Source organism: Vombatus ursinus, unplaced genomic scaffold (assembly GCF_900497805.2).
Source record: "Vombatus ursinus unplaced genomic scaffold, bare-nosed wombat genome assembly UNPS02014812.1, whole genome shotgun sequence".
Lineage (NCBI taxonomy): Eukaryota > Metazoa > Chordata > Mammalia > Diprotodontia > Vombatidae > Vombatus > Vombatus ursinus.
The window spans coordinates 105,570,948-105,643,036 of NW_020954590.1; the positions used below are offsets into that span (position 1 = coordinate 105,570,948).

General features: G+C 39.2%; 1 long non-coding RNA gene and 1 pseudogene across 2 annotated transcripts; both read right to left on the minus strand.

Moving 5' to 3' along the window:
- Positions 1 to 8,790: 8,790 nt before the first annotated feature.
- LOC114054042 lies at positions 8,791 to 10,243 on the minus strand (annotated as a pseudogene).
- Positions 10,244 to 15,256: 5,013 nt separating this feature from the next.
- On the minus strand, positions 15,257 to 33,064 carry LOC114054170. 2 transcript variants are annotated; one of them, XR_003570440.1, is made up of 3 exons: positions 32,864 to 33,064; positions 20,418 to 20,481; positions 15,257 to 18,543 (listed from the first exon to the last, which is right to left on the minus strand). It is a non-coding gene; the product is annotated as an uncharacterized LOC114054170 (long non-coding RNA). The 2 variants fall into 2 exon arrangements; XR_003570441.1 differs by lacking the exon at positions 32,864 to 33,064 and adding an exon at positions 21,107 to 21,214.
- Positions 33,065 to 72,089: the final 39,025 nt, after the last annotated feature.

The following is a 72,089-nucleotide window of genomic DNA, read 5'->3' on the forward strand; positions in this document are numbered from 1 at the left end:
TAGGTATGGAGATGGGAGATGGAATATTGGGTACAGAAAATAGAAAGTGGCCCAGTTTGACTTGAGCATAGAATGTGTGATGAAGAATAATGAGAAATAAGCCTGGAAAGGTAGGCGGTACCCCAACTATGAAGAGCTTTAAAAGTGAAACAAAGTCATTTATATTTTATCTAAGATCTGAGACAGACTCACAGAGCTTCTGGACCAGGGGAATAATGGAGGAATCTGTTGCTAATTCCCTTCCCCCACCCCATGTTTCAATGAATATATTTTCCAATACCCAATTGTATAAGGTAGGACAATTATTTCTCTACTTCTGTGGTTCTTGCTGTTCTGTAAGGCACAATATATATGCATATATATATATATATACATACACACATACACACATACATACATATACATAATATATATATACACACGCATACTATGCACACACCTTGGTTTGTCAATGAGGGTATAGTCCAAGAAAAGGCTGAGGAGTTTCAAGAAGAAATCTGTGAGTGCTTCACAACAGGTGGGGCTGTCAGCATCTGCTTTCTTTTTTGATTTTTTAAAGAATAATATTTTTGCCCAATTACAAGTAAAGACAATTTTAACACCCATTTTTATATAAAATTTTGAGTTCCAAATTTTCTCCCTCTCCCCCTGTCCCCTCTCTAAGATGGTAAGCAATTTGATACAGGTTATATATATATGCAATTATGTTAAACATATTTCCATATTAATCCTATTGTGAAAGAAGAAACAGAAGGAACACACACACACACACACACACAAAGTGAAAATAGCATGGTTCAATCTGTATTCAGACTCCATCAGTTCTTTCTCTGGATGTGAACAGCATTTTCTATCTTAAGTCTTTTGGACTTGTCTTGGATGAATACATTGCTGAGAAAAGCTAAGTCAATCATAGCTGATCATCACGCAATGATGCTGATACTGTGTACAGAGTTTTCCTGGTTCCGCTTCCTTCACTTCCATCAGGCACATCTACTTTCAGAGGAAGACACTTATGTCTATAAGTCTATGTCTGTACATTTGATGTGGTGAAGTGGAAAGGAGCTGAAGTCATAGGAGCTGGGTGTTGTGAAGAAATCCTTTGTAAGCCTTAAAACACTATAGGAATGTCACAGGCATATCAGATAGGAGAAAGACCACATATCCCAGGATGCCTGGGCCCAAAGCACAAATGTTTATTGGAGGACAAGGATTCCATTAATTATGAGGCTGTGTGCTGACACACTTGGCTATTCCATATTCTTCTCAGAATATAGAGAAGGAATGATGATATCTTTCAGGTTCATGACCACATGGAACAATGGAAACTTCATAGAAGACTAGCAGTGATACGATTTTAAATTTAAATTTTATTTTTTTGATATTGGATTCCACACAAATAAGAATCTTGACCAGAGAAGAACAAGCAGACAAAACATCTTGGTTATGGAAAAAGATGACAACTGTTTCCTTTTCTAGTGGATTAAGGCAAACAAGTCAAGTGACTTGCCTAGGGTCAAATAGCTAATAAGTGTCTGAGGCTGAATTTGAACTCAGATCTTCTTTTTTTCTTTCCTTCCCTTCTTAAGCAATTGGAGTTAAGTGACTTGCCCAGGGTCACACAGCTAGTAAGTGTCAAGTATTTGGTCTGAGGTCAGATTTGAATTTAGGTCCTCCTGACTTCAGGGCCGGTGCTCTATCCACTGCACTACCTCGCTGCTGGAGAACTCAGATCTTCTTGACTCCAGGTCCAGCACTTTATCCACTGAGCTATCTAGTTGCTTCCTGACAATGTCTAGGAGTGGTTAATAGTGATTGAGGCAAGCTAAACCAGAAGCTTTATGAAGATAGCAGTGATTGGGAAGCAGACAATTGAATCAAGCCTGAACTTATCCAGGACTATCTAGCTGCTAAAATTTTGCACATCCTTTCCCTGTTTTGGAGTCATTCATCTTGGAGGAACTAATTTCTCTAACAACTTTAGGGAAATGAAATTGTACTCCTTTGAACACATGGCTGGTATTATTTTTCTTCTTTTATTCACTGTTGTTCAGACTAAATGTACTACAGTTCAGTGCTTACTTTCCTGGATCTTTGGCATTAGAACAAATGAATCTCTAGACCTGCTCTCATTTAAATTTATAGGGAGGAAATTGAGCTAGAGGAATAAGATCTCATTGAATTTCCCCACAATTGGAATGGCAGGCCATAAGGGTCCAGAAATGGTTGAATTTGAGCCATAAATATGTGTATAAAGGATGAATGGAAGGGAGGAAAGACTGAAGGTGGAAAGATCCCTAAGGAGGCTATTGTGATAGCCTAGTCAGGTGTTAATGACTAAACTGGTAGCAGTGGGAATAGAGAAGATGAATGTATGAAATATTTTGAAAATCAAATGAATAGGACTTGCTTGAAAGAATGAATTGAAGGAGAGAGAAGATTAATCAACAATAATCAGTAAGTTTTTATTAAGTATTACGTGCCAGGTACAATGCTAGGTGCTGTGGATATAAGTACAAAGAATTAAAGAATTCCTACTTACAATGAGTTTACATTCAAATAGAGGAGACAAAAATACATATAAAATATATATAGCGTAAGTATAAAGTTGAGAAGTGCAAATATACAAAAGAGTTAAATTTGATGTAGTTTGGGAGGGAGGACAATAGCAATTGGGAATTAGGGAAGACTTCATAAGGGTTAATGCCTCTCTCTTACCCCCACCCCTCCAACCCGCCTCCTATGCTCTATCACTGCGTATATTTATTTTGCATATGTCCAGGATTTACTTATATAATGTGTTTATTCTAGCCCTTTCTTTAGGCAAGACCTGTTCTCAGGTACCATTAGATACCTCAGGACCTTGAAGGCTCTTTATTTTTTTGGGGGGGGGTCCAATGACTAGCATTCTGTTCCATTTAATCATTTAATAACTCTTGGCTTTTACAAAGAGATATTTACTTTGAAGATATAGCAAAAATAAGCATACAAACCCCAATAGTTCAGGGGTGCAATCCCTTATATTACCTTGAGAGGTGAGGCAGTAGGCTCAACTTAGCTCAGTTTATGCATAGCATTGGGCCCAATAATTTCATGTCCCAAGGTGGTGGCATCTCTGCTAGTTATGTCCTCTTCTCAGCTTGTGCTGGGCAGGGAAATCTAAGGTCCTTCCAAAGATGAGCCTTCTTTCCCCAGGCATTGATGTTGCGCTGGCTGAGAATCATGGCCTGGGCTCTGAATCCCAGATTCTTATGGCTCCTTCTCCAGACCCTTCAAAACTCCCCAAATCAAATATTCTTTGGGCAAAGGAGACATTGAGTGAATGAGGCAAAGAGACAGAAATTGAAACTGACAGACCTTTTTGAATCCATCTCCAGTCAAAGATCCTCTTTAATGTGTGGTCAGTCAGCCAGAACCAGTTACAGAATGTCAACACATGTTCCAGAGCCTTTCTCTTCAAGGCCCCTCCCTTACTCAACATGCTGATTCGCCCAGCCCCCTCGTGGTCCTCCACATGGAGCGATGCCATGTCCTCACTAGTGTCTTCTATGTTGAGATGCCAGCTGATATCTTCTCTCCCTACACTTATCTGTGAATATATTGTACCCCCTTAGGAAAATGTAAGCTGCCAGAGGGCAAAGACTGTCTCATTTTTTCATTTATATCCACATTCCCTAGTACAGTGTTTGGCATATATTAGGCACCAAATAAATTTCTGTTGACTAAGTGATGCAAAGGTCTGTCTTTAGCTCTGTTCTGTTCAACATTTTTCTTAGCATTAGCTGGAACTCCAGACATATTTATGCCTTGCTTACTTGTTTTATATTCTGCCTCAGGATCAGACACTCCAGGCCTAGCCCTGGGCACTGCAGTCCTGATTGGTGAGAATTCTCACCCTAATTCTCCCTGTTTGTATTTATGCTAGACATTTCCTCCTTCCTCCCTCCCTCACTTTTCCACTTCTTTCTGTGGGAATAGTAATAAAATCAAGACAACCATTCTCAGAAAGGACATGCCAATAAATTGTCCTATGATTTCAATCATCATTTCTATGACTTTCCTGCTTAAAACACTACTCCCTCTTTATTGTATGTGTTATTTTTCCTTATGAGAACACAAAACTCCTTCAGGACAGGGACTGACTTGCTTTTTATACTTAGCACTTGGCACAGGGCCTGGCACATAGTAAATACTTCACAAATGCATTTTCATTCATTCATTCATCTTGGATAAAATTTGTAGATGACACAAAGCTAGGGTATGGAGATAGTTTATGTGTTGGGTGAGAGAATTGAGATCCCTAATAATTGCTTTTATTGTTTTTGTCGGTTCAGTAGTGCCTGACTCTTGGTAACACCATTTTGGGGTTTTCTTGGCAAAAATACTGGAGTAGTTTGCCCTTTCTTTCTCTAGCTCATTTTACATATGAGAAAACTGAGGCAAAGAGAGTTAAGTGACTTGCCCAGGGTCACACAGCTAGTAAATGTATAAGGCCAGATTTGAGCTTACAAAGATCTTTTCCAGACTCCAGGCCTGGTACTCTAACCAAGGTGTCATGTTGGACAACTTCTCTTTTGTGTTTCTTTTGTATTTTCTTTTTCTTTTTTCCCCCCATTAAAAATCTTTCTACAGACCTCAGCTGGGGATGCCCAGTGGTCTCTGCCATTCTCACCGGTGCCATTCTTCCCATGACTTCTCTAACCCTTCTCTACCCTCCACTTTTTTCTTTTTTTTCTGCAGACTTTGACTGGTGTGTTACAGGATACTGAAAGATGTTGGTTCTGTTCTCTCCAGAGTGCCCACTACTGTCACTGACAAGAATTCAGATGATCTCATAAGAAAAAGAAGGGACACACTGGGAAGGAGTTGGAAAGGAATGAGGAAAATTATCTCACAATAAAGAGGCTCAAAAGGAAGTGATTTTTGCAATGGGGGAGGGGAGCAGGAAACGCTTGAACCTCACTGTCATATGAACTGGTTCAAAGATAGAATATACATACATTCATGCACACATGTCTATACATGTATGTGAGACTGGACAGATGGGCTAGAGCTAAGAACATTCATTTTGAGAATGATGACTGTGACTGCCGACATTCAGATTCAAAACATTAGTTACACAAGTGGAGAATGATGATAAGGTTTGATAAGTACTTCCTCTGAAAAAGACCTGCATGTTCTAGGTGACTGCAAGGCCGTTATTAAAAGTATAATGTCTAGCCCAGGGGATGCAATAGTCCCTATGGACCTCTGCCCTAGTAAGACTTGTGTGGGACACTGGTAACCTATAGTTCATTAAGAAGGAAACAGTATGGTTAAGGGCCTGGGAACTATGTCATTTGAGGAAGAATTAAAGGAACAGGGTCTATTTAGCTTGATCAAATGAAGGTTTATTGGTGGGATGGGGATAAGGAGTTTGGAGAGGGAGGTTTATAAAACTGGAAGGCTTTTTATGTGGCAGAGGGATTGAAGTTTAGTCTGAGTGGCTTCAGATGATATGACTAGGACCAATGGGTGGCAGCTAAAGGGAGAGAGATTTCAGCAGAAAGAAGACAATTTTTAAAATGTTTATTCTTTTTTCTTCTCTCTCTGTCTCTGTCTCTCTCTTTCTCTCGCTCATTTTTTCTTCAGAAAGAGCTACCAAAATGTAATAGTTGGTTCTGTTAGATAATAAGTCCCTCATTACTATAAATGTTCATGTAGAAAGTGGGTATCTATCTGTCAGGGACACTGCGAAGAGATTTCTGGGTTAGTTAGGTGAGAGGTTAAACTACATGACCTTTAAGCTCCTTTCCAACTTAAGGAATCTACAATCAGCTGTTCCGATCTAGGTTTCCACACTTCCTTATCTTTACTGCCTTCTCTCTAGATAATAGAATGTAGAGACCGAACATGTGAGGTGAAACGCCTTCTACCAATGCACTTGGACACCAGAGCACAGTGAGGCTAAGTGGCTTTCCCAGGATTACACAGACACTAGGTGTCAAAAGTGAGACTCAAACCTGCATCTTCCTGATTTTGAGCTTATGTTTTTATCTGCACTATACTGCATGTCGTAGATAATGAAGGGAAAGAAAAACTCAGGGTCGAACACGTTCTCCTACTGTCATTAAAATAAACAAACCAATGTCTTCTTTCCCCCTCATTTGCTTATTTATTGGGTGGTGACTTCAGCTTGCCTCTCTCAAGGCTGTCCAAACTAGAAGGATGCACTCAGTCAGCAGGTTGCCTTACTGAAGCTCAAGCACCATCTAGTGGCAGAAACAGTAACTGTGAAGACTTCCACAAAGCTGGAATTTGGGGGAGGAAAGGGATAACTGCAGCGCTTTGTGCCACTAGGCTTATAGTTTCAAGCAACCCACTATGCTGAAAAACAGAATACATCTGTTCTGTATTTTGGAAATACTTGCTACATAAAGATGCAGATTTCCTTATACATGTAGGCCGTGGGATTCTAATCCCAGAAGGCACAGACTGTGAGTCATGCTGGTTTGTCATGGTGAAGTAACTTTCCAATCTGTCCAGGACAAGCCAGGCTAGATGGAGAGAATGGCAGGAGGGTGGAGAGTGAGATTCTGGGTGTCAGCATTGGAGCATGGCCAGGAAAGTCATCGGTGGCATCTAGGACATACTGGTAAATACAATTATCCCTTCCATACCTCAACTTTCTTTCTTGCGGTTTTGATATATCATGGGTCAGCATAAGAAATTAAAAGGGGAGTTTTGTGGAAGCTGCAGATGACACGTGAAGGCCAACTTACAACACAAAGCCTCTGACCAAATATTTAACCCAAATTTTACAATATGATACTGTAAACACCCCATTAAAAAAAAAGAAAAAAATTCAGACTTCTTCTCTGGTACGAAGGGAGAACCAAAAAAATTTTATGGACTTTCCAGGTCATGGGGTAGGGGAAGGGAGTAGGACACCGTGCCCATAACCCCAACGATGTGGAAAGGATAACTGTATTAGGGGAGTCTGACATATGTCAAAGATAGTTGATTTGTTAGTAGGACAAGTATGGCTAATCATACTATTGGAATAGAATAGGATTATAACAAAACAGTATCATATATCTAAAGCTGGAAGGGACCTTAGAAGTCATCTAGTTCAATACCCTCATTTTACAGATGAGACATTGAGGCCAAGAGAGGTTAAATGACTTGCCCTAGGTCACACAGCTAGAAAGTAGGAGAATCGAGTCATCACAACTGTATCAGCATACAACAGAATAAGCAGCAAGGTCTCAGAGATCCAAGAAGGCAAAACAAGATGGTCTCAAATTCAAAAGCAATTCAAAGCCAAAGTAAGTCATCTGAGGTCAGAGTCTGTCCGAGTATAAGAGCAATGCAACAGGAAGTGCACGCAGAGGGATGACAGTCTCAAGGAGACATGGGTGGGTAAGCAATTTCTTGTCACAGCTTTTCTATAGTTCTCATCTGGTTCCATGGAGGTGGTCTAAAACATGGAGGTGGGGAAAAGCAATTTTGGCCACGAGGCTAAGGTACAGAGCAGAAGCTCAAATATGTATGTATACATTATTCACTGAGGTTCTTCTTCGCTTGGAGAGACCTAAGGCCATCCAAGAAGAAGACTTCAATAGATCAGTGACCTCACAGATGTGGGCCATCCCTCTAATAGTGCAGCTTGCAACTTATTCACATCACTGCCTCCTGTGAGATTCAAGTCCATGTTCTTCTCTAAATCATCCACTCTAAGTCCACACAATGTAGTAGTGTGTTATCCTAATGATTTCTGCCCAATTTTCTCCCCTTCCAACTCAGAGGTAAATAACAGTATTCTTAAATCTTGCTACAACTTCTACACCTTAATATTAATCCTGCTTTCTGGAGTAAGCAAAATAAGCCTCTTTTATGTGATAACCCTTTGGATACTTTTTTGGGGGGGGAGGCAGTTGGGGTTAAGTGACTTGCCCAGGGTCACACGGCTAGTAAGTGCCTTTAGAGCCCAAACAGAATAAGGTTAAGCTCTTCCCCTCATGACAGACTTTCCAATCTTTGAAGAAAAATATCATGGCCCTCCTGAGTCTTCTCTTTTCCAGGCTAAATGTTCTCACTTCCTCAACTGATCCTCATTTGGCATGATTTTGTGGCCCTTCAGCACCTGGTTTCTTATGTGGTCTTGAGCAAATCCCTTAGCTTCTTTAGATCTCAGTTTCCTCACCTATAAAGTTGAGGGGTTTAGATTATATGCCCACTATAAGGTCCTTTCCAATTCCAAAGCTATGATCCCATAAATCCCAATTCAGTCATTCAGTAAACATTTATTAAGCGTCTCCTATGGGCCAAGTGCAAGCACTGTGACAAGTGTTGGAATTAACCTACTTCTTTATCTTCTCTCCTGCCCACTGTAAGGCCAAGCAAAATGTATAGGACAATGCAATGCTGCTCCAAGACCAGGATAATACAATGTTATTATTATTGGAGTGTGTGCACCCTACATCTAAGGAAGACATTGGACAACAAATCAGTGTCTCTCAACTGGCTTTCTCTTCACGACTCAGTAAGCTACTAGATCCAACCTCTCATTTTCCTCAACATTTTTAGCATCTATACCGATTTTACACCCACCACGGCTTCTTTGAATTATTTATAATTTTAATTCTTCTGAAAGCACAAATGGATCTTCATGGGATATGAACGAAATGCCCATCACCATACTGGTTGCCCTCTTTTCTGAGCTCTCTAGCCTATTGACATTCTTTTTCTTTTGGTAGCTTTTGATTTTATTGAAAATACTGTTTAGAAAGAACTCTGCCGTAAACCGACTTAGGGGAATATTTTCAGCCTTGTTCGCACGAGAGACCAACTTATTGGAGCAGCAACAATCTTCCAGAGTTCCAACTGCTCTATATGTTCATAAACAAGGAACTGGGGGAAAGTAGCTTCAATTGGCTCTACAATAAACTCATTTTGCCATCTTTGAGTTTCTCTAGATCATTTAGGAAAAATCAAAAATGATTGTAAGCTTCACATGTAATGTCCAAATGTCTAAGTGTGAAGTTTAGTCTTTTCTCTATTGATAAGAAGATTGTACAAGCATTTTTCAAATTGGGAGTAATTCTGTAGAGTGTTTTAAATAAAGCATCTGTGAGGTCATCATCGTAAAAAACATCAGCTGCCATTATGGTAGTAGTATGAGCATGTAAGTCAGAAATTTCTTCTTCAGACCAACTGAAAGGAACTTGAGGATAAGTGCATAAGTCATTTTTCAGCTGATCCAGTTTTTTAACCTTAATCGCACCTCCTCCTGTTGCAGTCAGGTTCCTGTTTAGGGCAACATTCCATTTGCACACAGTCAGGAGATCTTCACCCACATCTGTGCGGTAAACAGTCTCAGCAACCGTTACTGTGATGATGCTGGCAATCCTGGTGCCGGTCCCAACCTCAAGCACGGTGCAATGTTTGAGCAGGTCACATTGGAACAGGATGTAGTCAACTAGAAGGAAAGCTCCTTGTCACACCTATTTGCCAACGTCTTCCAGAGGGGTGGCCATGGTATGCTCTATTTTAACCATATTGTGGTGGATATTTTCTTGCTCTTTTTCATTCAAATTTTCTACCCCCTGGGTTAGAATTTTAAGATGTATCTTATTTCTTTTTCTTTTCTTTTCTTTTCTTTCTTTCTTTCTTTCTTTCTTTCTTTCTTTCTTTCTTTCTTTCTTTTTTTTTTGGATTAGGCAATGGGGTTAAGTGATTTGCTCAGGGTCACATAGCTAGTAAGTGTTATGTGTCTGAGGCCAGATTTGAACTCAGGGACTCCTGAATCCAGGGCCGGTGCTTCTAGCTGCCCCATTATCTTATTTCTTGGTGGCTCTTTTTGTTTTGTCTCAGAGAAAACCTGTGGTCTTCTTACCACTTCCAAGTCACCATTGTATCTAACAGAGCTTCTATTCTCATACAAGGGCAAGTCTGAGTTTCGTTCCTGTTCAGAAAATCTATACCATTGCTATTCTTGCCACAGGAGTCCTGAATACTTCTGTCATCATGTACAGTATTTTCTATTTGAATGTCTTCTTGTTTTTTATGCTTAACTTGAGTATCTCTCCAAGAATCTTTGTTCCACAGAAGTTTGAATTGAGACAGAAAGACAAGTTGGCCAACAGCATTCAGATGCACCATGAGGTGCCTTTTGTTTGGGATTTAGATTCACATCAGACAGCACAGTGTCACTTTTAAATGTAATTTCTTCTATAGCTTCCTCCTCTTCTGGGTCCATCATCGTGCAGTGTTGCTATTAATTTGTACAAGAGCGTCTGGCTGTCGGGGCGAGGCTGAGTCTGAGGGGACCCGCCTACCTTTAAGACCATTAGTCTGGGGAAGCCTGAGCCCCCTCCTCCCCTGCCGCCATGTTCGGTGTATGGCCATGGCCTCCTATTGATATTCTTACACTGTATTGAACTCTGTCTTCCAGATGGAGTCTGGCCTTGGTAGAGCTCAGAGGCCCTATCACCTCCTCATTCCTGAAATCTCTGTCTCTTTTGTTTTTCTCTCAGGCTTTGATGGGGTGCTGGAATTTAACCATCATCTGCCAATCAATCTAACATTCAAAAAGTATTTATTCATTATTTACTATGTGCCAGGCACTGTATTGAGCCCAGGGGATACATACAGTGAGAAAGTAAAAATGGAACCTGTCTTCATTCTAAAGGGAGCGACCACATGGCCCAAATGAAAAGCACTAAAACCTGAGGGAACCGGAAAGGGCTCCTGCAGAACTCGGTACTTGAGCTGCATCTTGAAGAAAGCCAAGGATTTTAAGAGATGGAGGGGAGGAAGGAGAGAATTCCAGGCCTAGGGACAGTCAGTGCAAAGGGCCAGAGATGGGAGGTGGAGTGTCTCGTGTTGGAACATCAGTTAGGATGTTACAGAGGTAGGAAGAAGTATATGGAAAGGAGCTATGTCTAAGAATACTGGAAAGGCAGAGTTTATGTTTGATCTCTAGGGAGCCAATTGGAGTTGATTTTGTAAGGGGTGACACGGTCAGATCTATGCTTTAGGAAAATCTTTGGCAGCTATGTCCAGGACAGATTGGAGTAGAGAGAGACTTGAGGTAGGGAGTTCAATTAGAAGATGATTGATTACACATTGGAGGAAATATGAGATATAAAAACATTATGAAACTGATAAATTAGGTATGATTATTCACATTACAAAAATAATTGACCAATGTTTACATTAAGTAATGTCTTTCCTAGTGGTTTTCAAATGTGATACCATTTTCTAAAACTTGATATATCCTCCTCCCCAATTTTCAGAAATAGACGTGTTTTGCAAAGTAAGACACATCCATGTAACTCTGATACTCTAGTCCCATAAACTAGAAAGAGAATTTCAGTCATAGAGAATAGTTAGTGCAAAAACCCATAAATGAGAGATAGAGTGTTTTGTGTGAGCATTAGATGAGGCAGAGACTGTCTTTTGCTTCTTTTTGTATCCCCAGCACTTAACACAGTGCCTGGCACAAAATAGATATATAATAAATATTGATTGATTGATAAATATTACATCTGTATCATTCCCACTTCTACTGATAGATGGCTATTGCCACAGAAGGCAATGAGGAGCAGTTCATCTGTGGTGAATTCAGTGGAAGCTGGAGAGGAATATTCTCTTTTTCATGATCTCGTCCTTGGAAGGACCTGAGATTGGGACCGTATAGGGAATGAAGTTACTGCAGGTTCTGCGGTGCTGACTGAAGCCTTCCAGAGATTTCATTTGGAATGTTCCCCACAGGCAGTGGGGGGGGGGGTGTGTGGCACAGAATCAAAAGGCAAGCAGGGAGAAGTCAGGGGGCAGACATCCAGGGGTTGAATTCAAAGAGCCAGAGGCAATAGAGGTATTTGAAGCAGGAGCCAATGTTGGTAACATGGAAGTTTAAAGGGCCAGAGGTAGCAGTGGTATCTAAAATAGAAACTAGGCCCTAAACATAAGGAAGTCCCAGGCCTAGCAATGATATAAGGTCTAGGGAGGCAAGGTCCAGGGTCTCAGAATCAAGGATTTGGCATAGAGTAAGCAACAAGGAGAAGTGTCATGGTACAGTAGCTACAGAGCTGTCCTCAGAGTAAGGAAGACTTGGGTTCATTCAAGAGATGCCTTAGACATGTTCTAATTGTGGACAATATAAGTCACTTAATTTCTCATTGCCCCAGGGGATTCTCTAAGGCTTTCAGGGTAGATACAGGTGTGTATTGACAGAGGGAGTTCCTCTCCTGGAATTCCTTATGCTAATGAAAGTACAGATTAGAAAGGAAGGAAGGAAGAGAGGAAGGAAGGAAGGATGGAAAGAAGGAAGAAAGGAAGGAAGGAAAGAGAGAGAAAGGGAGTGAGGGAGAGAGAGAGAGAGAGAGAGAGAGAGAGAGAGAGAGAGAGAGAGAGAGAGAGAGAGAGAGAGAGAAACAATATTTTGGTCATAACACTGCTTCCTGTCTCTGGCCCATTAATTCCACTACCTGTGTTCTAATGTATTATCTTGGCTTTTCTGCAGGACATTTCTGACCTCTATGTGTACTGGAAATACCTGGCTGCAGCCTTCTCTGCTCTTTCCAAATGAGGCTTCAAACAATGCCATGGTCTGTGTTTACCCACAGTCTCATGGGTGCCAAATAGATATTCCCAAAGCACAGGTGGTCAGGGCACTGAAAGGTTAAAGGCCTTCCTCAGGATCACCCAGCCAGAATGTGTCTGAGAAAGGACTTGAATCCATTTCTACTTGACTCCAAGGATAGCTCTCTATGCACTATACCATGCCTTCTCTCCTGTTGCTTATCTCATACCAATTCCTTGATTCTGGGACCTTAGGCCTTAATTCCCTGACTTCCACTTTATACCAGGCCTATGGGATTTCCTCATGTTTCTATTTAGGGCCTGCCTTCCAAAGACACTTCTTGTGCCTCCCTCTGTACCCTTTATTTTCTAAACAAACTGATCTACTTGTCATTCCTCATCTCACCTCTGTGCCCTTACATGAGCTGGCCTCCATGCCTGGAACGCATTCCCTCCTCACCTCTGCCTTTTAGCATCCTTAGTTTCATTCACTGATTAGCCCATGGGCTAACTCCTACTTGAGACCATCCCCCTAGTTGCTAGTGCCCTCCCTCCACCCACCATATTACTTTGCATATATTTCAAATTTTTGTGTGTACGTGTGTATGGGTAGTTCTCCATTCAATGTCTAGAACAGTGGATGTCAGTATCTCTGTTTCTCAGGATACCTAACTCCCTTCAAAGTCCAGCTCAGACCTAACCATCTACATGAGGCCTTTCTTGATGGCCCTGGCCTGTAGTAGGCCCTTAATTAATGCTTGTTGAATGGGTTCTGAGCCCAGGATAATGCCATGGGAAAGAGTTCACAGCGCAAACTAGAGAAATAGCTTAATTGTGATTCATGCTAGAAGACAGAACTATATTTAACAGAAAGTGGGGTTTACTTTAATGGATGTTGGGAAAATCCTGGGGCAAGTAAATGAAAGTGGGGGATGGTGGGGATGCATTGGACAGAGTCTCACATAATAACCCATAAGCTTTTTACTACTGAGCCATTCAGGAAGGTGACTGAATCTTCCTCTCCTTGTGGTTCCAAGTCTTAATGAGGAACACACTGGGATGCTTGGAGCTGACCCCAGTGCTTAGTTCACTTTTCATTTGAGAGGATCAGCCCTGCAAGCTAGGGGAATGCAAAAATCATTCATTTTAATGACCCAATGGTATAAAAAAATACAACTGCTGGGTGCCTTCAGGGTTCGTGAGCCAAGAAGAAAGGGTAATGTTTCAGAGGCTGCAGCCAGAGCAATTTATGAATTGCAATGGAATTATAAAGGTGGGTGATAATTACTTGTAAACAGGGTTCTTTTTGCTTGTGTAGCAGCTTTCATCCAGGGATGTGAAAGCATGCTCATCCTTGTTTTATATGGAGGAGCAATTCACCCCTTAGGAAATGAGTGACAGAATCAGAGAAGTATCAATGAAGAGTCGGAAGTGCCTCAAATTCATGCTTTATGAGGATTAGAAGCTCGACTTGGGGAAGAGAAGAAACAGGGAGAGAAGAGAGTTGCCTTCATATATTTGAAGGATTGTTGCAAGGAAGAGGTTAGACTCATTCTGCTTGGCCTGTGAAAGGACAGAATTAGGAAGAATGGGTGGAAATTTTAAAAAGAAAGATTTAAACATTACAACCATTTTGGAAAGGAATGGGTAGTTATGCAAAGTGACTAAAATGTTCATATCCTTTGACTCAGAGACTTCATTACTAGGCTTATACCCAAAGGAGGTCATTGATAAAAAGAATGCACTCATATACACCAAAAGGGGCAGCTGGATGATGCAGTAGATAGAGTGCAGGGCCTGGTGTCAGGAAGACCTGAGTTCAAATCAGACACTTACTAGCTGTGTGACCCTGGGCAAGTCACTTAGCCCTGTTTGCCTTAATTTCCTCACCTATAAAATGAGCTGGAGAAGGAAATAGCAAACCACTCCAGTATCTTTGCCAAGAACACCCCAAATGGAGACCCAAAGGGTTGGAAATGACTGAACAACAAAATAAATACCAAAATATTTACAGCAGTGCCTTTTGTGATAGCAAAGAATTTGAAACCAAAATAGGTGTGCATTAATCAGGGAATAGGTACATGAATGTAATGTAATATTACTATGCTATAAGAAATGACAAATATGATGAATATAGAAACATATGATTTTTTTCCTCTTTTTTGTCACAATTTATTATATAGGATAGCTCTGTGAGAGGGGATGAGGGATGGATGCTGGGGAAAATTATGGTGATGTAAAAAAAAGACAGCAAAACTTCTTTTTAAAAAGTTAATGCTTTTCAATGATCCTCCAATTATACAAATCATAGAATCATACATTTAGAGCTGGTAGAGACCTCAGAGCCTATTGAGTCCAATCTCTTTAGGCCTGATGAGGAAAAGTGACTTCACAAAGTCATACAAGTAGAATATAGCAGAGTCAAGATTTTTTTGGGGGGGTGGGTGGTTAGGCAATGGAATTAAGTGACTCGCCCCGGGTCACATAGCTAGTAAGTGTTATGTGTGTGAGGCTGGATTTGAACTCAGGTCCTCCTGAATCCAGGGCCGGTGCTCTATCTACTGCGCTACCTAGCTGCCCCCAGAGTCAAGATTTTAACCCAGGCCCTCTGACTGAAAGCCCAGTTCTCTTCCCATAAAAAATAAGACATTTGAGACATATTACACTGATTAATTCCTCAGGACTTGGCGAGTAATTTTATTTGAAAACTAAACAGAAGGGAAGAGTCAAAGATGATAACAAAATTTTGAAGCTGGAAAACTATTTGAATGGTGGTACCAATGGCAGAAATGGTAGTCAGAAGAAGGAGGGACTGCATGTGTTTGTCAACTGTTTACAAGAATACACTCATGTTGTTTACCACATCATACCACACAGATGATTATCTTATTTTTAAAAAACAACTTATTAGGGAAGGGAGTAAGTGTTTATGCAGTGCCTACTATGTGCCAGGTGCTGTACTAAACAGTTTTCAAATATTCTCTCTTTGATTCTCACAACAACCCTGTGAAGTAGATGCTGTAATTACTGCCATTTTCCTATTGAGGAAATGAAGACAGAGGTAAAATGACTAGCCCAGAGTCACACAGTTAGCAAATATCTGAGGCTGAATTTGAACTCGGGGCTTCCTGACTCCAGACCCTCTATCTATTGTGCCATCTACTTAGTCCCAAAATGGAAGCTTACAACAAAATGAAATCCATCATGCTGAGTTGATAAACTATCTTATGATGGTAATAGAACTTACTGCACCACATTATCTGTTATGCTAAATTGACAATCTTCGACCCTGGGCAAGTCACTTAACCCTAATTGCCTAGCCAAAAAAAAATTGGCAAATTTCTCAGTATTTTATTAAGGTACTTAAACTTACTCTCACTACAGTAGTGTATACGTTGGGGTTTTTAAAAAACCATTTAACATTTACAAATCTGTGCTACTATTTTTATTAGGTTCCTATCTTCTTTTATGTCACCCATGAAGTATTTGTCTCTCATTTTCCTCATAAGCCCTGTGTTTTTTGTTGTTGTTTGACTCTGTGATTTTTAGGAACACACTTTCATGTTGTAGCAGAACTAACTGTAGTAGGTGTTTAATTGAACCAATATGTATACATAGACATACATTCTCCCACGTCAGTGTTTTCCATTTCCTTCCCACACTCCCACTTCCCCAAAGCCTTTGCCTTTCCGGTAACATTCTATGTATCAATTGGCCCAGCTAAATCTCACTTTTGATGTTCAAATCTAAAAATGCCACTGGCTTTTGGGCTAGTGAATTTTCCTGGGAGTTGACAAACCTGAGCAATTACTATTATTCTACATGCCTAGGTAATATGGCCTTTCTGTGCTACACATATTTTTTCCTATCTTCAAAATAATATTCCTCACCGTCCCCTTTTGAGAGGCAAAGAATGACAGGTTTGAGTACTTCGTCCATTCAAAATGTTGTCAAATTGCTAAATATTATGCTGGGAAAACAACATTTTGAGAGTAGTCAAAGATAGTAAAAGGAATTAATTTGTACAGCTAGGTAGACCTGGAGTCAGGAAGACCTGAGTTCAAATTCCACTTCGGACACATTAACTGTGAGGCCCTGGGTTTTGTAAGCCTTAGAGCCCTATACATTATTATTAATAATTCTTAGATACCATACAAACTCCTCTGCTTGGCATTTCAAGCCCTTTTCAGCCTAGTTTCATCCTTCCTTTCTAGATACATTTCCTCCCCTTTACACACTCTGAGTTGCAGGTAAACTGGACTTCCTGCTGTTTCTTACGTGTACCATTCTATCTCTGGGTCTTCCCTCGTGCCTGGAACACCTTTCCTCCTCACCTCTACCTCTTCCTCTCAGAATCCTTAGCTCCCTTTAGCTCATCTCAAATATCTCCTGCTACATGAGACCTTTCTTGGTCTACCCTACTGCTAGTACCTGTTCAAAAAAAAATTACCTATTTTGTGTGCATTTTGTGGGGGTCTCATATGTGGACAGGTTGTACCCTATGATCTGTGCTGTTTCCCCTGAAAGAACGGAAGTTCTCGGAGTGCAGATCCGGCTTCTTTTTTGCCTAATACAGCATGTAGGACACCGTGGGTTCTGAATAAAAATTTGTTGTTTGTTTTCTGGATTAGGAAGATCTTCCTTGTCTTTAGCGGCCAAGGTACCTAGTTCTGTGCACTGGCACCAAAAACAAATCAAATCCTCCTTGATTTAACAGCCTTTCAAACATTGAAAATGGTAATCTTGTCCCCTCAGTCCTTTCTTCTTTACATTCACACTTTATAACAGTAAAGTTACAATAAGTGTGTGTGCTTACTGTTTTCTTCTGTCTAACCCACTAACTTTGTGGTGGAAAAATAAATCAACTTCTGCTACAAAGAGTCACAATTTCATTCCATAAATCTATTAGGAGGTGGGCTGCCAGGAAACATGCCAGATCCTGTATGTACATGGATATAAAGGGAATTTAATCTTGCCATCAAGAAGCATTCCACTGGGAATTTCTGGGTTTCAAAAGACCTCAGGCCTGGAGAGCTGGGACTGTTTTCTTAATTACCTTTGCAAATGAGCAAATATTTTCCATTCCTATTCTAAAAGGAAAGTAATGTACTAGCAAATATTTATTCTTGCCCCTGCTCCCCATCCCGTCTCTAACCCCCATGCCAGGATGTGAAAATGCAACAGCTATCAACAATTTCAGCCATCAATGTGGCTTTTTGGTTATAGAAACAAATGGCTGTCTGATCTTTTCCCTCAAATTTTTGATCCAGGCTGGCTCTGCTGAATGTGCTGAGGTATCTCAGGCGCTGTGCCATGTCAGATAGGAAAATGGTGTGATGATGACAGTGCTTCCTGGGTGATGAATGGAGGATTCTAGGCCCAGGGTGATGATCGTTCAACAGAGCCCAGGCTTGCTCTGCAGTAGCAGAGAATTGCTTTGTTAGCCAGTGGGAAGGCTGGGAAATGACCTGATCCAAACAAAAGCTGGCTCTGGCCAAACAGCACTCCTGCCTACCCAGTAAGAAGCGATTAGGCAAAGCTGACTCTTCACCCTCACAAAGCCCATGCTGTGCTCTCTTGGCATAGTTCTCCCACATGGATGAAAAACCAAGAGGGACAGATGCCAATCTGAAGCTCAGCAAATAGCTTCTAGAACAGGACATTCACAAGTGCGTGTAACTAGAGCCAGATCTTTTGTACAATTGTGTGACATAAAAAGAGCTGTGGGACACATGTTTAGGGCTGTGGGTTTCATAACTCATGCTCTGTCCATTTTAAATCTGAAGACTCTTCTCATTATGGTTTCACATAGCAGGCAACGTACTGGCTCTCCGACACGTGTTGTCCTTTGGGAAGCCTGCAAAATCAGTCTGTGGAGGGCCTGTCGTCATGCTCTGGTGATGTGCTTTAGAGAACAGCACGATGGATGGAGAAGCAGAAGTCCCCCTGCTATTCAAGTCCATGGTCTTCAGCAGTCTGAAAAGGGAAATCATATCAAAACAGAAGACATTCTTTGTGACCTAACAGGGCACTGTTATCTTTTAATGCTATTTTTTTTTTTTACTATAAAGTTGGGATGATACTATTTTACTTGTCTAACAAGGAAGTTTTAAAAATATTTGTCCATTGATATTGAAAAGAATGCAAAAAAAGAGACCTTGGTTAAAAGATGTTATAAACCTGTAATACTGAGTTAGTATTCAATGCTTTGGATTTTCTAAATTCTTGTTATTCCCCTTACATGCATGACTTTGTCTCAATTCTCTCTCTCTCTCTCTCTCTCTCTCTCTCTCTGTCTCTCTCTCTCTCTCTCTGTCTCTCTCTCTCTCTCTCTCTGTCTCTCTCTCTGTCTCTCTCTCCCCCCTCCCTCCCTCCCTCTCTCTTTCCCTCCCTCCCTTCCTCCCTCTCTTTCTCTCTGTCTCTCTCTCTCTCACACACATAAACAATGGCAAAATTCAGAATATTGAGCCATCAACTCATTTCTCAGATCCTAAAGCCCTACAGGAAGGGCTTACGTTGTGGCTAATCTTGGGTAAAGGAAAATTTCTCCATATCTTGTTTTTTCCACCGAGAAAATAGAAATTATATCTGCTAATATATTAACAGTCTCATAGGGATCAAATTTATAAAAGCATTCAGATCTTAAGTAGATACTTTGATAGATTTATGATTTCACCAGCAATGAAGATCACAACTATCCATGCCCTCATGCCTGCCCTTCATGCCAAAGGTTTTCCTTGAAAACATGAATGCATATGGAGTATAGGGTCTATTCATTGGTGATCCCTCACTATCCCCATGTGACCAGCATACTTCACAATAGATATCAAATACAGCTTGCCTATCCATACTAGGAAACGGAGGCCCTGAGTGCAAAAGGAAATTCATCTTCTACACCTGGGCTTATTTTCAGATTGAGGAAATACTTCCTCTGCTGCTGGTGCTGAAACAGAAACAACACAAAGATGTGTTGGGGCAGTAGGACAGAAGTTCCCACGTAGGATATTGAAAATGCTGATTGCTAGCTTGCCTGTTCTGCCTATGCTCCATCCTAGAATATTCCTCCAATAGCTGCACTTTGGGTCAGAGGAGCATTCGCTCTCTGCTCCTTCTCTTGGCTCCATGTAAATCTATTGAGGGGTTCTCTAAGTGTTTATGCAAGGCAGTTTTAAGTGATCCTTTCCAGGGACTCACTGTACTCTGGAATTCTGGGGGGGAAGGTAAGCAATTTAATCCCCTCTTTCTATAAGGACAAGGCTCCATAATTATGGTAGTTTTTGCCTTAATACTTAAGTATTATGTGTATATGTACGTATATAATATCTTTATGTGTGTATGTGTATCTACATGTATAGTATACATATATACAGCTACATCTCTGTGTGTATATATATATTTAATATAGCTATTACATATACTTTTGTTCTCATGGAGAAAGTCACATGACTATTGCCTTAGGTACACATTACTCAATGGACTTTGACTTACAGAGGTAAAGGGGAGGGATATTAATGTAAGGCTATGAAATGCAGCAGAAATGCGATAATGGATTTTTTGCTTCTCTAAGAACTCCTCTATTATTAGGATAGAGATCATAATTAGGTGACTAATTAAAAGCTTGAGAATGCATATGAGAAGCAAACTTGTGGTTCAGAGAAATAATTAAATTGGGGTGCTTTACCACTATGGAGAAAGTATTCTTAGTATAGTGACTAAATTCATAGATCCATCAAAAGATCATATTTCTCTCAAAGTCTTATTGTGTAAGTACATCATGGTTTAGATATTCTTATTAATGTGAAAAAGAGCTAGCTATCTAGCTGGTCAGGAAACCTGGGTTCAAATCTTACCTCTGATGATTACTACCAAGATTGCTTTGATCAAGTCTCTTGATTTGCTCTCCCTGAGTCTCATCTGTAAAATGAAAGATTTGTGTCAGGTGGCTTTTGAGGTCCCTATCCTATTTTAAAAGGTGCCAAAATGCTTACTGTCCTTTGGTTCATTTGAATACTAAGAAACAATTTGGCATGAAGCAATAAATGAAAAATGAGTCTAGATAATATTTCTAGAAGTGTTTTTTTTTAAAGTATATTTAAACATTCTAGAGTCTCTTACTTCTTAGGTGCCAATGGAATAATTAGACTGGACACGGTGTAAGATGAATAGCTTAGAGCAAAGAGTTGACTTGAAACAAGGCAGGTAAAGGAAAGATTTTTTGAAATCGTATTTGGAGCCCACTGAAAGCCCCTAGATTTGTGACAGTGACTATAAAGGAGACAATAGGAAATGAATCAGCCCTAACAGATGGAGTTTGATAACCACAGCAAAATGCTGATCACCTTCTTCCTCATCTGGATCAAGAGGGTGAGTTTCTGGCAATTGCAAAAGGATGCCTTAGGCATTCCCCAGTGGTGTAGCAAGAGGGATGAACAAATGATTCCCAGGCTTCTTCCCTCCCATGCCCTCTCTCTCTCTCTCTGTGCTTCAGAGTTCATCAGTGGCTGGTGAGTACTTAAAGGTGGTGAGGAGGGAGTGTTACCTTAAACCAGCTGCTGAAGGAAGGAGGTAGTTTGTCCCCAACAGCCACAAATATGTTCTCAAACAGGAACTATATAGACAATAGGATCACAGGTTTGGAGTTAGAAGACATCTTATAGAAATTATTGCTTTTATTTTCCTCATGAGGAAACTGGGGCCCAGAGATGTTACAAATCCTCTTACTAAAAACCTTTTGACGAAGTCTAAGTTTTATAGAACAAATCCTTTTATTGAGGGGATTTGTTCTGTGAAGTCTGGATTCAGTCAAAGAACTGCACTCGAGGATCTGGAGGGCCATATGTGGCCTCAAGGCTGTAGGTTCCCCACCCCTGTGTTAGAGAATTTGCCTGAGGTAACACAAGCAGCAGAGCTAAGCCTTCTGACTCAAAATCCAATGTTCTTTTGCTGGCAGCCAAGTAGTCCTCTTTAGGACAGGGATATCATTCTCTTTTGGATGGGTGTGAGCTCACAATAAGCCTGGACAAAAGGATGAATGTGAGGGGACTCATGAGAATTTTCGGGGGAAAACTGGGAATATACATTGCTAGTGAAGACGAGATTCAAGCACAATAAAGTAGATTTTTCTTGGTGAACGTGTGTGTGTTTGCATGTGTGTGTATGTGTGTGTGTGTGAGTGTGTATACCCACAATGTGTCCCAAAAATCTCAGTGTAGTTTTAAGCTTTGAGAGTTGAATATGCACACACACATATATGTAAATATACATACACATCTATCTACATTATACTCGATATAGCAACTGGACATGTAGTTTCACTGCCATAGGGAACTCCCAGATGAGGAAATCCCCTGTACAGATACAGGGAGGCATCTTCTCTGCAACATTTTGTCTTACAGAGCTGCCTAGAGCTTAGTGAGGTGAAGTGAATTGTCCCAGATTACACTGCCACTATGTGTCAGGGATGAGACTGGACTCCAGGTTTTCGAGGCTTCGACACTGGTCTATATACTCTATACCAGAAGTTCCCAAACTTATTTGGCCTACCACCTCCTTTTCAAAAAAAAATTTCTCAGCATCCTCCTAGAAATCTACTTTCTTTAACCTTTTAACTGTTTAAAACTTTTTTTTGCTTTATTTCAAAAAAATATAATTTTTTAAAATGACATATCTTATATTTAATAATTTATTGTAAATTTGAGTAGTTTTTTCCTGCTTTGAAATTTTGATGATGCAATATTGCATCATGTAACCATGCAGTATCATTTTGTAAACAAGTCATTACATGCACATATTCCTGCCGATGCATGCTGGACTTCCCAACGATGTGTGATGCTCTCGCCCACCAGCACTTGTTTATCACGACCTGTTGGCAGACTTGACCACTGATCAGTTATAACTTGCATTTTGTATGTTTATTTGGAAAATAATGTAATCACTCCTACTTTAACTCTGGCGTACAAGAGATGAAACATGTATGAACGGCTTTTCAAAATTTTCTTCTCTTCTCTTCTTATGCTTTCACCACACCCTTATTTTTATTCAATGTTCCCCAATTGCACCCGAGGCTACTACCACCCCCCTCATTGTTGCAGAGCCCCGAGGGGGCAGTATCACCCACTTTGGGAAGCCATGTTCTATACTATGCTGTCTGTATACTTAGTAAAATAGGTTGTAGGATGTATGTATAATATACAAGGAGTAGTTGTCTTACTGTGTAAGGTATTCCTAGGATCCCTGCCCTTGCCCACTATTGCTAAGAAGAGCCTCTTGGTAGTGAAAAGAGGGCTGGCTTTGAATAAGAGAACTTGGTTCTTGGAATCAACCTTCCCTCTGCCACTTACTCTATGTACAACCCTGGGGAAATTACTTGACTTCTCTGGTCTTCAATTTCCTCATCTGTAAAATGAAGGTGTTAGAGTGGTTAGCCCTCTGAAAGTTTCTTCTGACTCTAAATCTATTATCCTATGATTATCTGATTATACTGACCAATGAATGGCTTGGCCATTGGCTAATACTGTGTGAAAAGCAGAATCAAAATCCAATTCTCAGGACCAAAAATAACTAACTATTGGTAAAATCAACTTGCCCAGAATAAGTTAAGCTGACCCAAGCTTGACAAGGTAAAGACTGAGGACTTAGTTTGTGAGCAAGGGACCAGAGTGGCAGGTGTTGATAACTGAGATTTAGAAGAATGGCTGAGGTCAAAGCTGCCAAGCACAAACATTAAGATGGTTGTTGAGTGTGGAACATTTAAATTTTTGGCTGGGCCTGGATTTCTGCAATGTCTAGTGCAACCAGGAGAGGAATTGTAAATAAGTCATGCAAATAATCAGCTACTCTGAAAGTAGCCTTAGTTGCCTGAGGTAATGGGGTAATGTGATTTGCTTAGACTCCCACAGCAGCACATGTGAGCAGCATGATGTCAGAGCAGAAGGGGAAGCGATGTCCATTGAGACAGATCAGGATCAGATAGCTGGGGAGGGGGGCACCAAGGCAAATGGTAGAGTCAGAGTGACGTAGTGAGAAACAGGCTCAAATTCAAGGTGGGAGTCTTGACTCTGCCACTTACTAGCCATGTAACTTTGGGAAAGTCACTTTTCTTCTCTGGGCCTCAGTTTTCTCATCTGTAAAGTGAGAAGGGTTGAATTAAATGGTCTAAAGTAGAGGTGTCAAACATGAAGGCGCAGGTGCGTGTGGCCCACAATACTCCAGAGTGCTGCTGAACCAGATTAAAATGGAATTGGTAAATATTTAACAAAACCTTTAGTACTAGCACAGGCAGCTCTTCTAGTAGGAGGCAGCACCTTCTACTAAATATTTAGTAATTGTACTTATAGTACCATAAAACAAAGATAATGTAGCTTTCTTTGTCAGCATGTGGCTTAAAGGGATCTTTAGTTATGGCTTAGTGGCTCCTGTTTCTATTTGAGTTTGACACCACTGGTCTACAGTTCCTTTCCAGATCTGATTTTCTATTATCCTGAAGCTGTTCCTGTTAAAAAACAAAACCAGTACCCTCCCCCCTCCAAAAAAACACACAATGTTCTTCTAACATCAAGAGTTATGCTGAAGAAGTACTTAAATAAGATACTACCTTTAGATAGGTTGTTCGGGACCCTCAGAGAGCCCTACCTCTTACAAGATGATCTTCCGTGTTTTAAAAGAGAGCCAGTCTTCTGAGCAGTTTTAGGCATTGCTAGTACAGTATCTTCAGCCCCCACCTTCTAAGAGTCCTTTGCGTCAGAAGGAGGGCTACATTGTCCAAGTGGATGAGTTCCCTCTCATTAGCCCCTTCACTCCCTGCTCCCCCCCCCCAACACATACACACTTAACCACCTTGAGCTCTCTGGGTCGGCTCAGTCATTCCACTAGACTTAGTTTAAAGATTTTAGAGTGAAATTTGAGCCCAAAGCTTTCACACAGGTCAATTTGATGCAAAGGATATGCTTACTTTGCTGTATGAGAGTTGGAGGGCATATGCACTAAGTGAAGCCACGTTTCTGCTCTGAAAGTCAAAGGAGGGACCCCACTCCACTCCATGGTTGAGGCTTTCAGAAAAGAAACAATTTGTATTTTCTCTGAGGTTGGAGATGGCAAAGGGTAAGGTATGTTGTCGGTTTTTTTTTTAAGTGCCAAATTGGGCAAGTAAAGAAAAGGGAAAATGTCCCCAAATCACTGAAACTAAACATGAACAACAACTCACTAGTGTGTATGACAATTGACCTCTGAACTAAAATGAAATCAACAGAGAGTAGGGCTATCACGAGTCAGCAGAAAACCAGAACTAAGGAGGAACTGCTTGGAATAAAGAATAGGCAAAGAATTATGATTAATGACCAGGAGGGTGACCTAAACCAAGTGCAACACAGATAAAGAGGAGAGGAAGTTGCCTTCTATGCACTCGAACAAGAGAATATGAAAAAGAGGGAATGGGATATCCTGAAATATTTTTGTGTAGACCAGAGGAACAACAATGTGAGGGAAGAGAGATTTTAGAGGACCAAGGACAATTTCCATTTTCTTCACAAATCCTGTAAGTGACCAAAGGAAATGTCATAAATATAAACACTGAGAGGCACAGTCCTTGAAAAGGGCTGTGGACAGATTAGGAAATAACAACATATGGTGGGGAGAATGACAGAACTGATTCAATTTCTGTGGGTGGAAAATTCCACCAAATTCTAAGTATCTTCCCGTCCTAAAGTGCACAGCAAGATTGTCAGTGATGATAAACTACACCCGTGAGATGCCAAGTTGGGAAGATGATATCATTCAGAGATGTGGAGCCCAATTCCCTTCATAGATGGGAAAAAAGGTCGGGTCATCATGAGAACATAAGGGTAGGTACTGAGCAGCCTCACATGTCCTAATAGCAAGTGTAGGAAGGTCACCTTGAAAAGGGGAATGGCCCGGGGGGGAAAGGTGAGGATGGGTTGGGGTAGGGGTACTTGATGCACAATGATGGTGATTTTGCCTAACTGAGCTGAGCTTTTGGCTATCTCTGCAGAATAATACTTTGAGTATGAGCATTCATTTCACGAACTGCAATCCTAATTGTTAAAGTTTGTGGTGTTCCAGCAACCAGTCCCCTCACCTCATCTCAGTGATCTCTGGCCCTTCTTTAGCTCCTAAAAATCTTCTGTGAGGTGTGATTACCAGGACTGGATGATAATTACATTTACCTTAAGCTAAAAGATGCCAGGAGACAGGGAGAATGGGTCAGTTCAGGAGTAGCATCTAGCAGCAGCTTTCTTTCTATGAAAAATCTAGAAGTCGACAGGAAATACTTTTTCTGTTATCAATATTGTGTTCTTGAGTTTGAAGGGGATAAGGACTGATTTTAAAGGCAGTCTCTGCAGGGATAGGGAATAGGTAGGGAGAGAACAATGTGGGCTACAGTGTCCAGGAAGGGAGGTAGAGCGCTTGGGTGTTGTCTAGGGCTACTGGATTGATGGACTTCAGTCACGTTCTATCCGAATAACTTGCCTGAGTATGCTCAGCTGGGTGCCGCTTAGAAGGCAGGTGGTTCCACTGCTACCACTCCTTGATATCTGCTAAAAGACTACTCGGTAACTAACAGCTTGGGAAACAAGCCTGGGTCTATGGCTTCTGTAAGGCAAAAGCTGGCTCCCCAAGGCAGAGGCACAGGGATTCTCAAAGGTGATGTCTCTCTCAATGACATCCTTGTGCAGGGGCATCACCTCTGGAGACCCCTCTTAGTCCTGCCCATGGACCAGGCTAGTTTTAAAAGCAGGTAGTTACTGAGTGATTTTCAAGCAGACATCCAAGAGCTTGAGGCAGTGTCTGGGCTGGAGCCTGTAGGCAGTGAGGCACTGAGATGGATGTCAAGAGGGCCAGCTCCTTCAAAGGCCTACACATCCTCTGCACTGTGTAGAGCCCAGCATACTCAGTGAGGCTAAAGAGCTGTCCAGGTAGTTCACACTAGAGTATTGTTGGTGCCTGTCAATCCAGAAGTTCTAGACCACACCCAACAGCTCTTTTTCCCTAAGAAAACCTTCCTGGACCTGAAGCCACGTTAGTTTTTCCCTACCTGCTTCATATCTCCCTACCTTGTCTGTACCTTTCAAATCAATCAACTGCTTTTCAAATCAAGTGCCAGGAACTCTGCTAAGCACTGGAGACGTAAAGACAAAAATGAAACAGTCCCTGTCCTCAAGGAGTATAAATATATATGTTTGTATGTGTATATATGTATATGTGTACATGAGTAGATGTATTATATAGGTATGTAGTACACGTGTCTATATGTAGCAGTGTATATGTTTATATGCACATGTGTATAGACATGTATACATGTATGCATGTGTATATATACATGTATATATGCACACATGTCTCTTCGATGACAATGACATTATCTTCAGTGACCAAGAACGATGTGCATCCATGTGTAAAGAATGAGACAGATATTTTATCTTAAGCACATCCCAACTGGACCTATGTGGCATGGTGTATGTGTGCATATATGTCTGTTAACGTCTATATCATAAATTATAATATACATACACTGTCTCATACATATTTATGGGATATATATAAAGTAGATAGTATACAAGGTAGCAAGGGCAGAGATAGGAAAGGCCTCGCTCACAAAGTGGATGCTTGCAGAATCTTGAAGAAAGTGAAGGATTCCAAGAGGTGGGAAGTGAGGAAGAAGAGAGCATTCCTGGCGGGGGAAGGGAGGAGAACAGCCAGTGCAAAGGCATGGAGATGAGATGTGAAGCAATGTGTGTGAAGTAAACCTGGACCTGAGACTTCCAGGAGATGAGTGATATATAAGCAAACTAAAATGATAGGAAGAGGACACATTGTGAAGAGTTTCGTATGCCAAACAGAGAACTTAATATTTTATCCTAGAGGTAATAGGGAGCCACTGGAGATTTTAGGCAGTAGGTTACCTTTAGTGTTCTTTCTTCTCATGTTATGTTCTCTTTATCTGTGTGACTACAAACTCTAAGAATAGACCCTGGGATGTTTACTTCTACACCTCACGTAGCTTCAATATTTGTCAACATTTGTTTAATTGAACAGAGCAAAAAATTAGTGACCCTCTCCTGCTCGCTTGTCTGCCTTTTTTTGTTTTCTTTAAGAAATAAAACAAGCATTTCCATAACATGGTAGAATAATAAAACAAAAAGAAGGGAAAAAAATTTCTTGTAATAGATACAAAGACAGATATTACAAGAAAATTTGTCTGTCTCTTTTTGAAGACCAGCCCCCTCTCCCCTTAGCCATCTATAGCCATTGGGATTTAAAAATCTGATAAGCATAAAAGACTAAGATTGAGTGGGATTTAAAATAGCTTTCAGAATAGTACCAGCCCAGTGGAAAGAGTGCTGAATGTGGAGTCAGAGGCCTTGTGTCCGAATTTTGGCTTTGCCACTTACTACCTACATGATTTTGGACAAATCGCTTCTCCTTTCTGGGTCTCAATTTTCTCATCTATAAAAATTAGGGAGGATGAATTAAACACCTTCTAAGGTCCCTTCTGCCTCTAAATCTACGATCCCTATATGCTTTGCTGCTTATAATGATTACTTCTTCTTTTTCCTTTACAAATTGTGGACTTAGCCTGCTAAGTCAGGTAACTAAGATATTACAATCTTAAATCAAAACAATTTCAGATAAAGATTGAAATGGTGCCATGATTTCAACTATAGATTTACATGCCACTGGCTACTACTCTGTGTTAGCTGCTTGGCTGGTCTTAGTCCTTTATCCAAGGCAGATGATCTCTAAGGCTCTTTCTAGCTTGAAATCCATGATTTAATAATGACTTGGGGAAAGAACAGATTTTGGCTTGGATTAGCCTTCAGGTGCCCCAGCACGCCATTAGATTTTTTCTTTTTTTCAAAATAAATTTTACTAATATCTTTTATTGTTACATAAACTAAAATTTCCCCTGTATTCCTTCCTCTATTCTCTCTCAGGGAACTGTCCTATAAAAGAGGGAAGGAGAGAGAAGAAAAAACATAAGCAAAGCTGATCATTACATCCCCCAAAATCTGACCACATATGTAATGTTCCACAATCATAGACCTATCACCTCTGAGAAAGAATAGAAGGAGCTATTTTATCATATCTCTTCTTTCAGACCATGTATGTTCTTCCTAATTTTCCAACATTATTTTAAAAATTATTTTGTGGATTTCATTCTTTCCATTTATACTGTGGTCATCATTGTGGATATTGGCTCCTTTGCTCTGCTTACTTTGTTCCTCATCAGTTCACAGTCATCTTTCCGTGCTTTTTTATGAGTCTATTTGTGAACTCTCTGAATCAAAGGATATGGACATTTTAGTTGCTTTATTTGTGAAATTCCAAATTGCTTTCTATTAATTCACAGCTCCGTCAACCATGCATTTAGTTTGCCCACCTTTCCACAACCATCATTTGTCATTTTTGCTGAAGTGCTGAGGTAAAACCTATACAAAGAAAGGTAGAAGACCCCCCTGTCCTGAAGGAGTTCATAATTTAAAGCAACAATTTTGCAACGAGTTGCAATTTTGCAACAAGCAAACAAATGCATACAAACCAGCTACATACAGGATAGGTAGGAAATAACTAACAGAGGGAAGGCATTAGAATTAAAGTAACTCTATGGCTTCTCATTTATTCTCTGCCACCACTTTCTCCCTCAATTCTGGCAGGCTAACTAGTGAATAGGAACTTAGTAAAGGTTCTGATGTTGCAGGAGGTAAGAGCACAGTGTGGAATTACTTAAGTACACTTTCCAATGTATTAAATTTATCAAGCGTGTGAATGCAATGTATTTCCGAAAGCTTAATCAGTGATTTAATGTGACTCACAAATCGGCAGAGCAAAGCAGAGACAAATCTGATGCAAGATTAAATCTCAATGACCATGAATGATGTAGATCTATGAGTAAGCAATGAGACAAATATTTCATCTTAACTATAGTATGTGTGTGCCTATATAGATCTGTTAACTTACATATCATAAGTTATATACCTTTTATGTTACCAGTTTATTCTCTTTTCTAGACACCATGGGGAAAAAGTCACAAATAGCATGCTTCTCAAATTTACTGATGGCATGAAGCTTAGAGAGACAACTGACACAATAAATGAAAGAATTAATATCTAAAATATCTTGAAAAGCTAAAATGATGAGCTCAGTCTAATTATATGAAATTTAATTGAGATAAATATAACTACTAGGGGGCAGCTAGGTGGTGAAGTGGTTAGAGTACTGGGCCTGGAGTCAGAAAGACTCATGTTCCTGAGTTCAAATGTGGCCTCAGAGACTTACTAGCTGTGTGACCCTGAGCAAGTCACGTAACCTTGTTTGCCTCAGTTTCCTCATCTGTAAAATGAGCTGGAGAAGGAAATGGCAAACCACTCCAGTATCTTTGCCAAGAAAACCCCAAAAACAGTCATGAAGAGTAGGGTAATACTGAAAAATTACTGAACTGATAACTATTAGAGCAAAGAATGATTAGCAGAGTCTTTGATCAATTTGAAGAATTTTCAACTCCTCAACCTGATAAGTTTACAGGATATGCACCATTTGGAGAAATCACTTTGTGAAATGTGAGCATGTCCACTGTTGACATACTAATTGGGCTGTAGAGACTAGGGCCACCAGATGATAGTGGCTGATTAAGAATCAATCACTCATCCCTTTGAGCAAACTGTGAAACCAAGTCTAGCCCTTTTTCCATCCTGTCTTTATCTTCGAAACTACCCCTTCTCCTTTCCCCTGGCACCTTCTTCCAGAGTGCATCAAGTGGTGAAAAGGGAGAGAGGAGTTCTCCTTTCCCCTATGACCAAGAGCAGTACAACCCTGAATTACAGAAGAAGCATAAACTGTGTTCCCCTTTCACTTTCTAATTTATCATGAATATATTTATCTATCTCTATATGGTATTCCTCCAGTAGAATGTAAGCTCCATGAGAGCAGGAACTATTTTAATTTTTGTCTTTGTATCCCCAAGGCAAAGTAGAATACCTTGCATGTAGTAGGTATGTCACAAAAGCATTTTAGATTAGAGTTAATTTTATTAATAAACCTTAATTTTATGAAAAAAGGAAGCATAAATCACTTGTCCTGCAAAAAATTTATGAACACCTTTCATGACATGACCCCTAGCTCCTCTGTGGATTTCCTGAGACAGGGCAGTCCTTGGAGTGAGGAGAGAAATAACCCACAGAGTTCCTGTGCAGGGGCCCACTTGGAATAAAAAGCCAGTGAGTTACTGAGAAAGTGATGGTGTGAAGATCTGGTGAGAATGGGTTTGTGTGTTCATCATTCTCAGCATATCTTTACCTTAAGAGGAAGGGAGAGGGAGGGAGTGAGTGGGAAGAAATCTAAATACAGGTCATGCTACAAGTCTTAGGGAGACTTGTAGGGTTCTATGAGAAAGAACCCATAAGAATGAGAATAATTTGTCTTAGTAGCAACCACTAATTGTCATTGATTCTTTTCCAGGGGAGCAGATGGGCTATTTCAGGGCTTTATGTTTCTGTATCTGTCTGTGTACTCCAGGAAGGCCTTGGCATTTTTTGATATTTTCTATGGGATGAAATAAAGCTGTTCCATGCCTGATGTGCAGTTGGCATCTAAAAAGTGCCTATATGGGATCTGGGCCCCCTTTTGCCTATATTTGAGAAAACCTAGTCATAAGTTATACCATGGTATTTTTAGAGATTAGTTCAGGTGGGACAATCAAGGAAAATGATCTTCTTGGGGTCAGACTTCCATGATTGAATCTAATTCATGTGAATCCAAAGCCTTTATAAGGCCCTGAGCTATGACTTCTATTACATCCTAAACTTGAAATAAAAAAATTTTTTTTTTCAGAAATAATGGATGGCTAGACAAGTGAAAAATGCTTATGAATTTTAGTTGACTTCAAGATCAATTATGAGTCAATAGTAAAATGCAACAGACAAAAAAACTACCAACATCTTCTGTTGAATTAATAAAAGTATAGTGCCCAGAAAAAGGGAAATGAAGGCCCCACTGGATTTTCTTCTAGTCAGACCTCATCTGGCATACTATTTTAATTTCTTGGGACCACATCTTGTATTACAAAGGACATTGATAAGCTGGTGCATATTCAGAAAAGGCCAATAAATACTTTGATTGAGCTAGAGATTATACCATACCAAGGAGCTAGTGAAAGAACTGAGGATGTTGGGTAGAAGAATAGAAGATAATGTTAACACAATAGCAGTCTTCAAGTATTTTAAGGGCTATTATATGGACTGTGGGTTAGTCTTATTCTAGATGGCCCCGGAGGCCAAAACTTCAAGAAATGGGTACAAATTGAAAGAAGGCAGACTTTGATTTGATTGAAGGACAAATTGCATAGCTATAAAAGATTGAAATGGACTGCCTTTGGAAGAAGTGAGTTACCTGTCACTGGTAGTCTTCCTTTAGAAGCTAGATGGCCACTTGCGGAAAGTGTTGCATATGGGATTCCTTTTGAATTGCTGATTGGACTGGAAGACCTCTGAGGTTTCATCCAATTCTGAGGTATTTTTATAAGATTCTAGGAGTCAAGAGACCAGGGTTGGAATCCCAGCTCTGAAACTTATTGTGTGACCACAGGCAAATCATTGACCCACTCAGCCTCTGTTAAAGGGGGATAGTAATACACACATTAGGTTCATAATAACTTCACAAAGTTGTTGTGAGGAAAGAGATTCGTAAGCCTTAGAGTTCTATAAAAATGGGATTACTATATTTTATAAATCTATGCCTTCTTATTTTTGAATCTCTAGCTTTTGGAAAGCAGTTAACCATTTCCATTCCCCATCTTGTCAACCTGAGATATTCCTTCCCTCGCACAAATCTACAGCCGGGGCACCTCAACCCCAGAAACATTGGACACTAAAACCCCACCGCTGGCTCAGACAGAGCCATTCCAATCTTACGACAGTTCTGCATATGCCACTAACTGAAGCCAGAGGCTAGAGAGTGACCACCAGAAGAGAGTCAAAACCACACAGATGAATCCGGGCTTCACTCACCATAATGAAGAAGAACTAACGACCATCATGATGCAGTTCCTTATACAAATCATCACTGCTTAGTATGAACACACCTCCTAGTGGTTAAATTCACAGCAATCATGAAATTGCACATACAGAACTGGTAGGAGGTATTTGCCAAAGTCTCTTATTCTACTACTCTGAAAAAGTTGTAGTTACAGCAAATTTCTCAGGTGAAGGTCTGACAACCAAGATATACAGAATATCCCCAAAGTCTTAGAACCTGTTACTCATTATTACCTTTCCCCACTTCTTACCTTGTTATTTCTTACAAGGATACTTTCAACTCTGAAAGACTTTAGTATCAATCGTGAGACACGGTAGACGTGGTACAGGACAATCTAGTATGGCACGCCCACTTTTGCTCTGTGAGCCAAGAAGGATCATGGTAGTACAAAGGAAACATGAGATGTACACATACAGAGACATGTCCACCCCAAATGTTCAAACAGGCACTGTTTGTGCCTGACCTGTGGTAGAGCTTTCCACATTCATATTGGATTAATCAACTGCAGCTGAACACACTGTACTTTGACCCCAACACCATGAGGTCATTGGTCCTCTTCAAGTATGAAGGATGAACAACAACCCTTCTCCACTTGGTCTGAAAAAGAAAAACACAAATAGCAAAACAGGTTTTGTGGCTATTAAATACAAGGAGATGCTAAAATGTAATGGAAAAACATACCATTCTGGCGAGTAAAGAACTTGCTAGGCTAGTTTACCATGCTCACAGAGTCAACTTGAGCTGTTTTCCTATGATCTCTGTTCTGTTGGGTTGACACAACATCTTGGTGATTAAATACATGCTTGAACTGATCCACAGTGCTCAAAGACAGCCAACCAGCTGAAGTTTGGAGTTCTTAGGCTCAGTTGAATTAATTACTTTCCAAATTATACTCTGTATATACCGTGTGTATACCTAATTACTTACTTGTTGTCTCCCCCACAAGAATGTAAGCTCTCTGAAGGTGGGTAATGTTTTCACTATTACTTGTATCCCCAGCACCCAACACAGTGTCCAACAATAGTAAGTGCCTGAGTGCTTGTTAACTGCCTGCCTTAAGAGTAACTGTTGGCTGGAGCAGCTAGGCAGCACAGTGGATAGAGCACCAACCCTGAAGTCAGGAGGACCTGAGTACAAATCCGACCTCAGACCAAATACTTGACACTTACTAGCTGTGTGACCCTGGGCAAGTCACTTAACCCTAATTCCCTAAAAAAAAAATGTAATTGTTGGCTAAATTAAGAGGGTAACACTTCTCCAATGCCCCTTTAAAGGTGATTTTGAGTTGAAAAATATTGCAAATACTACATTAGTTCAGGTTGAAAAGAGAAGAGGATTTTCCCAGGTAGAGAACAATGGGAACCAGCAGACAAGTAAAATAAAGTACTCAATGCAAAGGAAATTAAAAATTATGGGAGAAACATAATAAATGTCTGCCAATAAGACCAGAATTCAATATAGCTGAAGAATTTTTTAAAATGATTATTTAAACTGTATACATAAGCAAGATAGACAATAGGAAGCGGCAAACTCATCAGGGACATAAGAAGGATGTAGCACATTACCGAAGATGACTTGTGTAGAAGTGGTATAAAAGAAAACGAGGTGAGCAAGGGATGACAGAAACAGTCTGGCTGCTGCGATGGACTTCCCAAATTTTAGGAGCTAAAGGAAGGCCTTCAGTCCATTAGATAGATCCTCTGGTGGAGGATTTGTGGAAGGTTTTGATCTGTACTATTGGAGGGAGTATGCACATTGAAACCATTTATCCATTTGAAGTAGTGAATATTTAGAATAATATTTAGAATATTTAGAGTTAGAAGAGAACATCTAGCCCAGAGGTTCTTAATCTTTTGGGGGTCATAGCTTCCTTTGGCAGTCTGATGAAGCCTAGGGACTCCTCCAAATAATGTTTTTAAATACAAGAAACAAAATACATAGAATTATAAAGGAAACTAACTATATTGAAATGCAGTTATCAAAAATATATTTTAAAAGTTTATATTAATAATTTGAGCCTAGAGTTGGCCTAGCAGGGGTGGGGCACCTGTGGCTTCAAGGTCATATGTGACTTTCTAAATCCTTGGGTGTGGCCTTTTGACTGAGGCCAAGTTTTACAGAACAAATCCTTTTGTTAAGGGAGTTTGTTCTGTGAAGTCTGGATTCAGTCCAAGGGCCACATGTGGCCTTAAGGCCATAGGTTCCCCACACTTGGCTAGACTATTTAGTCCAATCCCCTTCTTTCGTGAAACTTTTCCTAACATCCCAAAACTGGATAGTGGCAAAGTCAAGGCTAGAACTCAGGCCTTCAGAAGGCCTGTTTTACTCCCATCACACAGTGACATTCATAGACCTATAATATTGTGTTCTATTAGTCTCCAATTTGACAGTTGTAGTTCAAGTTACCTCAAGATAAAAAGGAGATTGTCAAAAAGTAACCGTTGATAATTAAAAAACAAACTCTAAGTATTGATTAATGAGGAAAAGGATTAATCATATGACATGATTTGATTAACTAAAAAATATTAACTACCTATACATATTAATTAGGAGAAAATTTTGCTTTAGGAATAACAGTCTCAGTAATACAGTAGATATGTAAACAGTGGAGTGGGTATGTCCAAGAAACATAAATGCCATGATTTCATTAGGAACTAAGTTCCTCAGAAACTTATTAATGAAATCAGCAGGTGACAGTGTTATTCCAGTATAGACTTTAGTTAGATAAGGATGTTTTTCACACGTTTAATTTGAAAGCTGCAAAGAAGGTCTCAGGAAGGGCTGACACAAACTGGAGCCCAATATAGTAATTCAAGTTAAGAATTCAAGTTAAAAACTACTAATTAAATACTTACCAATTGTCAAGTACTGGTCTAAGTGCTGGGGATAAAAATGCAAAGACAAACAATCCTTCCCATCAAAGATTTTACATTCTAACAGGGAAAGACAACATAAAAAAGAAAGATGAAAAGCAGGGGAGAGAAGGTATGATAAAGAATTCCTGAGAGGCAGGAGCAGGTCAGGGAGAGGAGTTAAGAGGAAGCATGGCAGCTAGGTGGCACAGTAGATACAATGCTGGGCTTGGAGTCTGGAAGACTCGTCTTCCTGAGTTCAAATGTGACCTCTGACACTTGTTAACTCTGTGATCCTGGGCAAGTCACCTACCCCGGTTTGCCTCAGCTTCCTCATCTGTAAAATAAACTGGAGAAGCAAATGGCAAACCATTCCAGTATCTTTGCCGAGAAAACCCCAAATGGGATCACAAAGAGTCAGACACAACTGAAAATGACTCCAACAACAACAACAACAACAACAACAAAATGGTGAGCCTGGGCACTTCCTCAAAATGGAAACTCAGGAAGGAACTCACCGGGGGAGGAGGGAGCAGCACGAGTAGAAGGATCTTCCAGGGTGAGAAGGTAGCCGAGAATGAATGGTAGAGAAGTCCAGAGCATCAGGAGAGGAACAAAGGAAAGATGGAGTCAGAAAAATAGAGAAAAAGAAAACACGAGCCGTATCTACAACATCAGGTCCCCTAAGAAAAGAGATTCCTGATTGCTCCAGACATTCTCCAGAAATGATTTTCTATTTATTTTCTACATATTTATATTAAACATATCTTAGGTGTGTGTGTGGTATTGCTTCCTACGTCATTTAATGTAGTGACAGAATATAATCACAGATGATGGGGCTTTAATGCATAAGTAATATGCCCTGATCTCTTTATCTCTCCCTCCCAGTACAATGAAAGCTCCTGGAGAGCTTTGACTGTTTTGATTCTGTTTTTCTATCCCGAACTCTTAGCATAGCATCTGATCCGTAGCGGGTACTTTCAATGTCATGCCCCATCTGCAGGCTCCTCCTAGAACATCCATTTTCCCTGCAGCCTTCTCACCCTAAAACATCCTCTGCTACGCTGGCCCCCTTCTCTCATGGGTGCATTCCTACTGGAACCTCCATTTTACGGAAGGGCCCAGGTCAACTGACTCTCCTTCACATCTTTGCTGTGTTTCTGAGTTTCTAGACTTGAAAAACCCCTCACCCTTATGGGTAACTTCACCATCACCCCTCTTTCTAGTTCTTTTGTCCTTTTGTCCACTTCCCTCATTAGATTGTAAGCTCTTTGAAGGTAGAAGAGTGTCTTTCTTTTTGCTTGTATTCATATCCCCAGCACTTAGCATAGTGCCTAGCATACAGTATGCACTTAATAAATGCTTGTCAAATTTAACCTAATAGCTGTAGGGGACTTTCCTTTTCCAGGTTCTGGGAGGAAGGCTTGCTACAAGAAAGACTTTTTCTAGGAGGAAAGCTTCCTAGGAGACTTTCTGCAGTATTTGTTAGTTCCTGTACTGAGCACTGAGCCTTCCTTGCTTCTTTGATTGGCAAATTTTTAACATCCTTTCCATTGACTTGTTTGCAATGCTGTGTGGAAAAGCCAGCATATGGAGCTTAGAGAGTATCTGACATATACAAACTAGATGATGATTTGATCTCATGTTGGTAAACTAATAATATTTAAACTTTTGTGTATGTGAATCTATACTCTGACAATTTTCTAAGAAACAATGAGCATGCAAAACATAGAAACTGCTATTGAAACTGGCTCCAAGTTAGGGAAATTACATTTAGGGGCTTGTGAGGCCTGTAAACCATAATCCAATCCATGCCTTTTCATTTCCTACTGGATTTTCAGTTTTGCTTAGTTGAGTGTGCCAAAATTAAAATGCCCCCAATGAGATCTGACAGGGAAATTCTACCAGTTTGGCTGTTGGAGCTGATGACAAGGCATTGATTTGCTACAGATTTTAATGTTAGAGTAACTGCTGTTTATTTCATCTGTTTCTTGAAGGCACTTTCTGTGAAAACATCCTGTCTGCAACCCTGGGGACATTTGGTTCAACTTGCACTTGTTAAAGGAGAACTGTCAGCTACCACTTACTTAGCTGGCTCAAAAAAATTAGGATTCTGACCATGAAACCAGCATAACTACCTTCCTTTTTGCTTTTCCGCGTCTTCCATGGAATGACCTTCAGCCTGAAAAAGTTCAACCAGAAAGTCATTGTTAATTACTGTCATTGCTTTTCCACACTGATCTGTAATACAAGGATCAGATGTAACCCAGTCAAATGCATTACAGATTTGCTACCTGCTTCCTTTAAAGGGCACCTCTGTCAATTTCACTGCCATTACCATCCCTTCATGCTCATTAAAACCCCAATTTTTATAGCTTCCCGGAGGCTTTTTTTTCTTGTTATACAATGTGAGTAAGGAATAATAACCTTTAAACTCTATTACCACATTCTTAGCAAGTATTACAAAGAAGGGAAAATATGGTAAGAAGCAAAGGCTGACAAAGGTTACTTTAATACTTAGCTAATTCTTTGACCCAATAGAAGCTGGCTCCTGGAAACCTCTTTCTTAATGTCTTAGCAATGTCACAACATATGCTGGCATGATCTGACATGCTTAAGTGGATGAACTCGAAAAGTGTGTTGGCAGTTTGCAGAGTGTATTTAAAAGAAAGGAAGAAAAAGAAATAAAGGAAAAAAAAGAGGAGGGAAGAAAAGAAAGAAGGAAAAATGAAGGAAGGAAAAATGAAAGGAAGGAAAGAACGAAGGAAAAAGGAAAGAAAAGGAAGGAAGGAAAAAAGAAAGGAAAAAGGTAGGAAGACAGGAAGAAAGGAAGAAAAGAAAGAAGGAAGGAAGGAAATCTCTGGCTTAACTCAGGGTCATGGTCAAACTAAACCTTCAGAGTATAAGGCAAATTTTTCATGTTGCAAGCTAATGGTGGAGAAAAAAGAATATATTACATTCCAAAGGAATGGAATATGGAAATGGTCTCTTCCACCTTATCAAATTGAAATCCTCTACTATTCTGAGATTCTTTTTTTTTGCAAGAGCTTTACTTTTTCTAAACACACTCCAGTTCCAATATCTGCTCCATTGCACAAAGACTGAAATCATAGCGAAGCCGCCAATGCTTAGAAAATGGAGGAAGATGGGGCTTGTTAATACCAATTCTCTCACCCTTTTAAATTTCTAGCCACTTTGGAGAAGAGATTTACTGCTACTGTTGAGACTCTCAGGCAGAGCTTGAAATACGTAGGCAAGGCAGACTAAGTCACATCAGATATAAACCCAAGAGGAGTATATGTACTCACATGTTTTTCTGCATGTGCAATTCAAGGGATGTTTTATCACATTACTTTTTATGAATATGCATGTCAATGTCAACAATTCTGCTTTCCATATCATGTAGATATTTATTTTGTGATAAGTTTTTGTGAACGTTTTGGTGAATGTTCAAACCCTTGGTTGAATGGCATGGACCAGGGGTGGGGAACCTGTCGTTTTAAGGTCACACTTAAGGATCTACAAGGCCAAGTGTGGCCTTAAGGCCATAGGTTTCCCACTCCTGGCATAGACAGAGGATGCAATTTACAAATGAGAGGATGGGAAGTTTTCTTAACTTTGGCACTAAACTCTACAGATACCTTATCCTGCCTTTGCCCTCAAACACGCTAACCTGATGATTGGTGGGCATTTTGTAGGTTTTAGGTTGCTAATTTCTTAATAAGGTCAATTTCTTGTTTCCTGACTAGTACAGAGGGAAGAGCACATCAAAAATGCTAGGTGAATTCTCTCCTGTTTATTTCTCATTGTTCTTTCCACTTAGAACTTGTTTGAATAGACCTATCTCTCCTTCATTCTGCATCACGATTGAAGTTAATTAGCATTTGCTGAGAATGAATCAGTTTATTCTTCCTGCTTAAATTAACTCCGTAGTTAGAAATTAGGAATCTTTGAATTTTAGATGTAGGAACGGACTATAGAAATCATTTGATGATAGAATAATAGATTCATCCTTGAGAGACAAAGTGACTTGCTAAGGATCATAGGCTTAGCAGTGGCACTCAGGCAGGTCACTACAATTCCAATCCAACTTTGCTTTCACTCTGCCTCATTAATTTGTAGAACCAATTTAAGAAAAAAAATACTAACTACATCTAAATGTAAATAGTACATTTATATCATGTTTTGTGGTTTATAAAGAGCTTTCCTTCCAACAACCTTGGTAAGATCAGTAGTACAAGTATCATCCCCATTTTACTGAGGAGGAAACTGAGCCTCAGAGATATTCAGCTATCTGATTATATGGTAACATGGCTAGTTAGTGACCCATTGTTAGCAAGTGTTATGGAAATGGGAGTAAGACCACTTGGAAGCTGGCTAACTGGTCTTGACAGTTTAGAGATATTCACGGAATAAGATTATCATGCTTTGCAATGGAGCAATTATGTACTCTTTAAGTTTGTTTTCTTTTGTTCTTTTCTCCCTGGATGATATGAAAGTCCTCTAGAAAAACAAACAAATAAATAATCTCTTCAATTGCACTAAGGGAAGAGAAAAGAGCTATTCACAGGCTGGTGATTATAGTACAGAGAGCCATAGAAAGGTTACTCGGTAGTTCAATAGGGTTGACCAAGAGTAGTGAGTGAGTGAGTAAAACAGAAAAGACAGAGAATCTGAGGGTATGGACACAAGGACTTAGTCCATTTTTTGGGAAATCTGTTTTTCCAAAGAGGATACTTGAGAGAGATCTTTGGATGAGGATTAAAAAAAATTGATGCCTTTCTTGCCACTCTGGAGGATGAAAGTGAGTTCATGTACCTGTGAACTGGCATGGCCTCCCAACTGGCATGGCCTAGTGATGAGAGACAATTCTAACAGAAGCAATGGGGTATAGGAGATAGAATGCTAAATTGAAAGTCAAAGGATTTGAGTTGGAATCTCAATTTACTGCTCTGTGATCTAGAGGCAAATCACTGAACCTTTTCAGGCCTCAATTTCCTCATCCAATTTCAGTCTCTGTGCAATGAGAAATATTGGAGCTGGAGTGTGATTGGAAAATGTGAAGCTCTTGTAAAAGAGAATCTCAGAACAGAAGAGGATTTCAATTTGATAAGGTGGAAGAGACCATTTCTAATATTTCATTACTCTGAAATATAATATTTTGTTTTTCTCCACCATCAGCTTGCAAAATTTCCCTTACACTCTGAAGATTTAGTTTGACCATGACCCTGAGTTAAGCAATTGATTGTAACAATTGGAAAAGACAGCTTTCTTTCCTTCCTTTTTTCTTTCCTTTTTTCTTTTTCCTTTCTTTTTCTTCCTTCCTTCTATCTTTTCTTCCTTCCTTCCTTCTCTCCTGCCTTTTTCCTTTCTTCATCTACCCATTATCTAGTTCTGCCTTCTTAAACCAAGCAGAACACACCTAATCCCTCTTCCAAAGGTTTAGTGGTACAGTGGAAATAGAACTGGATTTGAAGTCAGAAGATCTGGGTTTGAATCCTACCTCTGTTGTGGTATAGGTTGTAATCTATGTGACTCAGGGCAAGTCACTTAACCTCACTGAGCCTCAGTTTCCTCACCTATAAAATGAAGAGGTGGGCTACGTAGTCTCTAAAGTCCCTTTCAGCTCTAAGCCTATGATCTTATGAGTTAGACAACTACCCTTCAAATATCTGAAGACAGGTATTATGTCTTATCTAAGTCTTCTCTTCTCCTATCTCTTCAATGCCTCTTCATATAGCACTCTGTATGTGAAACTCAGGCTCTGTCTTCACAGTTGAAAAGTACTGTGCTGACACAAGGTCACATTGGTTCTTTTGGCTGTCTTTAGAGTTTACTTGTAGTCCCACTTTCTCGATCATATCAGTTATGTAGAAATCGGATGTTAAAACAGATTTGCATCTCATAACCAATTGTTCCACTGATCCAGCTCTGCCAAATACATGTTTTAATCAGTAAACACAGCTAAAGAAGCAAAAGTGCAAGTCAGCTTCTGATTTTAAGGTGAGATGTCTGAAGGTGATTTAAGGTTGCCATATTTTTGGTGATGTAATAAAAATAATAACAGCTCCCATTTATATAGCACTTGAAAGTTGAAAAAGCATTTTCCATATTTACAATAACTATTTGAGGGAGGTAGTAATTAAAATAGAATCTGTGGGACTCATTAATAGGTAAAACGCCCACACAGGGATAAACTGGCAGAAACCTTTCTGGTGAAAAATGTATTTTCTTGCAATACTTCAACTTTGTTACTTTTTAAGGATTGCTATAGGCATCCTTTCCTGTACCTCCCCAGTCCTCTCCTCTCCCCCCCCCCCACACTAACGAAGAACTCAAGCCCTCCATAACTTTGCAAATTGTTCTTGAGATTTATTGTGGCTGAAAAATTCGTCATTCTAGGACTAATGTGGTAGTGAGCATCTTCAGACTTCCCTTAGCTGGTCGTTGGGTCCCAGAAATACAATCCATCATTGGGCCTGCATTCAAAGCCTTTCAACTTGGTGTGATCAGCCTGGCAGAGCTCATACTCTGGTGACCATGTTACTTCCGTGCCACAATGAGGCATCAGAGCAGGGTGAGCAGATTATTTTTTAAGTAACTAGATAACATCTACAACATTTCCTTAGACATTAGCTGTTTCATCCTGGTTCAGGTCATTACAAAGCACAGTAATCAGATTTTAATAACTATATTTGAGAATAAAATATCCAATTTACTATTCATACATATATATGAGCTATTGTAATTTTTATTACATCACCATAATTTTAAAAAATTTCATGGAGATGTCCTATATCTCCCTGTCATTATGTTATGATATTCAATCAACTAGCATTTATTAAGTGACTACTATCTATCTGCCACGCATCATACTAGGTGCTGAGGATACAAAAAAAAAAGACCAAAAAAGCCCCCTCAAAACCAAAAAACCCAGCCAGGCTCTCAGAGAGCTTATATACTAATGAGGAGATAATATGTAAAAAACAATGTGCAAACAAGATATGCACAGCATGAACTAGAGATAATAAACAGAGAGAAAGCATTAGCTTAGGCTTAGTATTATTGATGGATATCCCATAACAATGCTTGCATACTTCATCATTATTTTCTCTAAGTAGCCAAATAAGTCAGATGGACACTAGATTTAATTTGGATAAATATATACTTATTTGGACTATAGCAAGTACTGTATTATATACTCTAGGAGTAAGCAAACTATGACCTCCCCCACCCAGGCCAGATCTGGCCTGCCACCAGATTTTGTATGGCCAATGCGCTAAGAATAATTAACAAATTTAATTAATTTAAAGTAAATGTTTTAAATAATTAAATGTAAATTTAAATTTAAAAATGTAAAAACTATTCTGGGAGAGCGATGGGTACAGGTTGTGAGCCAAATTGTGGGCCAGAGTTTGCCAACCCTTGCAAAAAGCTAGGGTAGTTTTAGGCAGTTGAATCTAATCTTTGATTGATATATTGGAAAACCAGGTTTAAAGAAAACTCTGCTTTGCTCCAAGTCAGAAAGGCTGCCCCCACACATAATTGGAAAACCAAACTTATTTTTATTTAATTGAGGGCACTGATTAACATAGGTATCAGTTAATTTAACTATCAACCTTAAAGCTTTAAATACAACCTAAAGGATTGAAAAGGCATAGGAAACTGAAAAAAAAATGAGACAAGTACATTTCTATTGTGTGACAGTCACCCCTTTTTAGAACTTGGAAGAGCTGTTTGGTGCAGGTCATGATAGATTGCATTTACAGATGACTTAAGAGTTTTATGAAGTATTTAATTACACAATTTTATTTTAATTTCACAATAACCCTGGGCAGGAGGTATTGCATTTATTATTATCCCCATTTTAAAGATGAGGAAACTGAGGCTCAGAGTGCTTAGTTGCTTGCCCAGAGTCACATAGCTAGGAAATGTCAGCCCCTCTAACCCTGACGTTCTTTTCACTGTTCCATGTAACCTCTCAGAGGAACCCACGTTCACCTATATGAACCCATGTTTTTCATCAGCATTCTTGCCTTCAGCCTTTAGGAGACTCATTGCAACAGCCCGCCCATTCTTTGTGCAGCTTGAGCAAGAAGGATATACCTGTTCTTTCTTGCCTCAGTTACACCACACCTTCCTTTTAGGCAAGGATGGTTGGTTCACCCACAGCTCTATGTGTGTGTGTTTGGAGGGGTGGAGAGAGAGTGCTCCTACCCCACCCCAATTCAACTCTGGGAATCTTTTGGGTAGTATAAGATAAAGGAGATCTTAACTTTAGGGGATACTTTAATGTTGGTGGTTAGAATTAACTGACATCCATGTTAATCAGTATCATTAATAATTAAATTGTTTGACACTTAAATAGTGTATAGTGGCACTGTTTCTGACTTGTGGCAAGATGAGATTTACTGAGTATACAATTCCATCCAAAGCATCTTTTTGGATCCCTTACCCCAGGCCTTTGCTCTCCGGCAGGAGTGGGAGGGGTGCTCAATGACTCTGTTCTTTGTGCTGTCCATCTAGAAAGGCATAAGGGAGCAAGAGAAGATTGTACCAGGCAAAAATACAAATAAATGGTAATGAAGAAGCTACTGTATACGGCAGCAATAGAACAATGATGAATTATATGGTTGAAGGCAATATGACCCTGTGTCTGAGCACAAGTTTAGAAGCCAGACTCTGAATTTCAACTACAGATTCATTGGCTGACCTGTGGAAACCATTTGACCTTTTGGTGTCAGTTTCCTAGCCTACAAAAGAGGCAATGAAATGGACAAAAATATTGTGTGGAATACACTATTAATGACTTTAAAGGACCTTGAAAATACATAGATCTATAAAATTGTATGTTCTGTATGATGGTTATATATGCCATTTGGATTTTTGTTCTCAGGTGAGGGTGGGAGAAGAACCTAATTTCTTCAGGAAACCATGAAGCCACATGCCAGAGGAACCTGTGGGAGAAAATAGATCATTTTTCAAAGTTTCTATCCTATACCACTCAAAAATTAGTTATTAGCCCTCTCAACTTCTCAAAATTATTTTGCATTGTTTCCATTTATTTATTTAGTTGTATACTTGTTAGATCCCTCCCCAACCCATCCCCAGTAGAATTTAAATCCCTTGAGGACAAGATCTGTGTGTGTATGTATGTATGTATGTATATATATGTGTGTATATATGCATATGTATATGTATACATATTATGTATATGTGTTGTATCTGCATATATATACATATATACATACATATACACAGTACGCCTTATATAGTAGGTTGTTTAATAAATGGTGTATAGAATTGAATTGAACTGAATTAAGATATTGGGCACTCCAGTAAGGCAACCTAATAGAGAGTTCCATCCAGAACAGAAAGATAGTGATAGCTCCAACAAAAATAGGAAAGTTTCAAAGAGGGGAGGGTTGGGGGGAAAGATAACACCCATGAAAAGTATGATTGTAAAAAGGAGGCAGATAGGTAGAATGCCCAAGTACTATATTGGTACCCAGGAAATAATAAAAGATCAAGTAAGTAAATCCTCCAGCACATTGGCTAGGTCCTCTATTGAAGATTTACAAAAGGACTCAAAGTCTTACAAGGTAATTTGAATAGGTTGCAATCTGCACCAATGGAGGGAGTCCTGACAATGGTGAAATCATGCAACCACTGAAATATTAAAGTCCAAAACCATAATCGACTTTTCACTGACTTTTTAGAACACTGAATTAGAGTTTTTAAATTGAGAGTGACCTTAAATAATATGCATTCTGATTTTCCTCTACAACTTTAAGCATCTGAATGCAAACAACCTTTAGCACATGTCCAAAATGGAACTATGTTTTTTTACTCCAAGTCCTTCCTTTCTCCAAACTTTTCTATTTCCCCTGAGGGTACCACCATCCTTCTAGATAGGCTCCTGACCTCAGCATCATTCTTTACTCTTCCCTTTCTCTTCAATCCCATACAGAATCAGTTGCCAAGTCTTGTTGATTCTACCTCCACAATATCTCTCCCATCTGGCTCCTCTCCACCCACACAACTACAACTTTAGTGCAAGGCTTTATCATCTCTCTTTCACTATTGCAAAGACCTCCTAATTATCTTCTCTGCTTCTCCTCTCTCCCCTCTTCATCCATTCTTCACAAAGTTGCCAAAATCATAACCCTATTCTCACACCCAAATCTGCAATGACTCTTTAGGGCCGCTAGATTAAATGCAAAACCCTCAGCTTAGCATTTAAAGTCCTCCATAGTCTATGCCTCAGCTACCTTTTCAGTTTTATGCCATTTTATTCTGTTCTATACATTGTGTGCTTTAATCAAACTAGCCTACTATTTCCCATTCACAATAAGTTCACTTACTGTACCCTTATTCTCATACTTCAGTAATTCTTCTGCCTTTATGCTGAACTTAGGAGTTTTGTCTTCTCTAGCTGCCTTCAAAGCTCAGCTCAGGTGCCACCTCCTTTACAAGACTTTCTCTGATCTCCTCAAATATTATTGTTTTCTCCTTCTTATAATTACTGTGTATTTACATATTCACAGGCATAGTCTATTCACACATACCAACACCCCACTGAATATAAGACTCTCGAAGGCAAGAACTATTTCATATTTGTCTTTGTCTACCAAGTGTCTATAGTAGTGCCTTGTAGATGGTAGAATATTACAGTTTAGAGCTAATGGCCTTCACATGTAATCTATATGGGGTTGGAGTGTGTACTCTAATCAACAACCACACCAAAGTTCTACCCCTTAGCCTACTCCTTGGACTGATTACCTTATTTATTTCCATCCTAGCTTTAAGGCAATCAAAGGGCATATTCTTGTATTTCCTCATTAATTACTAAAATCACAGCTTCCATTAATTAATCAGTTCTCTCTGAGCCCCCATGCCAGTTTATTAAATAATATTTATTAAGCAAGAGAAATTTCTTTTCACATAAGCTTTTGCTCACTTTTTTTTGTCTTTTAACCCTCCCCCCAATAAATAAATATCAAGGTTATTGGCATATAATTTATTAACAGTATACTCAAACATTCAAATAAATCTATGATCTCATCAATTTATGTGTTCTTTTCAGCAATGCAAATTGAATCCATTCATTCCTGCCCATCTTGTGTAGCTCTCATCCAAGTCCTCTCATTATTTTTGTTATTCGTTTTTCGCAGTATAACAAACAACAAAACAATGAACTAAATATTTATGATAAATCAACTGTAAGAAAAGTTACAACCAGAGTCACTTTTAAACATCACCACTATTGCTGCCTTCTCTTCACTTCTGGAAATGCAGTCTTACCATTCATCTCTCTTATGATGGCAACAAGTTTCTTCAGAATTCTCTTTACTGATCGTTCAAGTTAAAGTCAGTATCTAATAAAAAGAAATTATCTGAGTCCTTTATCTTTTTGCTTCACCCCATCTCTCCCTCCAGAAAATTAAGTCACTTAACCTTTAAGTGCTTTGGTAGCTCTTTAAGACTATAAGTTGCCGAGAAGATGTCTGTCTGCATCTGTGGAGGGAATTTTCTCATCTAGGAGTTCCTACTAATGAAATCATAGGTTCAGTTTATCTCCTATGCCTAAGTATACAGCAGGTTCTGTAAAAAGCAACAACTACAACAACAATAAAACAAAACTCGGGCTATAAGTGGACTACAAATTTAATATGATTAGAGAATGTGATATGGCATCCAAAAATTAGGCTAGATATTTTTTAAAGTATAATGCTCCTAAGGAGGGAGGTAATGTCTTCAGCTGTTTCAGTTGTGTCCTACTCTTTGTGACCCCATTTGGGATTTTCCTGGGAAAGATGTATAAGTGTTTTGCAATTTCCTTCTCCAGGTCATTTTAAAGATAAGGAAACTGAGATATACAGGGTTAAGTGAGTTGCCCAGGATCACAGAGCTAGTAAGTATCTGAGGCTGGATTTGAACTCAGAAAGATGAGTCTTCCTAACTCCAGGTTCATCATACTATCTACTGCACTACCTGGCTGCATTCACACACATACACACACACATCTACGTGTATTTATTAATTGTATTTCAATGTAATTGCTTTTCTTTGTAATCCCACATATTTTATTTTGTGGCACATTATTCTGAGGTTTCACTAGACTGCTAAAGGTCCACGACACAAAAGAAACTGTGGATGCTTGACCTAGATGGTGTCTGAAAAGGAAACGTTTAAGAATCAAGTCACTGTCCATGTCACCCTCACCTTCCAACCCCACTCCCCGGGACAACATAGTTATTTTCATCCCTTACACGTTGGAATCATACAGAACCCAGCCACCACAACATGGCTCTTGAAGTTAGTGTATTTGAACTCTTGCTATGGCTATGACAGGCAGTTTCCTATCTAAGAATAACAGGCTACAGTTTGTGTTTTATTTCTTCTTCTTACATCTGAATGAGAAGTTATTTATTGACCACATTTTGCCTTACTTCATTTGAGAAAATAAGAGGGGCATCATGTTTCCATTAAAGCCTAAGATACTCAACCATAAGTAGATTGCTACTCCTTAGATGGCATAGTAGTTCTTTGAGGACACAAGGTGAATTAATGAGTTCTTCCTTTCCTCTACAGGGCTAAAAGCAACCATATTAAAATACAGTTCACTAGCATTACTCATGCAGACATAGGCAGGTTTCATTACGTTCCCTGAATTTCACTAAAAGCCTGATATAATTATATCAGCCTAGTGGCTTGTTAAGAACATCTAGCAAACTGATCATGGAGTCAGAAATGAGATTTTCTGGTTCACTGCTCTTTTCTCTAGCCTATACTGTGTTTAAGATGATTGGAAAGTATGGACAACATAGTCTGGGCTTTGAAAATGGCTGAATTTAAAATTGGGGAATTGAATGAATGAAAGAAAAAAGCATGTATCAAGTATTTGCTATGTGTAATTATTAAGCATTTTGCTAATTGCCAGGGAAATAAATACAAAAGAGAAAACAGTTCCTGCCCTCAAGGAGCTTACATTTCTGTTCTTGTCAGTCACCTACCTCCATCTGGTCTCCCAGGTTCCTTATTAGCATTATCCTGACTTCTCACTGTCCTTCACCTTACATTTTTAATCAGCTGCCAAAACTTGACATTTCTACCTACACAAGAACTCTAGCATCTGACCTCTCCTCTCCACTTAAACATTTACTACCTTAGTTCAGGCTCTCATTATCTTTTGCCTACATTATTGCCACAGACTCCTAATTCGTCTCCCTGCCTTGAGTATCTCACCACTACAATTTATCCTAAATGTTGCTACCAAAATAATTTTCCTGAAGTGACGATCTAATCTTACAACTTCTCTATTTCCCCAATTTCCCCTTGCCTCTAAGATTAACAAAATAAAACAAAGCCCTCTTGTTTAGCTTTTAAAGTCCTACACAAACTGGCCTCAACCTGTCTTCCCTTCCCTCATTCTGATCTAGTCCAATTGGCCTTCCATCTATTTCTCATTCACAGCATCCCATCTCTTCTCTGTGAGCCTTTGCATTGGCTATCTTCCATGTTTTACCTTTGACCTGGAGAGTCACTGTCATCCTCTAAGAGGCAGCTGAAAGAATCATCTTTTGCATGAACCTCTCCTGATCCCTCCAATTGATTGTGCCCTTCCTTTTCAACTATCTTGATTTTCATGTATTTATTTGTATTTATGCTGTATATTTTATAAGTGCTAGTTGATTCCCATGTTAGAATGAAAGCTACTTGCAAGTAGTAATTTTTTCACTCTTTATACTGGTCTCCTCAGTGCACATTGCTGTTGTCATTCAATCGTGTCATACTCTTCATGACTCAGTTGAACTATACTGTTCATGGGATTTTCTTGGCAAAGATATTGGACTGGTCTGCCATTTACTTTTCCAGTGGATTAAGGCAAACAGAGGTTAAGTGACTTGCCCAGGGTCACACAGCTGGTAAGTGTCTGAGGGCAGATTTGAACTCAGGAAGAGTCTTCCTGACTCTAGGCCTGGCACATCCACTGTGCCAGCTAGCTGCCTCCTTCCTGGCACATGGTAGATGCTTAATAAATGTTTTTTTGACTAATGGGTACATTATAATCGGTATTTATAAGTGGTGGCCAAAGAGGGATATTTTGGTTCAGAAAGTTATAAGAATGGTGAGTGGAGCCACAAAGGAGTAGACTGACATGCCCCTGCCAGTATCAGTGTAAGTGTTGATTTGATTATGGTTCTTAAGTTGGAAAGCTCATCTTTGTGGCAAGGAAACTGGTGAGAAGATAGCCAGGTAGTAAAGTGAAGGACTGCTAGGATCACTGCATGAGACACTCAACTATCAGAAGAGCAAAGCGTGCAGAAAGGGAGACCTGGAGCTGAGTAGAAAGAGTAAATTCATCCAGGGCATGCTCACTGGAAGGAAGATAGGAAGAATTTAGCTAGGGAGTGGCAATTGTAACGAGTGCTATTTATAGCTCAGACCATTCCCAAAGGATAGCAGCGGGAGTTCTGGGAATTGGAATAATGAGACCTTACCTCTAATTCTATCTCACACATTTATTATTTACAGGATTTTGAACAAGTCGCTTAACCTTTTTGAGCCTCGTTTTTCCATCTGTACAATGAAACCTCATGGGACTTTTGTAAGGATTAAATGAAACAGTGTATACAAAGGACTTTGCAAACCTGAAAGTGTTATATAAATTCCAGTATTTTTATAATTGTTGATATTATTACTCCCCGCTTCTAAGCTCCCCAACAGACAGCTGAAACTGGAAATTCAGAGTTGCCTAATTGGATATCTACAGAAGCAGAAAGCCTTTCTTCCAAGCAAAGTGATGTAAAAGAGTAGGGGTATCTTTCTTACATTAAAACAGAAAACCCAATTTCAGATAAGCAATCCTTGTTTTAAAAAAAAAGTGTGTGTGTGTGTGTGTTTGATGGATGGAAGTAGGTGAGTAGGTGGAGAAAGAATTTTGGCAATCACCAATAGTTAATGTCTATTAAAGCTTCTAAAAAGAAAATCCTCTTTTTCTAGGACACCAACTAGCAGTGCTTAACTCACCATTGACTAGTTCCCATAATCACTGATTTTAAAATAATTACAGTTTCGGTTTTTGTTTTGTTTTGTTTTGTTTTCACAAAGTAGAGGTGTAACACAAAGTGTTTATATATTTTTCATTCAAGAACACTTCTCTGGGACTCTTGTTGCTTTTGATTTGTTTATCTTTTTGTTTGGAAACCCGAATTGATTCCCACTTTGCCCCACTTCCCACTTTCTGCTATTCTCTATTTATTTCTTTTTAAATTAAAGGACAAAAGGGAGCAAACTTTCTGAGTCCTTTTTGTTTGAACATTTGATTTCATTGGCCAAGAAAGCTCAATGTTAGGGTGAAATGGAGCTGAACTTATGACAGGAGATTCAGTGTCTGGGTTTCTTGAAGGGGAACTAAGTGGGCATACTGGCCAGGATGTTTTGCCAATTTCATTAGATATGCTGGGAGGAGGCCTGACTGAACAGTATAAGAGAGAATAACCCAAGCATCTGTGGGTGTCTCTCCTCTCAGTGTCCTCATTAATAGCCACCAGGAGAAGACACAGGGATTGGCCATAGTTCCAGCCACTCTTAAATCATGCAAATAAAGAAATCTTGCAGAAAGGCCTACTTTTCTATTGTCACACCTGGAAGCCCTGGGTGGCTTTAGTGTGAATCCTCACATGGATTCCCCACTGGATAAATCTTCTATTCTTATTTATCTGAAATGTCTTTCAACTCAAACTTGGTAGCAATGTGTTTTCATTTTTAAGTATGAACTTTTCTTTTACATGAGAAAAATGGAAAGAAGAAATAGAAAGGGTGGGATCAATGCTTAGTGGAAAGAGTATTTACTAAATTCAGAGGAGATGGGTTCGATTTCCTTTTCTGATTCTAGCCCGTGTGAAGTTGGGCAAGCCAATTAACCTGCTGCGGATGAAAGGATCTCCACTCCCTGGGTGCAGCTGAAAAGACAGAACAAGAACAAGTCATATAGTTTTAAAGATATAACCTGGTCTGGCCATGAAGCCAGTGTAAAAAGGCTGCTCCCTCTCATGTAGTAGGCGAATGCAGGATGTTTTCTCCTAGAAGCAGGTCCCTGACATTTCCTACATGGGTGCCTTCATCTTAGGTGATCTGGGCGTGAACAAAGCTGGGTTACGTTATTATTACTAGTCATGTAAACTTAGGTAGAAATCATCACTTCTCTGTTTTTTCTTTTCTTTCATTTATAAAATAAAGAAGTTGGACTGGGAATCCTTTTGGCCCCTCCTAAAAAAAAAAAGGAGTGGGCAGGGCGGGGTTGTGATGTAAATCTAGCTTACTTTCTTAGCTCATTCATCCATGATCTATGATCTGGGGGCCAAAGTAATTAGTAAAGTATTATTGCAGTACCTTATTCCAGTATGGCGTTGAACATGTAATAGGTCCTCAGAATCAGAACACTTAGATCCAAATCTCACCTTTGACCCATATTGGCTAGGTGCTCTGGGTAAGTCACTTAGCATCTCACTTCCCTAAGCACCCCTCTAGTAATATGTTACAGAGAAGGTATTTGCTTGTATTGGTAGATGAAATTTCTTCATCTGGAAACTTCCTTCATCATTGCAGATCACAACCCATCTAAAATTTAATGTGTCAGAGAGTTGCCTGAGGCTTGTCCATTTGTCTTGTTACACAACAACAACAACAACAATATAATAAAAATAACTGACATCAATCTATTCAGAAAAGTTTTTTACATATATTATCTCAACAGATTCTTGTAACAACCCTGTGAATTAAGTTCTATCATTATCTCTGTTTTACAGATGAGAAAACTGAGGCTGAAAAAACTTTATGGGAGTAGACATTAATGGAGGGAGGGACAGAAAGGTTTCTGTGTTTTAGCATAGTGGAAACCATAGTACTTCCATCAGATCCAATAAATGTTATAATCCAGGCCTGCACAACCTGCAGCCTGCCAAAGGATTTTGGATGGTCCATGAAAAATGTAGAGGAAAACATTCTTTGTATATAGAGGAAATCCTTTGACATGCCACAAGCGGCCCAAGGGCCACAGGCTGTGTAGGCCTGTTATAATCTATCTATCTGTGATCAACAAATAGTGAAAACTGTCAGGTCTCTGCAGTCTAAAAGCTTCAAAGATGGTTAACACTTCCAAAGAGTCATCTTTCAATTATGCTTGAAGGAGGTTCGTAAATAATCATGTGTAGTTTTGTGGGGTTTTTTTGAGGGACAAAGTTAAAGGGCATATGTAGAGATGAATGAATGGTAAATGTAGTGCATTATTACAGAGGCAAGGCTTCTCACTTACCATTGGTTCCTTTTCCTTAGCAACCTCCACAGATGTTAGATTGCATCACGGCTCTCTAGGTTATTGTTGTTTGTACTTCATTCTCAAAGAGGACCGTGACATTGGGAAGGTGATGTCATGACTTGCAAGTGAATTGGATTTAAGTGAGTGCAAAGTCACCAGCCTCACTCTCTCCTTCTGAGCCATCCCGATCTTGTGGTAACATATAGAGCAGGATGACTAGAGATGGCTCTGGATGCAGTGAGAGTCCTTGGCCTTTGTAAGCTGAAGTCTTTCCCAGGTCTCAGTTTGTCTGAGGCTACACCCATTCAGTGATTAAGGCTAGGTAAGAAATGAGGCAAAAAAATAGCCTCTTTTGCTTAATCAAAAAAAAAATTGTGGGAGAAGAAGACCCTGAGGGTTCCTCACCAAAACGGAAACAATTGCTATTCACATTCGCTCTGAACCAACAGAATCAAAAGAATAACCAAGGGAGACTTGGGCTAGGACCTATTATTGACCAATCAGTGAGAGTCAGAGAAATTCATGTTTAAGGCATGATCTTTAAAAGAGAAATCTAGCCCATAAACCCCAAAATATCTTTCAAGGTTTTAGCAATCAAAATTTATATTCCTTTGGGCAGATTACCCACAGGTAGGGGTATGATTCCCTATGGGGACAGAGGGAGAATAGGAAGGGAAAGGAGGAAAGGAGGGAGGAAGGAAGGAAAGAAGGAGCTGCATTGCTCAACTGGAACTGGCTAGGTGAGAAATGAGGCAAAAAAATGGCCTCTTTTACCTGGTCAAAATAAAAAAATCAACCTGGGAAGGGAAGACCCTCAGGATTTCTGACCAAAACAGAAACAATTGCTATTTACATTTACTCTGAGCACTTAATGACAACTCAGCCCATTGATCTCTAAGCTGATTCCCAAGCAAGATGTGTTTGTCAAGAACATTGCTGACAAATAATGGGCAGGCTTTGGACAGAGAGCCTATAATAAACATAAAGGCATTGCCTTTGATTGGTTACATTAAATGTGACCCATGTTAACACCTGCTCATGAATGAAAACCATGACTGAACAATTAACCATTGAACTGAAACATGGTGTAATAAAGAGTTAATGGCCACAGAATACAGAAGTTTATGATGTGATTATTTCAAAATATTCTTCCTGGGAAAAGGAAGCAATGAGAGGAAATTTTTTTTAATTATTGTTTTGTTCCCAATTACATGTGATTATATTGCAGGGTTATGAAAGTGTAACTTAGGGTCCAGAGCTCCAGCTCTGGGCTTATGAAAATGGGATTCAATCTTAGGGGATCATCCCCCATACCATAATCCTTTAGTATGAATTACTCCCACTCAAAGGTTTTTTTCTTTTTTCTGGGAAATTAAGAATAGAACTTCTGTCTAGTTTTCCACAAATGTAGGTAAGAAGGACTTGAGTGCAAGCATTCAAAGTAACAACATGTATTGGGTACAAGACAATCTTTATTTCATCTAGATGAAATAAATTAAACATGAAGGACTCACAGTAGTTATAAGCAATCTAAATCGTTGTCTTTCCTGTTCATGAATCATACTTTTCCTACAAGAAACCATGCAGTGGCTGGTTCTAAGGGCTCTCTACCCTACCACCCACCCGAACTGCTGCAATTATTGCTATTTCAGTTGAAATGGCAGCATTATAAGAGCATGTTTCCTTCTTGTAGTTAAATAGACCAGTAAAATTTAATTGCCTCAAAGTACGTTGAGGGAGCTGAGCATTAAAGCAACAGAAAAAAAATGTAGATTCACTGGACCAGAATCGAACATTATCCTGAGACTGAAGATGACAGAATAATCCTCCTTTTAAATTTAGTCCCCATTCCCTGCTCCAAATTTTGGTGACTGTAGGTGGCATGAGTATTGTTCCTAAGTTGGAAATCTACTGCAAAGACCATCTGCAAGATAAGTGATCCTTGCATAACCTAGAACACAACACACTGGCCAGTCTTCAGTGTTCCTCTCACCTTACTTGGGGCAAAGAGGGATAGTTTAATTTGCTGTGGCTTTAAGATTTGTTTTTAACAAAGCTGTATGTTCTGGTGGAGAAAGCACTGGATTTTAATTTAGAAGACCTCGGTTCAAATCTAGTCTTAGTCACTTACTACTTGGCTGGCAATGGTTAAATTATTTCACCTCTCTGGGACTCAGTTTGCCATGAATACAATAAGTGGGTTGGAGCTGATTATATATGATGTCATTCTAAAATGCTATGCTCCTATGAATTACCAATTGCTATATGTTAGACTGTAGATTGAAAGATGAGAAGAAAGGACTGGAGGTCTTTGCAAAAATTACCCAGGTAGGGACTGGTAAGCTAGGTTTAGTTTTTCTAGCCCGGAGTCACTAAACACGCTCAATTTTGCAGAATTTATGCTTAAGGAGTAGGCTTTAAGATGTCTATGTAGCATAACTGGAAGGACATTGGGAAGGGTGCTCCTTGTAGCCCCTCCCCCTAAAAAACCTTCTCAATTTTATGTGTGAAAGTCAACCATTAGATTCATTCCTTTGGGTAAATGATTCTTTTATAAGAGCCATCTTTGAAAAAGTCAAAGGAAGGGAAGAAGGAAATGTATTTATTAAACTAATAAATATCTAAGTGTACCACCAAAATGTCTGCAAAAAGAAGGATAATACATTGTCCCAAACGAATTAATGAATGACTGCAAAAACACTGAGGCAGCAAGAGAGCAGTGGGCAATTGGTGTGAGGGAAGAGGTGCTGAAATAAGGAAAAAGGAGAGACCTAAAAAGCAGAAGGCAAACTTGTCCTACCTCTTCTTTTTGCTTAGTATCAAATTTGTTTGGGGATGTGCAGGGAGGACTGGATAGATGGCATAGTGGATAGTTCACTGGTCCTCAAATCAGAAAGATCAGAGTTCAAATCTGGCCTCAGACACTTACTGTGTGACCTTAGGCAAGTCACTTAATCTCTGTTTGCCTCATCTGTTAAATGGAGAAAAGACTAACCTACCCCCCAGGGTTGTTGTAAGGATCAAATGATATGATATTTATAAAATGTTTAGCATGTAGTAGGCTCTATATAAATGCTAGCTGTTATTAAATACTGGTACTATTAAATTAGTCAATATGCATTATGAGTAAAAGACCCAGAATACCCTCAATAAGCATTAACAGTGACACACTGGCATCTGTAGTCTTCATCAGGTAGGAACATTGTACACATGGGTCCAAAGGGGGAAATAGAGATAATTCTAAGGAATGGAATTATCAGTGAGTCAAATATTTGAGAGTTTACTATATGCAAGTGATCATGCTACAGGCTGTATGGAGGACAAAGAAGTATGAGACAAAGTTCTTGCCCTAATGAAGCTTATAATACAATTCATCAGATAAGACATGTAATAATAACAATATTTACATAGTGCTTTAAAGATCACAAAGAGCCTTATATACATTATTTCATTTGAGCTTCAAAGCAATACTATGATGTAGGTAGTACAGGTATTATTATCCTTGTTTTATAGATTAGGAAACTTAAGTTCAGATGGATTAAGTTTGAGGGTGGGGGGAAAATGGATTTTCCCCATCATCTTCATTTTATTTGCAATTAATTTTTTTTCCTATTAACAAAGACTGACTTTAATATTAGGTTTAATTTTTGTAGCCAGGAGTCACTAAACATGCTCAATTTTGCAAATTTTTTTTTCTTTTGTTAGGCAATGAGGTTAAGTGACTTGCCCAGGGTCACACAGCTAGTAAGTGTTATGTGTCTGAGGCCAGATTTGAACTCAGGTCCTCCTGACTTCAATGCCAGAGCTCTATCTGCTGCACCACCTAGCTGCCCCTTTGTTGCAGAATTTATGCATAAGGAGTAAGCTTTAAGATGTCTGTGTAGCATAACTTGAAGGACATTGGGAGGAGTGCTCCTTTATAGCCCCTCCTCCTAAAAAACCTTCTCATTTATATGTGTGAAAGTCAACCATTAGAATTCATTCCTTTGGGTAAATGATCTTTTTATAGGAGCCATCTTTGCTTCTAGGGTTCTACAATTCTGACAGTCAGCTGAGTAGTGTGGTGGATAATGTACTGGTCCTCAAATCAGGAAGACCTGAGTTCAAATTTTGCTTTATGTAATTACTAGCTTTGTGAGCCTACACAAATTCTTTAATCTCTGTTTGCCTCAGTTTTCTCATCTGTAAAATGATGATAATAATAATAGCACCTGCTTCCCAGGGTTGTTATGAAGATGAAATGAGATGGTGTTTGTAATGTTCTTTGCAAACTTTAAAGCACTAAAAAAATGCTAGCTACTTTTATTTTCTCTCTTCTACTTCTGCCCCTCCATTGAAAAAGAAAAAAAGCCCTTGGCAAAGATACTGTAGTTTGTCTTTTCCTTCTCCAGCTCATTTCACAAATGAGGAAACTGAGGCAAACAGTATTAACGTAGTCACCCAGGGTTGCACAACTACTAAGTGTTTGAGGGCAGATGTGAACTCATGAAGATGAGTCTTCCTGACCCCAGGCCCAGCACTCTATCCACTGTACCACCTAGCTGCCCATATATAGCTGCCTAACTGTATAAAATATCATGAAAGGCAACAGATAAATGTTGAATGAATGGTATATTGTTATTAACACATAGCCAGGAAAGGTCATTCTAGGCTGGGGGTTGGGTGGACCTCAGAGTGATCTAGAAAGCAAGTGATGTCTGATTTCATATTGATTATAAGCCAAACCAAACCCCAGATGGATGGGAATTCAATTGGTGTGCCACTGCCTACCCCAGCTAACTTGTGAAGTAGCCTATTGTGGACTTGAAATTGAAACAAAAAGCTTTTTAATGTGGGCAGCTCTCATGAGATAGCATTGAATTGATTGGGATTTTCTTTTGCACAGCAAAGAAGTAGATTAGTATCTAATAATGAATCAGCACATTCACAAATGCTGACTCCAGAGCTGTAGGCAACACATGATATGGCATGGGAGTTATATTATGCACTGTTCAGGGAACATTAATGAAAGCTGAAAAACTGTTGGCTTTAGTTGCCTGTTTTGATGTCAGAAGACGGTTGTAGTGCTAAGAAGAAAGTGAATTGGAATTGGGGGTGGAGAAGACAAGAGCAAGGAAACTCTGCTATTTAATCTCTGAGGTCTGTTTTCCTGAAGACTCCATGCCCCAGCCCCTAATTGAGTGTACCCCAAGGCTCCATCCTGGGCCATCTATCTCTACATTCTCTCCTTTTATGACCTCAAAAATTCTCACGGATTCAATTACATCTTTATGTATATAACACGCAGTTTTCTATATCCAGCTCTTGTCTCTTTCTGGAATTTTAATCATGAATTACCAACTGACTGCTGACATCTTCAGTTAGATGTCTCGTGGATATCACAAACTCTGCAGGCCCCAAATGGACTAATAATCTCTCTCCCCAAGCCTCTCCCCCTTCCAATCTCCTCTGTTTCTGCTGAGGTTAACCCAGCTGCTGAAATTTCTCAGATTTGTGACCTTTCCATCACCCTTGGCTTTTCCCTTTCATTAACTCCCGTATCCAGTTAGTTTTCATCTGTTCCAATCTCTATGCCTCACACGGCCCCCACCTTAGTTGAGGCCTTCGTCGTCACCGTTCTAGAGAACCTCAACGGCTTCCCAAGTGGACTTCAGGCACCTAGTCACTCCCCTCTCCAACATACTTTCTACCCTGCTGCCAAAAGGTCTTCCTAAAGTGTAAGTCTGACCACTTTCTTGCTTGAGAACCTTCAATGGTTACCTATTGCTTCTAGAATAAAGTGCAAACTCCTTTGCATTTACCTTGTGTACAAATACCTGAAAGGGAAGTGATGTTGGGCAGCTTCCTTCTATGTTAAATGATCTCTTTCATTGCTTCCTGACTTTGGGGACCAGGACCAGGCCATTACTTACAACAAGACCGTTTCTCTACCTATTTTTTGAAGAAAAACAGAACACTTTTGCAGTCCCTGAATTTGAAAATTGATAATAAAAATCAAAATAAGAGAATGGTTTCTGGGAAGAAATCAAGAAGTACATTGGTGGGCAGAATGTGGATTCAGAGAGAAAATTTCAACCATTGTCAATCAGAAAATGTACATTTGAAAAGCATTTATTATAAGCATGGCAAGATTGATAAGCACCATTTTATTCTAAAGATTAGGATACTTACCACACTAATTCACATAAACAAATCTTACACTTTTTGAACTGCATTTCTTAAAGGAACTAGGATAAGTATCTATTGTTAAAAAATAAATGAGAAAGCAAACCTGAAAATACCTCCCTATTTTGTGGGAAAATTATGTAACATTTCCTCTCTTGACTCTTTGCAATCCCTTTTCCCTAGGGCATTAGGACCATGTTTTTGGTGGCCCTGAGCCACATTAACTTTATCCCTAACAGAGATACAATCTTAACTGGGAAGTTATCTAAACTATTCTCCATGTCCTTTTAATAGTCACAGTATACGTGCAGTTTATTTCTTCCACAACAGATGTACAGCTAATTTAGCAAACATTTTAAGTTCAAAAAATACATTAAGGACCTACTGTGTGCTTACAAAGGGTGCTTTAAGAAGGTATGGCTATGTCTTGTATGGGCTGTCCCTATGACTGGTGTGTACTCCTTCACTTTCACTTCTTTGAATTTCCAGTTTCTTTTAACACTTAACTTAAAGGTTAACTTCTAAAGAAATCATTTCCTGATCCCCTCAACCACAGGTGCCTTCCTCCTTAAACAACCTTGCATTTATTCTGTATATATTTACATATGTACATGTTGTCTCTCCCAATAAAAAATAAACTTCCTAATGATAGGGATTATTTCAATTCTGCTTTCATCACTCTAGTGCCTGGGACAGTGTCTGGTACATAATAATTGCTTATTAAATTTTCATTGATGGGTTGATTTAATTGAGGACTATAATTTGAGTCTACATCTCCTCTTATGACTGTCAATGTCCGTTTCTGCAGAAATCTTCATGGCTTTATAATTTTATGTCTCTCATTTGTAGGTGGCACTTGTAAGGGTTGAAGGATAATGAAGGATAAGATAGAAAATCAACCAGTACTTCTCCCTGAAACAAGGGTCATCTTTTTAAAAACCAAATTCTTTCAGTCTCTGAAAAATTAATGTTGCAGGTCACTCAAAGGCCAACAAAGAGGCTTATGGTCATCATGAGTAGATTGTAACATAACAATGAAGAATTGTACCAGAGAAATAGGGCAACTAGGTGGCATAGCGGATAGAGTACTGGGCTTAGAGTCAGGAAGACCTGAGTTCAAATCTGGCCTCAGACACTTTCTAGCTGTGCAACTCTAGGAAAGTCATTTAACCCTGTTTGCCTCAGTTTCCTCATCTGAAAAATGATCTGGAGAAGGAAATAGCAAGCCACTCCAGTATCTTTGCCAAGAAGACACCAAATGAGGTCAGGAAGAGTTGGACATAACTGAAACAACTGAACAACAAAACCAGAAAAATGGTATAAAGAATATCACCAAGATGGAGGGCACCACCCTGTATGCTCTATTACAATGGTTCTCAAACTTTTTGGTATCAAAAAGTTTACACTTTACATTCTTTTTTTTTCTTTTTGCTTTTTTTGCTAGGCAATTGGGGTTAAGTGACTTGCCCAAGGTCACACAGCTAGTACATGTTGTGTGTCTGAGACTGGATTTGAACTCAGGTCCTCCTGACTTCAATGCCAGAAGTCTATCCACTGCTGCCCCCACTTTATACTCTTAAAAATCATTGAGTTCCCCAAAGAGCTTTTGTTTAGATGGGTTATATCTATCAATATTTACCATATGAGAAATTAAAATGTCTTAGTATTGTTATGAAAATGGTTTTAAGCTTATAAATTCTGAAACTGGTCTCAGGGACCTCTAGGGGTTCACACTCTGAGCACTGCTGCTCTATTGATATCCATGCAATGCCAAAAAATCTAGAGAAAACCTTTAGGAGGTTGGGTGGATGTCCTATGCAGGAGGACACATACAAGATTCACGTACGTGTGAATGCATTATAATTTTCACATTCCTGTCCCAGGGCCTCTCTAATTAGAGGGTGGAGCAGAGAGCTCCTCCCCAAACCTCCATTTAAGGAAGGTATCCAGGCCAACTTTCTCTTCATTTCCCACCTGGCTGCACTCTTTTGGACTTCTCCATCCCATCTCCCTGCTTGGTACCTTTCCTTCCCTTCTCTTTTCAGCTTCCTTTTGTGTATTGTCTTCCCTCATTAGATTGTAAGCTCCTTGAGGGCAAGGATCGTGTTCCCCTTTTTTTTATAACACAGTGTCTGGCACATAATAGGTGCTTAATAAGTGTTTATTGACAGATTGACTGACTGGCAAAAGTAACCCACACTTGAACTGGTGAGAGCATAAGTCACTGAGCTATCAAAGCATCCATTAATTGCATCCATTTATGTTGTAAAGATCACAAATTTTAAATAGAGGCTCCTTCAGGATTTATACATTAAGAATTTTCCATCGTGAATACAAAACTATAGATCAGAAATGTTTTTGTATTGGCTCAAATCATTTTGGAAACAAGTGAGCTATAAATCATGAATAAAAATATTTTCATTTCTCTAATGGTTTATGTTATAGAATCAGATCATAGAATTAGAGGTTTAAGGGATCTCAGAGGTCATTGAGTCCAGTCTTTTCATTTCATGGATGATGAAACTGAGGCCCAAAGAGATATCTTGGACTTACATGTTAAAACAATTTGAAAGAGAAAAGAGAATCCTCAAAGATTTACCAAAAAGGCTACAAACTCCTTTCAAATGATGATCTCAGCTTCTGTTGAATTATGCATGTTGTCATAATCTTCCATTATCAACTAACAAGGGACATATTACAGAGATGGAAATGTCTGACTGACAGATTGATATCTCATAGCTAAAATTCCTTTCCTTGAGGGATATGGTCCTCAGAGGGTGTATGGAGCATTCAACAATGACTAGCACCTCTGGTATGAGGGATTGCTGAGACCTTTTCAGGGCTACTCATCTACCTTGGGTATCTACCTACCACCCAACTCTCACCTGTAGCTCCAAAAAGCTGTAGCATGCATAGCGGCCACATTCTGGTAACCAACAGGCCTCAAATCCATTGGTGAGTTGGGGGATATCTACCCCAAGCATGTGAAGATTTCTACTAGAACGGGCTAATGAGAACCATTTGCTCCAATGGCCACGAAGGCTGCTAAAGCAGGCTCTGTGAAGTGCTAAAGGCTTGGTCAGACATTGAAGACTCCAAGGTCATCCAGGGCCATCTCTGGTCATCTTGACTTTTGACCTGCCAGTGGACTTCAGTGACTATGGAAGAGAATGAGGCTGATGACTTTGAGCATCCCTGTCTCACTTAAATCCAATTCGTGTGCAAGTGAAGACAACACTCCTGTGATGTCATTGGTCTCTTTGAAAATGAAGGGTGAACAATAAGATCCTTAGCTCTGCAGGTTTAGAATCTTGATTTTTGTTGAGTCACACTAGGAATGATCATGCCCTGATGAATGAACAAACTCATTAGAAATTGACAAATAGCGATACAACAAAAACCAAACCTGAAACAATTTGTCAATTTACAATGAGAAATCTAACTGTCAAGTATTCTGGAATACTTGTGGTCATCTTTGTAGTGTCATCTTAATAGATTGTCTCCTTGGAAAAAATAAATTCAGTTAGAAGTTGAATAAAGAGTAAGAATTTTTCATCTTAAGCACATGATCATGAAGTTAAGATAGCTGGAAGTACCCTTTTCCACTGCCTTGATATTCCTAGGAGACAAACCAGAATATGTAACATTAGCCAGTCCTCCAGAAACCAAAGAAGAGACACTCATGAATACTTATTTTCCTTTTCTGAGACTACTTAAAGACTGATACCCCTCTCCTTGCATTTATAAAGTTGGGGATTGTAACATGTGAGACAAGCAGCTTGAGGTAGTTTTGAGGATCTAGGAGAAAACAGCCTCACAAAGAAATGTACTGAGAACTTATTTGAAAGCAGATCAAAAGCATGATTACTGACTGAAGATGGGAATGGTTGAAATCAGATCAGAAGCCTGAGTTGCCAGTATAAGAATACACAGAAAAACTTATAGGAGAAACTGCTGAGAGAAATCTGCTTACAGAATACAGATGCTGACAAGAGCTAAGCACCTCTGCAGGTATTTGTGGAGCCATTGTTAACTTCTGGAAGCTTATTGAAGAAACATAAGCATCCTGCTGATGAACTGGGTGGGGTGACTGCCTGCTGGCACCTACTACCTGAGAGAGGAGAAACCCCTAAGAGGCTTGACCACATTGCCCTCTATTGACTTTTCTGGCTTGAGAGGGAAAAATTCCTCAGAGTTCAGAGGGCATAGTTGAGGAGCTTTTCAGTTTTCCATTTTAAGGGAATTGCTTGTCACTGAAATAGCTTAACCCTGCTTCAGAGCCCAGCCAAGGGAGCAGACATGGAAAGCTGATGATCCCAGGCTTAGGGTTGCTGTATCACTGAAAGAGCATAATGCTTCTACTTAATGAAAGGGCTTTAAATTGCTTCAGTGACCCAAGAGCAGCAGACACAGTTTTATCCAACAGGAGAGGGAGAGATTTAGAAGAGGAGAAGCACAGTCCAGACTCTCCCCTAAAAGAGAAAACCAACATTTAGACCTATGGTCTAGAGGTATGAGTTGCCTCAGGTTTCCTTAGCCCTGTACCTTACTTACTTCTGTAAGTATATGCCTCCGCTCCCCACTATAGACACTGTATACCTTGGTGCGAGAGTATGACATAAGTTTATGGATGGACTGTTGTTACATTTCTATTATTCCTGCTTTTTCCTTCTCTTCAGTAAATGTTGTGACAATTAAAAAAATTTTTGCCTTTTCATTTAGTAAATGTTTCATATTTAAGAATCAATTGTGTCATTGTGACTGATTTTGTATATATGGAAAGCTCCCAGTAGAGGCTCAGAAGCTATAGTTGTCACTGTCCTTAGTTTTCAAAGAGGACTAATGACATCATGGGATGATATCTTTACTTATGCGTGAATTAAATTTAAGTGAGGCGGATTTGCACAAAATTGTCAGCCTCACTCTCTTTTCCAGAGTCACTGAAGTCCAACTGTAAGACAAAAGTCAGGATGACTGGTGATAGCCTGGGATATAGTGGATGATCTTGACATCTTGGATGGCTCAATAAGTTCTGAGCATTCCATATGCCTGCTTCAGCTACCTTCATAGCCATTCTTCTAGAGGAAGGTCCACATGATTGAGGTAACCACCTCCCTAACTCATCAATGAGTTTGAGGTCCGTTGGTTATCTCACCCTGGTTTAGCCTTTCTACCAAGATGGTTTTACAGGTGTGTGGCACTGTTTCGTGAAGCCACAGGTGAAAGTTGGGTGAAGGTAAACAGCAAAGGTGGATAAGCAGCCCTGGGAAGGGATCAGCAAGCCCTCACACCAGAGGTGTTAGTCCTCCCTGAATACCCCATACACTCTGTGTATTTGCACACTCTAGTGTTATCCCGAGGACCCTGAAGGTGAGTTGTAGTTGAGGATTCCTCCAACCTCTGAGGACACCATCCTGACCTGAGAGAGCCGCATCAGTTGGGGTGAGCAAGCCAGACTAGGTACAAAGAGAGTGTGCGAAGAGTTGGGGTTGGTGCCATGATTGGGCTACACTTCTTAAAAAACAAACTCCAATATCATGTTAAAATTTCCATATCTATATATAATTTTAATCACTTACATTTTGAATTTTCTGCTTCCTGATGGCATACAGGGGAGGCATTTAGTTTCAGTAGCAAGTTAATGTTGAATCATTCTATAGGTTAAATTCTTTTGGCAAAGATTTCCAGTAGAAGGTAAATCACAACTACATTTATAGATTCCAGATCATTCCTTTCATAAAGGAATTCTCTGTTGGCCCTAGACTTAAGGGTCCATTTTAGAACTTTAGCCCTTATTCATATTTGATAGTCAGTCAGACTGCTCACACAGGCCCATTGAGAATACACAAAAACCAGCTTGGACTACTCTGGAAAAATGTGTAGCTGAAAATATTCTCAGCTGAGAAGCCCACACAATTCTTTATTGTTCATTCAGCATAAGACACTCCCTGAGTGCAGCACAAACAACCCATAGGGCTAAGCAAAGGTGTGAGTAACAATAATGTAAATTGTCTCTGACACTATCTCTTTCTGGGGCTATTCTACTCAATTCTGACCCAGAGAGAGGAAGTAGTTCTTCCTCCTTCCCTTTCTTCTTTATATTTTTCTATTACCCTTATCTATTTCATTTCTGTCACTAGGCTATGTATAGTACTTGCTTTAGCTGCCTCTCACCCAACTCTGGAGTAGCCCAATTCTAGTATATTGACAATATGAGTGGTGGCAATGAATGAGCTTGGGGCTGGAATCAGTCTGATTAGTATAGCTTATGCAGGGTTCAGAGGCATAACTAGGAATTTTTTCACCTGGGGCAAAGGCAGCTGGGGCAGGAGGATACAACATATTGAACAGTAGCAACAGGGGTGAAGAGGATATGTATGCAGCGGACAGTCCAGGTAACTCTGGAAGAGATGGCCTATCGTATCACATGCTTATTTGTCCTCCACTGGCCTGTGACTCTCCTTAACACTCTCCCAGATATAGCTTCTCGTTTTCCACCTTCAATGCAATGTGTGTGGATGGGGAGGGTGGAGGCCAGTAGATGGGAGTCATGGAGATGATATTCTCCAGAACCACTCTAGGAAGGAAGCCTGCCTTCACCCACCCACACAGAAACAAAGCCCAGACCACCTCTTCTGCCTAGTTATAGCAGGCTGTATAGCAGGATAAGAAAAGTTCGGGTACTCACAAGGAGTCTCTGGGCTAGAACAAGAGTCTGTGCTCCCTCAGCCCATCCTCTCAGTTTACACTTCTACATGCTTGCCTGGGGCTGCATAGCCATTAGCAGTTATATACCTGAATTCACACAGTCTTGGTTAGTTACTTAGCTTAGCATTCTGATGGGCTATAAAGAAGGTAGCAAACAACTTTTTAATTGGAATAGCTCATGGGAACCAAGTCCATATTCTCATTCAGAAAAAGCCCCTCCTCTGGCAATGAGCCAGGTTTCATTTGGGGGAAAAAAACAAAAAGAAAAAGAAAGCCAAGTTGTTGAATCAAAGATCCATAATCACAAAGGAAATTACTTCAGATTTTGGCAAGAATTAGGACTTCTTTATCAAATGTGTCCATGTTGATGTTTCCATTTTCAGATAAGAATTCATGCTAGGCTTTCAAGATATGATGATGATCCACTGATTCCCCAGTATTGATATTTAGGAAACCTTTATTAACTCACCATCCTCTGGAGAAGACTGGTTTAGAGAGGTTTGATTTGATCAAATTGATTGAGCTCCCTTTCTCATAAATATGTAGTCCCCTTCCCAGGTACTATCTTTAGCTTTTAAAAATGCACATGTGATAATAACAATTCACATTGACATTTAGGTATATACAATTCTTTTCTCACCATAACTCATAAATCAATCAACAAACATTTATTTATCAGGCCATACCCTTATGCTGTCACTACATGTCTGGAATATACTCTCAACTCATTTACACTTCTCAGAATTCTTGTCTTCTTTTAATCCAAGACTTGGGTTGGATACAAACTCCTTTGTGAAGTCTTCCCTAATTTTCTCAGTTATTAGTGCCCTCTCTTTCCTCAAATTACCTTCTATTTATTTAACTGTGTACATGTTGGAAGACCTAGTAAAATGTCAGATCATTAAGGTCAGGATTATTTCATTTTTGACTCCACATACCTACCAACTTTGGTAGGCAGTACCTTATATACAGCAAATGTTCAATAAATATTTGTTGAACCAAATAGAACTGTAAAAAGACATTCTCAGTGGAAGAAAGCTAGAGATGGCCTATTCAGAGAATATGAGTGAACAAAACTGCCTGAATGGAATGAGGAAAGCATATTGGAGAATATTGTTGTATGATGCCAAGAAGGATGGGCCAAGATTATGGAGGGACTTGAAAGCCAGGAGGAAATGTCTGGCCTTAATATGAAGCTCTTCCAACTTCTTGCACAGAAGAGGGACATTATGAGAATGCTATTTTAGGAGGGCTAATCTTACAGCAGTGATAATTGTAGAGTGGGGAAGATACTGGAGTTAGAGACATCAGCCTAGTCATCCATGAGTAAAATGTTGATAGCTTGGGTTGAAGCAATGGTAGTAGGGATGGAAAAGAAAATGTGAGAGATAATTCAGAGGTAGATGACACTTCATACTAGATGAGATGTGAGGGATGAGGAGGGAAGAGAAGGCAGATAGGGTTAGGAGGAAAGAAGGATAATATGGTGATGTGGGTAGGATGGTTTCTTTTTAAGCAATGGTATTTTCCATTCTTTAAAAAACCTGTTTTAATAATTTGAGAAAGCTTATAGCTGCTCTTGCACAACTATTACCCAATACCCTGATGCCAAACTTCCATTCTCTTGATAAATTATACTTAAAACCCCTCTATTTTTGAACCATAGCAAATATGAGGGTGGTGCTTTACTCTGCAACTATATTAATCTCTTATTGTTCTCCCTCTCTGGACATGATGGATGATAAACAGTCACATTAAGGTTATAGTTTCTGGCAGACAACACTAATGAGATTTAAGTGAAATGCGTGACATAAGACATGTTTTCTGAGCCAAAGGGAAGCCCTTCAAGGATTTGTTGACGTGACTTTTAGAGAAATGTGTCACAGCAGATCCTAAAAAAAAAAACCTGGGTTTGCCATAGATAGCATATTTAAGCCACCAGACTCTATGGGAGTTGTAGAATAGAGAGTACGCTCTAAAACAAAGGACAAGATGAAGTGTTGATGAAGAATGAAATGGAAATGCTTATTTTTTTCTTTTTACTTTTAGATATAATATATTGCTATTAAAGCTCCTCCATATTATTCAACTCTAACCTGTTTCCTGAAATCCAATTCTGCACCATCAACTGACTGCTGAACATCTCTATTTGAATGTCCCCTCAGCATTTCAAACTCAACATGGATCATAGCTTGATGGAACTCATCAGCTTCCCTCCTAAACTTGACCCTGCTCCAGATGTTTCTGTTTCTGTTGAAGGTACCACCACCCTGCCGGTTACCTCTTTTGTAACCTCAGAACTCTCCTCGACTCTGTCCTCTCCTTCACCTCTACCATATTTAATCATAATCAACTGCTAAGCCTTGCTGGTTCTACTTCCACAATGTCTCTCATGCCCATTCACGTGGTCAACATGCTAGTACAGGTTTTTATTACCTCTTTCCTCAACTATTGTAACAGCTTATGAACTGGTCTCCTTGCCTTCAATCTCTCTCATTTAAAGTGCTTTCTCCATATAAATGCCAATATGATCTTCCTAAATCACAGGAAATGGAGAATTACAAACAACCAAAATTCTGGAAGATAAACAAGCTATAAACACATTTCCAAAAGGAAAAAAAATACTCTGATCTTGATACACTCAAAAGTGAATGGTCAAATATTTAAATAACAAATAACTACTATGCTACATGAACTATTTATTCTTCAAAAAAGAAAAAGAAAAAAGTGCTTCTCCAGACTCTTTCTATGAAAGATAAAGCAGAAAAAAATTATAAAGATAAATATGAACCAATATTATTAAGGGGTATAGATGCAAAAATATTAAATACATTAGTAAGGCTGCCAAGGTAATATATTATAAAATTATTCATTATGACTGAATTAGATTTATACTAGTGATACAAGGTGGTTTAACACTAGAAAACCTATAAATATAATTGATCATATTAATAACACAAATAACAAAATCACATGATTATAATAATAGGCATAGAAAAAGCCTTCAATGAAATGAGATAATTAAAGGGCATTTTCATAGTATGATCAAAATATCTACCTAAAACTAAATGTTAACACTATTTGTAATTGAGAAAGATCAGAAGGTTTTCTGATACCTTCAGCTAAAAAGCAAGGATCCCTAATATCATCATTTAACATGGTGCTAGAAATTCCAGCTTTCACAAAGAAATAAGAAAAATTAAGGGAATAGGCAGAGATAAAAGGAGGTAAAAGTATCTCAATTTGCCAACAGTATTATGGTTTGCTTAGAGAACTATAGATGATCAACAACAACAAAAATCTGAGATGATGGCTCCAGAAAAATAATAAGTTACAAAATAAAAATGTGCATTTCATCAACTTTTTCTATACATTACGAACAAAACTCAGAAAGAAGAGATAGTAAGAGAAATTTCATGTAAAATAAGAAAGATGCATGAATTATCTGAAAACAAGCCTACTCAGACAATGCAGTACTTATAGAATTAAAAATATAAAATGTTTTTATAAAAATAAAATACAATTTGAATGAAATAATAAAAGTCTATTGCTGGTCTGTGTCAGTAAAATAACCATGAAAAATACCCAAATTACTCTACAGATTTAGTTATATATCAATCAAATTATCAAAGAGGTACTTCATTAGAAAGGAAGAAAACAGCACAATTCATTTGGAGGAATAAAAGATCAAGAATTTCATTGAATATAGTGGAATGAAAGAAAGGAGGTAGAGTTTAGTGCTACTAGACCTCAAACTATACTGCAAAATGGTGATTGTTAAATCTATCTGTTGCTACATTAAAAAAACAAGTATAACAGTAGAACAAACTAGATAAGCATGACCTAGAAAGATATTTTCACAGCAATCTAGTGTTTAGTTAACTTAAGAATGCAAACCAGTCAGTCAATCAACAAGCATTTGTTACTTTGGAAAGAACTCCTATGAGACAAGAACTTCTGGAGAACTTGGAAATCAATCAGGTGAAAAGTTTAAATCAGTATATTACATCATATAATACAATAAATTCCAAATGTGAAATGATTTAAATATAAAACTCACAACACAAAAATATTAGAGGAGAATAGCAGTCTTACATAGTAAAATATTGGGAAGAATTTATAAAGAGACATAAGTCATACGAAATCATCAAAAAATACAGGGATTATATAGAATTAGTAAGCTTTAGCACACAGAAAGTAAATGCAGCTAGAAGCAGAAGAAAAACACAGATTGGGAAACATGTTTGGATTAAATATCTTACATGAAAGCCTGACATCTAGAATCTGTAGTAAGTTGATTCAATTCTGTAACATTAAGAACCATTCTCCCAATAGATAAATGGTTAAATGATATGAACAGTTTTTACAAAAAAGAAATACATGGTATCAACAACCTAAAATATTCACAATCATGACTAATTAGAGAAATGCAAATCAAGACAACTATTGAAGTATGCTTCCATAATTCTTATTCTAGCAAAGATAGTAAAATATGGGGAAACTATTTGACGAGAAGATGGGTATGTTAGTTTATTGATAATAATAATAGCTAACATTCACATAGTGCAAGTCATCAGGTCCAGATGAAATCTATCCTCTTATATGGAAAGAACTGTTAAATGGAATAGTGGAGCTACTGTCTGTGACATTTGTAAGAATATGGAAAAAGAGAGTGGTGTCACAGGACTTGAGAAGGTCAAGAATTGTCTTGATTTTTCAAAAATGGAAAGAGAATAAAGGCTGAAAACTATAGGCCAGTAAACTTGACTTTAGTTTCTAGAAAAATTCTAGAACAGATCTTGAAAGAGAAGCCAGATGTTGCAGTGGATAGAGCACTGTACATGGAGTCAGTAAGACCTGAGTTCAAATTTGACTTCTGACACTTAGTAGCTGTGTGACCCTGGATAAGTCTCTTAACCTCTATCTCCTTCCCAGGATTGTTGATGTTCAGTGAGCATCTAGCAAAGGAAGGTATGGTTATAAAAGCTCAGAATGGCTTCATCAAGGACAGGTCATGCTAATCTAACCTTATTTTCTTCTATTTATTTATTTATTTTATTTTATTTTTGGTGAGGCAATTGGGGTTAAGTGACTTGCCCAGAGTCACACAGCAAGTGAGTGTTATGTGTCTGAGGCTGGATTTGAACTCAGGTCTCCTGACTCTAGGGCCGGTGCTCTATCCACTGTGCCACCTAGCTACCCCTTCTTATTCTCTTTTTTGACTGAATTATTAAACTGATAGTTCAGGAAAATCCTCTGCTAGATGCTCACTGAACATCACCATCATTATCATCATCATCATCAATAGTGCTTTAAGGTTTAAAAAGTGCTATATAAATATTATAGCATTTAATCCTTAGAACAACCCTGAGTGGAAGGTGCTGTTATCATTACCTCAGTTTCTTCATATGTAAAATGAGCTGGAGAAGAAAATGGCAAACCACTCCAGTATCTTTGCCAAGAAAAACCCAGATGGAGTCACAAAGAATCAGACATGACTGAAACAACTAAACAACAATAACAAAAAGGTATTCAAAAGTGGAAACTGTGATACAACAGAATGATTCTGATATCAATGTGACTATAATTCTGATTCTAGAGAATTAAGCAAAACATTCCCTAAGAATTAGGGCATTTGTAGCTTTATTCAAATGCAATCGAGTAGTATGTACCTTTGACAAATAAAAATGTATTTTGTCCTTATTTCTTCAGTCACTTTCAAAATCTCTATTTACTAGTGGAGAAGAAGTGAGATATAGTGGAAAGCAAACCAGCCTCTGAGTCAGGACAACCTGGGTTCAAATTCACCTCTGACTTAAATCCTGTTTATATAGTTTTATGTCTTAAATCCTATTTCCAAAGTTGTGGGAAATAAAGAATCGTCTGAGGGGCATTTGAGGTATGTAAGTGGGGAGAAGTAAAAACTCATGATACTTGGGATCGAAATTTTCAGTAAAATATGAGGCAACTACTTCTACTAAGAAGGTAGGGAAGTGGGTGAAGGAGGTAACTTAAGGAAAGAATAGAAAATTTGAGAGACTGTGAGATATTCCATAGGGAGTCAATCAGGGAAAAGAAAAAGACTGATGCTGGACAATGAAGGCCCAGTTGACATTCGATTGAATAAATTTGTATTCCATCAACACAGTTGGGTGACATACACTGACTGTGATTGCCAGCTCATGAATAGAAGTGAAGGAGGCAGATGGTGGAAATAACGCAGGTTTGGGTTATGGAAAGGCGGTGATAGGACTGGGGGGGGAGGTCAAAGGAATACAATGTTAGAGTGAAGGAAATGGTTGAAGTCTTTATCTACAGTACAAAATTTCAAACGGAGAAAAATGAAGCCAAAGTAGGGATGATGGGCAGGGAAAAAAAGGAAAGAGGAAAGTGAAAGGATATTATGGTGAAGACAAAGGTTAGGCTTA